The 52539-nt window shown below is 33.4% G+C and overlaps 2 protein-coding genes across 2 annotated transcripts; one reads left to right on the top strand and one right to left on the bottom strand.

The window, feature by feature from the left end:
- Positions 1-4762: 4762 nt before the first annotated feature.
- On the top strand, positions 4763-19490 carry LOC132731808 (putative amine oxidase [copper-containing]). The gene is given in 5 exon segments (XM_060718070.1): positions 4763-5099; positions 11911-12716; positions 12718-13848; positions 17991-18170; positions 18716-19490. Coding segments are annotated over 5 exon segments (2493 nt in total). The 5' UTR covers positions 4763-5044; the 3' UTR covers positions 19037-19490.
- Positions 19491-29997: 10507 nt separating this feature from the next.
- LOC132731803 (mucin-2-like) lies at positions 29998-36892 on the bottom strand. The gene is made up of 3 exons (XM_060718066.1): positions 35598-36892; positions 33124-35495; positions 29998-30193 (listed from the first exon to the last, which is right to left on the bottom strand). The coding sequence occupies exons 1-3, from the start codon at positions 36000-36002 to the stop codon at positions 29998-30000; spliced, it is 2973 nt and encodes a 990-aa protein (XP_060574049.1). The 5' UTR covers positions 36003-36892.
- Positions 36893-52539: the final 15647 nt, after the last annotated feature.

The raw sequence follows: 52539 nt of genomic DNA, 5'->3' as shown, positions 1-52539 counted from the left end.
TATGAAAACACCGACATTGTCAAAGACTTGGTATTTTCCACCTGCGTTGAATTTAACATCTGTAGCAGTCTTTTTTTTCTTGATATCATGTCGTGTAGTTTTCACGACATGCACAATGTTATTGTTGTTTTATACGTTGTTTTATACGTACGTATGTACATACACACACACACACACACACGCACGCACGCACATACATACATATCTATACCATTAATAGTTATTGAATTATTAAAGAACTGTCTTGAACAATAAGACAATGTTATCGCCAACGGTTTGTCGTGTTTTTTTAATTTTGTTGACAATGCGTATGCATACTCCTCATTTGCATAGTTTCTTCACTAGTGTTATACATGTGTTGTTTTTATTGCACAGCTTTATTTCACTCCTGCTACATGGTTTATGCGATGTAATGAAATATTATACATGTATAATATGAATTTTTAATATTCAAGAACAGTGATGACAATACTTTATTTAGTGAGAAAAAGAGTTTGGCAATTAAGGCCTATACAGAAAATAATATAAATTTCTACATTCAGTATAGCCTAGGGATGAAAATGTAGCTTCATTAATGAAACAACTGTTGTAACTTAAATTCTGAAAACATTGTTTCAAACCATCACCAATGTTGACAGATACCATTAATTTCTTGTTATAGGACCTTTTAATTATAGAAGAAAAAAATGCATTTATGTGAAATACTTGTTAAATGACCATCATCTCTTTTCCTAGGTTAGGAGACGTACGTACCGGTAATTCTGTCTTGTATTTTGACAAAAATACAAATCGCCCCTTTATTGCCAAATGTTTGAATTAAAAAGAAAATCACGTGTTTATTTGAATGGATTTAAAGCAGCACGCTTCCAGATTAAAAGAATCATGCTAATCTTCATGAAAATTTGAAAATTTATCTTAACAGTATAATAATGTAAAGTTACCAAGAGAATGCAATATACACATTATCAATGCCACTAACAACCCATGTAAATAACCATAAAGGTCAAAATATACAGAAATAGCCCTTACTGTGTTAGTAACGCAGTAGAAATATAGATATTTCTAGAGGCGTGCTGCTGTAAATAAATTCAGTTTAAACAGCTGAACGATAAATGATGAAGATATTGATATATTTATTCGATTGAAATATTTGACCATCACTAAACTATATTTTTAAAAAAAAAACAGGAACAGTAATTGCTCAGTAATGTTTATTTGCACGGAAGTTCTGTTGAAAAACAAATAAAATATAATAAATAATGATTCAAATAAAAGAAACAATGCTTACAACTTCTGTTTTCTCAATGAGTTCTAAAATAATATTAGAAAAATTTAAATGGGACTTCCCTTGGGGGGGGGGTGACCCCAACCTTTGGGGGAAAAAAATCCCCCCCTTTTAAAAAATTTTTTAATAAACATGTAGCAAGCCCTTTAAACCCTCCCCCCAATTTCAATACCATTTTTTTTTGGGGGCTCATCATAAACAAGATAACAATGTGAGTGCTGAAATGCAACACCTTGTTATAATTTCTGTCAGCAGCTTGAATGTGTTTCCTGATAAGGTTTTCGGACAAGACTTATAAAGAAACTAGTTTATTTTTGTACTTTGTAAACAATTTCTTACGTGAGCAACGGTTATGTTTTACAAAATGAATCTTGTTTTTGTTTCTTTGTTGATGTTTCTTTATCTGGCATGTAATGGGGAAAATATCAAAACTCAAACACAGGTCCAGTTAGTGTTATATGAGCTTTGAAATCGAATTGTTCTTACCTTTGGTTATTTTAGCTCACCCGAGCACAAAGAGCTCGAGGTGAGCTTTTGTGATCACAATTTCTCCGCCGTCCATCGTTCGTCATTGCGTCCATCCTCGATATTCTGAACTGAAATCACTTGGTCAAATTTTATGAAATTTTCCTGGAATGTGGACCTCTACACAATTTATATAAGTGTTACCAAGTTTGTTCAAATCAGAGCCCCACAAAATATAATAAGAAAAATAATGAAAAAAAATGTTTCCTTAAGATTCGAACCTACAACCTTCAATTTGAAACTAAAAGTATTAACCCCTTATCACTGAGGCTAGTAAGGGATGTGTCAAAAACTTTAATTTATACATAAACCATATTTATGTCGGAATTCGATAATACTTATTACCGACGAAAGGTCATTGAATATTTAAAGGTCAATATATTACATTAAGTACATTAAGTACTTACGATCATATCAAACAGTAATCGCACAATTCTCTTTACTTCACCAATCTATTACAATCTTCTTAGATTTATAACTGAAGACATGAGTTCTTTTCCTAACATATTATCAAAGATAGGCATGTATCTATTTGTAATCTCAATTTTAGTCATTAAGTGTAATTTATCACCTAATATGTGCTGTAAATTATTGATCAGAACAGCAGTGTTTGCATTGTTTATGTACTTACAGTAAGATAAAGGCTGTATCAAACCTCGGTTTTGTTGACTTTAGTTAAATTCTTATCTGTCAAACTTACTTTAAATAAAATCCGTTGTAAAACAAGCAATAAAGTATAGTTTAACTCACATTTTGTTGATGAAATTTTCTTACATATTATCACGAAGAAGTAGTTTATGTTAGATATAATGTATTTATTATTTTTTTGTTATGAGGTATAAACAAGAATCATCTTGATCGTCACTGTATTCGGCTGTCGGAGTTTGTCTTGCTGGTGCATTACTCAGAAGTTTTTGAGATATCGATTAGAAACTTTTCGTAGATAGATGTATGTAGTCAAATTTCGTTGCATAATTTTAGAATTATTTCCCTCTGTAACTTGTGTCTCTTTTTGAGCTAGATTTAATGTCGCACCAACATATATAGTTATATGGTTATATGGCGACTTTGCAAAGGTATCATAGCCAGGACAGTGGCGATTTTTGATACTTCCTGTATCCCTGCGCATTGGGGTCAAAAACTTTTGGTCTCTTAGTAATGTTATGACTGATCAATAGAACCGTTGGTATAGAACTAATTTGTTAATACATGCAATTGTTAATTTTATTAGTTTTGATATTTTAGCTCAAAGCTCAAAATGGCGTAAACGGCCGGAGATATGATGCAGATTTTACATATCCGATATTACACCTACAGTTCAATGACATCGCTTCTAAAACTAATAACTCAAACGAAACTTGCAAATAAAAAAAAAAACTTGCCTACTTATAGTTCTCTACTTTACTTTTTGAGCAACTTAAATGTATTACTGTCCTGAAATAATGTTTGATTTGAAATGAACTTTGGATGCCAGATATACTAAGTGTTTAACTTTACAAATGACTGAATTTTGAGAGGGAATGTGCCATACTTTTTAAAAATTCTAAGTAAGATTCTTCAGTTTTAGATCACATGTATGTCAGTGTATATAGAGGAACCTTTTATATCGGACAACACGGAACTTGAATAATTGTAGTATCCAATTTTCATTTTATTAGGCAAAAATCATCAAATGACAGAACTTGACTTACAGTAATTTTTGGTAAGCGGTTTTCATTAAAAACACTTTATTTAAAAGTTTGTTGTAAACGTGATGTAATTGTACAAAACTCCCTGGAGGTATCAGTATACTAAAGGAAGAATTACAAAGATATACCTTTAATTTGCTGTTTTATTGTTTCATTAAAAAAGACTCTTTAAAACAACTATATACTAGTATTAGGGCATTTCTTAAAGGAATTTGTGGTTATGTCTATATTTAGATCATGACACAATGCCGTACTTAGAGAAGAGTGTACTGTAATGTTATCTGTATATAGATGGCTATCTGTCTGGGGTGTTAGTGTATGTTAATATGATGTATTGTATGATATATATGTGCCGTGTGACAGTTGATGCTCAGATAGCATATAGCCCCAGGGTTAGATCAACCTTCCAGGTCAACATTGACGTTCTTGTCCGTTTAATTGGCAGAAACAGTGTTGAAAAATTAGGTCAGTGCAATGTGACTTTAAACATGATAAAGTTAAAGTACTTTTTCTTTTAGCTTTGATGTTTTTCTTTGAAATTATAAATATATATAAACTTTGCAAATTAATTCAATATACAGTCTATTTAAATTTACAAATTCCCTTTAACTGTATAAAAAGGTAATCATTTGTGAACAACTGCAGCAATTACAACAAAACGCGTTTTTATACAAATATATCTCTGAAAGTTGCTATTGTCATTTTAAACATCAATCAATCAATATAACTTATATATTATACAAAATAAACACAATACAACGTTGTAATAATCTGGTGGTGGACATGAAACTACTGCATCTTACTTCTGACCTTGTTTTTGTTATTGAACATTGTAAGTCTATTTTGGGTTCGTGTATGCAAATTTTTACATCTGATAATCATAATTTTATTGCCGCTTAATAATGGCCTGTGTAAATACAGATTGGCCAATATCATGTATTCATTTACATATGGCGATACTATATCCCGACGTATCATGTATAGTTATCAAACGAAGATTTATTACTACATAAAACATCTTATTATATCATACATACACACGTTTTAATTATATTAAACTGTGCTATATCACATTTCATCTTTGATTTATTTACATAGACATGATCTGAATGAAATGAATCAAATTTTAAATCAGCTGATTTTTAACCTTTAAAGTAAATATATGTATATAACTACATATATATTATACATTAAAGTGTTTATATTACGATCTGAAAGATAATCAGCATCAGATTATCAATAATAGTCCTATAATTCTCTAATCATACATTCCCGTAATCACATATTTTTGTTTACTTTAAGGTAAAATTATCCTGGCGAATTAACTAACAAACACCGACAAGTTTTCATTTTTTTGGTCCCGTCGAGATTTACCGTGCGATAACGTAGCGTGAATGACAAGTGCGCCTGATCTGGAACACTGGGGGCATAGTTTCAGTTTTACTTGTTAAGTGAACATTTCGCGCACGGAGGAGCTATAATTTATGAATGTGATGAAATAAATTTGGATGTAAATTATATACATGAAGGATTAAGAAATGAATTTATGAGTTGGCAGTTTTTGAATTGGAAAGGAACTACTTCATCTGAATCATTCACAGGTATGCGTACATTATGTTTGTATATTATAATTTGCATTTGTTGTAAGCCCATTCTTTCAAAGGGGCACACGACACACATATGTCTCTTCACATATAATATAATATAATAAGCAGTTTGAGCAAAAAGGATGAACAATTAGTATATCTATAGATAAGGCATCAAAAGCGACTTGAGTCTAAGGATGATATAAAATGTTAGATTTTTGTGCGATGAACATACCTTGGGGCGTCGGACCCTTATGCTTGCCCCCCACCCCCACCCCATTGGCTGCTATATTTTGCTTTTACTTGGATATAAATGAGAGAAAATATGTGCTACAGTATAAAGTGTACGCGCTGTTGTCTGACAATGAAAAAGTATGCGTTGTATATACAAAATAAGCAATTAAGTTGAAAATTTTATGATTAAGCTGATGTTAGACAACATAAAAAATGAGCACGCTCCCACACGCACATATAATTACATACACCTGCATTTATAAGCCAAACTTCTTCCGTTATAAAGCTATCATCATGAAAATAAACGTCTGATATTAAGCAACAGCGGTGTATTAATTATTTGTACTGTATAATTATGTAAATATGAGCCGCGCCATGACAAAACCCACATAGTGCGTTTGCGACCAGCATGGATCCAGACCAGCCTTCACAGTCTGATCAGGATCCATGTTGTTCTCTGACAAACCCTATAACAAGTATAGAAATTGATAGCGAACAGCATGGATCCTGACCAGACTGCGCGGATGCGCATGCTGGTCTGGATCCATGCTGGTCGCAAACGCATTACGTTGGTTTTGTCATGGCGCGGCTCATTTGATGTAATTAAGACGTTATTTGCACAGCCATGTTTCAAGACATAAAACATATACATGTAATGCGTAATAGTATTATATGAAACGAGTTAGTTATTCCTTTTTATTTTGTAACAGAAATCAGCAAAGCATTAATATGTTCAGTGTTTCCTCACCTTTTCCCTTTCATTTCAAATGTAAACCCTAGAAAAAATAAACCAATACCATGTAATAAATCTTTGTTTTTTGTTTTTGTTTTTTTTTTGCTCTTGGGAATGTGTGATACCCCCAATAACAAAATTATACTGATACATACCAGGTGCTAAAGAAAACCCCGAAAAACTCAACTGTATGAATCAATGAAAATGCTGTACTGTTATTTATATTTGCTTTGCCTGAACGCCTTTGAAGTTTTATTTCTGTCATCAGTGTAAAGAAAAGTCTGACAAAAAGTGGATTGAAAATGTCTGGCACAAATGTGCCAGACGACTTGACTAGAAACTATAAGACTAAGAAAATTTTGTCCATAATAATTCAAAGGATGACAAGGAAAGTTGGACACGAAACATGTCCATAGTAATGAAATATAAAATTAGGTTACGTAAGAACAAAGAAAAAAGTTAACCAACCATGGCGATTAGATATGAAATTTTTTTTCACACACCCAAAGTGGGCCTTTTCGAACAATTTAAAAAAAATCGCACGTACTCGCGTATTCCAAACATGATTAAAAAAAAAGAAACCAAAAGAAGTTAGGTGGTAAGTGGCGACAACTCCTAGAGAAAGAATGAAATGGATTTTGGGGAACCCTATTTTATTGATTTTATTATTTTACATTACACCATCATTTTTAAATCATGTGTCTTCTCTGCTTTAAATTTGTTTATCTATCAATTCAATCGTAAATCCCAAATACTTGACAATGAAATCATACTTGCAAAACACTGCATTCAACTCAACTAATTAAAACATTCAAGATGTTCCATAACTTAAACAGTTAATTAAAACATTCAAGATGTTCCATAACTTAAACAGTTAATCATTACATTTGAATATTTCTGTATACATATTATATAACGTTCGAGATGTAAATGTGGTTTGTCGCTGTAAACACTGATACCACTTGTTTAACTCGATTAACATGTACTCATATACACATCCTTATATGACAAATTTTAATTAAGGCTTGATAACTTTTATTGCTATTTCAATTTACAGTTTTAACAACGAATCCGTTGTTTGAAATTTTATTTTCATCTTAACATAATTATAACCTCTATTCTGTCATAAAGTGGGAAAACGTCAATTTCGTTGTTTTTTTATGTTACGAATCAAAGGCCCCCTGTTTACTAATATTTGCCGGGAGTCTTGTAACCCCACTTAAAACCCACATTTAAATAAGGACCATCAAAAAAAAATGAAAATAACGACCCCAAATGTAATTCCTATTTTTTTTTCAGTTTTTTTCCTCACTTCCATTTTTCCAGCAAATTTTTTGGGCAATATGACCCAAAAATGAGCGATACAAAATCAAGCCAAGAATCGCACAAAAAAAAAATCGATAGTCAATTTAATTTAAGAGGATATTTCTTTATTATCGTTTGCATATTTTTCCATTTTCCTTTGCAGACATTTTCATTTAAAGTGCTTTACTGGTTATATGCAAGAAATTCAATTTAATGATTTTGGGCTTTTTGACCTTTCTGACCTCAGTGGAGCGCCTTTAAAGTGTGTTTGAGACAAACATTAAATGATATTTTATACAAAAATGTGATGCACCCTGTTAAAACTTTACAACTGTATTTGGGGGGGTTTTTTTTTTAAAATTTTTTTATTTTTTTCCCCTTTTTTCCCCTCTTTTTAATTCTTTAATTATTTTTTTTCTTTCTGTCAAAATTTTTTCCCCTATTTGTTCACCACGAGAAACTTTAAAGGGGGCTTTGAATAAAAATATCTTAATAAAATTTAAAGAGACATTGTCATATTTCAAACATGTACGTGTATAAATAACACGGGCATACGCTTATGTTGAAAAATAAATATCGACTTAATTGGTTTACACAAGAACAACACAGATAGAGTTGAAGATAATATCTTTACCACACATCTTTTACACTGTATTCTTTATAACTTGTATTCTTGACAGTTTGGTCAACCTGATCAACCCCCAAAGGACATATTATAGTACGCTTTAAGGCATGACGTGTCAATGATAAGTGCAGTTTTGAAACAACAATGTTAAAATGCCTACAGATACAAGTTAGAAAATGTCGTATAATTATATACAAATACCTGCAAGGGAAAAATTGCTGTACAGATTATAACAGATTTATTTCCTTATCTATATTTATAGCTGCCTAGTAGAGGTGAAGTACACAAAAACGCTAACTGCATTGTTTAAGAAACATTTAAATGTGGTAAAGCAAATATGGTGGTTTGTTTCATTTTTTTTCTAACGAAATAAGATAAAGGGAAAAATGACATTACTTTACCTCAAAACATATATAACCTTAACTGTAATAACTTAATAAGACGTTACCGGAGAAAACGTCTAACATTAACAGTCCTGTACATAGTACATGTTTGTTCTGGGATGGCGTGGTCTTATAACTGGATTTGTTTCTTCCATAAAACTGATAATATACCAACTATATATAAGGCTCGAAAATTTGCTTTCAAAACGCAGATGAACACGCGGACTTTAAATAACGCCATGACTATTTATCCCTATTTCATATATATATTTTAAACACTATACTTTCTTCCTTTTTTGTACCGATATTGCAACAGTTTGCATGCCTGAACGTTGAAAACTTAAGTGCTTGTTTCTGAAAGATCAGCTGAGTAAATTTAACAAGAAAGGACGTAAGACCTTCCCAGTTACATGACCTAGATAATTAACTAATTCGACATATGTTTTATATGAAGGTTATATTTGTAAGTGAAAATAATATTTAGAAAGCTTTCAGTCAACATAATTGCACAAGCTGCAAGCATATGTTATATCTTTAAAAAATGTAAACGTTCTCTGTGTGTACGTGTCAGATAAGAATGGAAACGACCTTTGCAAGTAAGATAAACATAATGTATGTTCTAACAAATGTTCTTACTTATATAAATGTTTAAAAAAAAAATAAAAACAAAACCCTGGCAAACATTAATCAGAAATACAAACGTTCACTTCTTTTAAATCTTTAAATTGTATCTATTAAATAAGATATATTTATTAAACTCAGATATCATTTATAATCTTGCAAACCTTGTGAGGTACACAATGTACACATCTACTGAGATATAAAACATTTATATACAGATAGCGGTAAAATCTCCCTGAATTTAAGAATATTTATAACCAGTTTAATAAAAATAAACATTAATTTTTTTTTAAAGAAAATCGTACACATTGTTCTGTACACATTGCACATATTTTAGTATTCAATCATCGGAAACAAACTGAAAATTAATTTATCTGAAGATACTACATTAAATTTAGAAATTAGAAATGATCAAAAGTGCCATTTTAGGAATAAAAAATCACAAATCTTGTAATCTGGATTAATTGTTATATTATGTAAACAATATCTTTTTCTACCAAACACTATTATGCACAAAAGTCTAAAAACATAAAATTCGAAATTCTTGCATAAATCAAGTGAAGCACTTCAATTGGAAACATCTGCAAAGGGTAATAAAGAAATTTAATTAAATAACGACTTTTATGCGTTTCTTAACCCGTTTTGTGTTAAAAGGGTTGCAACGCTTTTCATTTTGCATCAATCTGGACAATACAATACAGATATATCATTTCCATCTATTTAAAACAAGTTTTAGCAGTGCAGCCTACAAACGAGTTGGGCATATATTTTTTAAATGCATCCGTATGGCGTAAATCCTTAAAGAACCTTCGATTTTTCTCCTCCTTAATTACGTGGGCTTTGACTTGTAAAGGAAAAAGCAATACGTTTATATATGTAGTATATAAATCACACCACAATTGTCCTTGTTGGTTACGTAGTTCACATAGACATATAAGGTCGTGTCAATATGTAATACAATATAAAGTTTATTTTCTAATTGCGCTCGTGACTGTTGTGTTTGTGTAAACTATGCTATGCCACAGACCATGGTACCAAAATCATAAGAATTTTTTTCATTAAAAACACCTTACAACAGTAAATGGCTGGTAAACGCTGTAAAAGTGCTGAAATATTGACTTACATAAAGCTCGAGCAAAACTTGGAAAATCTGTTATAAATGTTGTATAGTAATGATATTTGTAATATTTATGGCAACAATAAAGTATCTTCTGCAACTGTTTCGAGGTGAATGCATGAATTCAAAAAGGGCATGTGTCAATTAAAGAAGACTGCAAGTCTGGTAGAAAACGCTAATTAGTTACTGTTAAATTAAGCTTATCATTGACAAAGATGCATTACTTTCACTTGCCAAGACAGCCCTTATGGCAGGGATAAAATCATGCCCAGGAGGTCAAATTGGAATAATGAGATCACTTAATTGAATTCGAATAACGCGTTTAAATAATTTTATTTGAAGCTTAACTGTCCACAACTAAGATATTTGGTATGCAACATTGTCTATCGAACATCAGTTATAGCTTTGGTCATTTAGTTTACACAGATTTGTAACTATGGTATTTTAGTTTACATAGACTTGTAACTTTGGTCATTTAGTTAACATATATTTAAAGTTTCGGCCATTTGTTTTACATGGATTTATTACTTTGGTCATTTAGTTTACAAAGTTTTATAGCTTTGGTCTTTTAGTTAACACAGTCTTTTAACTTTGGTCAATTAGTTTACATATATTTAAAGTTTCGGCCATTTGTTTTACATGGATTTATCACTTTGTTCATTTAGTATACAAAGTTTTATAGCTTTGGTCATTTAGTTTACAAAGATTTGTAACTTTGTTCATTTAGTTAACATATATTTAAAGTTTCGGCAATTTGTTTTACATGGATTTATAACTATGGTCATTTAGTATACACAGATTTGTAACTATGGCCATTTAGTTTATTTTAGTTTATAACTTTGGCCATTTTACTTAGATCATTTAGTTTGCATGGAAGCAAAACTCTCTCCAGGAACTGCCTGATATCAAAACTGATCATTTAGTTTAACATAAGAAATCACATTTACATTATCTTGTACAACTTCTTTGTCTGCATCTTATATACCGTATGTAGCGTGATTTTATTGCCTACTTGAACTCAACGAATGTCATATAAATTAAGTCCCTTCGTCTGAAACTTTATAGCATAGAGCTTATAAATAGACATTTAGCATGTAACACCGAGAAGTTACGTCCTCCCTACAAGTTGAATAAAATATTTTGTAGGCCTAAAGTGGCCTACAGCCTGATTTTCGTACACTTTTTGTTTGATACACTTAAGCTCCAATATGTCTAGAGAACTTTCGCATTTGTCAAGCTATGACCTTCAAAGTTACATTACTTATAAAGCTTTATGTTTCTTTCACAATGGCTAACCATGAACTTCAGCGTATGACCTTCTTTTAAATTTCTTAGCTATGACTTCAGAAAGTCTATTGAGTTATAATACTAAACTTCGACATTTGATGACGTCAATGATGACCGAGGGTCCTTCTTTTAAAATTTTCATTTATCTTCAAATCCTTGAAAGTTTCAATGTGATATCAAAATTTGACCGTGGATAACTTTAGTGTGACTCAATGGCCTATTTCTACATTAATGACGATATGACGTTTTCTAGCATTGTATATCAGGTGAGGTGTCTAGAACCATCAATGCCCTATTGGTTTTAACTTGCAATGACTGTGTTTATGATCAATATAAACAAGGCACAGCCGGTGATTCACTGACATATTGACAAATCCTTGTATAATCACAAAACGTCAAATTATATCTTCCTAGTGAAATTCGCCATTCCGAATGAGAAGAGGTTTACTAATGAAAGAATCGTTGCTTTCTTCTTCTTTTTTTGATTTGTTGCATATATTAGATATATGTTTATATTTCAGATCACAAGATGTCCGAGTCGGCAATAAATCACAAAATGGCCGATTCCGGATCACCAGGAAAATATCGCCGTGTGATCGGGATTTGCAGAATCACAGTGATTATTCTCAGCGTAATAGTTCTAGCATTAATTATAGCATTTGCACTTGTGGTCACTAACCTACAAGACAAATTAGACTCTAAAACAGAGAGTTGTCCTACAAGCAGTAATACAATCCAGCTTCATCCACCAGATGTCTTACCACCGTTCCATGATCTTACGCGAGATGAAATATTATCCGTAAAAGAGTTCTTGTACGGGCAACAGGACTTGAATTTAGTAAGACCGTCTGAAATAGCTTGTGATAAGAGCTACATTTATACAATGGAACTTTACATTCCTAACAAAGAACAAACTTTGAATTATCTTGATAAAGGTAGATCACCACCAGTTAGAGAGGCTTCTGTTGTCATATTTAGGGGAGACAAACCTGAACCATACGTTCAAGAATTTATCATTACTCCTCTACCTAACCCGATAAGCAAAAAAGCATTGACACCACGCCCATTTCGCTACCGTCCCTTAACTGCCCCTGAAATTGTTGGGGCAGTATCTAAGCTGCACAGTGAAATAACTGCTAAAGCTGGTAAGGTCTTGGAAGAAAGTTATGGTGGAAAATTAGGAGATTGTGCTGAAAATTGTCTAGAGTTTCAAATGATCACACCTATGTCCCCGGCATCTTCCGGAGAACCGATGGCAAGGAAAATGTGGTTTTGGCTTACACCAGTTGTTGAGTTTTGGAGTTTGCATCCATTAGATTTCTTAGTTTCTTATGGACCTGACAAGTAATGAGGTGGAAGAATATACTATTGATAAGATTTATTATGGAAATCAGATGTTTAAGTCACTGGATGATCTTACTAGGTCGTACGAAACGGGTTCAGTAACGAAAACGAAAATTCCTTTCCCGACAAATGATAAGAATCTGTATTCCTCCATGCATAGAAGAGGAACTTTATTTCCAGAAGAGCCATTATCACCCCCTAGAGAATTTGAACCCAGCGGGAAAAGATATTCTATAGAAGGTAGACATATCAAATATATGGGATGGGATTTCGACGTTAGAATGTCAACAATCTCTGGTCCTCAAATATTTGATATTAGATATAATAATGAGAGAATAGTCTACGAATTAAGCTTGCAGGACATTGCAGTATTTTACTCGGCTGATAGCCCGGCACAAAAATTTGCAGACTACATTGACAGCGTGGCCTTAATAGGGTCAAGAGCCCGATCACTTGTTGCCGGAGCTGATTGTCCCACCCACTCTACTTATCTTAGTGCTGACCATGTTATAGAATCTTCAGAAGATCCATTCCATGTTGAAAGAGCATTTTGTGTGTTTGAGCATAACACTGGACTTCCGCTGCGCAGACATTTATCTAGTTCCGGTTCAATGTTTTATGAAGGAATGATGGATATTGTTCTGACAGTTCGAACAATCGCAACTGTGGTTAACTATGATTATATTTTTGACTTCATATTTCATCAAAATGGGGCGGTTGAAGTTAAAGTTGTGTCTACAGGATATATTCTTACATCGCTAAGATTTGCTGCAGAAGATAACTACGGGTTCAGGCTGCGGGATCACGTGACCGGAAACATCCATCATCATATGTTCCATTTCAAAACGGACTTGGATGTTCATGGGAAGAAAAACAGATTTGAGTCTATAGAAATACAGCCTATGGAAGTCGATAATTCACAATGGTCTGTGAAACAAAATACTAGATACTCTCAAACAAAAATGGTTCGAAAACAAATAAAATCAGAAAAAGAAGCCACTGTGAAATACAACTTTGAAAAGCCCAAGTATTTAACATTTTACAATAATGATTTTATGTCATCTTCTGGAGTACCTAGAGCCTATCGACTGTTTACAAGAGGTGTTTCTAAACAGGTAAATTTAATCAAGATGTATTTACTGCAGGGGAGGATCCATGATTTTTAACACGTTCTTGACAAGGGATAATAAATAGGGAGTTTAGCCTTTCACTAGTGTTTCTAGGGGTGGGTCACGATGGAGTGAAAAACCAACAAAACAAAACAAAAACACAACATCAAAAACGAACAAATAGAAAACAAACAAACAACGTAAGTTTACATCATGATCATTATTTAATATTATATATCATGCATCACAGCCAAATCCTCTTATCCGTTAAACGTTACGAAGTAAGTGTGACATGTATCGTCCAAACATTTAACCTGTCCATGCTTTATGCAATGGTTGAACGTACTATTGTAAGCCTATGATATCCTTGCTATTTCACATATTTTATTGTATGTGAGAAGTTAGCAGTTAACAGTGAGCTCAGCAAAAAGACATAACGATTTATATAGGGAAATCAATGATCTGCTGTTATGCTCAGCTGGGTAGGCAATTTAGCAGAGCATTCCAAAAAAAAGTGTAGAAATGCTCTGCTGGTATGCTCAGCTGGCTAAGCAATCTAGCAGGCCATTCCTAAATATAGTGTAAAAATGCTCTGCAGGTATGCTCAGCTGGCTAGGCAATCTAGCGGGGCGTTCCAAAATATAGCGTTAAATGCTCTGCTGGTCTGCTCAGCTGGCTAAGCAATCTAGCGGGGCGTTCCAAAATATAGTGTGAAAATGCTCTGCTTTTATGCTCAGTTGGCTAAGCAAACTAGCGGAGCATTCCAAAATATAGTGTAAAAAATTAAAAACTTCTTTTACTACCCTAAAAATCTACCGGGACGTTCCAAAGAAAATTTTAAAAATCTTCTTTTTATGTTTTTTTGCTAAGCAACGGGGGGGGGAATTCCAAAAATATGGAAAAAATGTCTGCTTATGTCATCTACAAATCAGCAGGGTACTTTAAAAATAGGGTAAACCCTGCTTTATGCTCAGCTGGCAAGCCCTAGCGGGGACATTTCAAAAATATTTGTAAAAATGCTCTGCCTGAATTGCCTCAGCTGGCTAGGCCAAACCCAGCAGAGCATTCCAAAATAAAGTTTACAAAATGCCTCTGCTGGTATGCTCAGCTGGCTAAGCAATTAAAAATGCCTTCCGCTAGATTGCCTAGCCAAGCTGAGCATTAATATTCCTGCAGAACATTTTAACACTATATTTAGTAATGCCACTGCTAGATTGCCTAGCCAGCTTTTATGCATTCCAGCAGCAGTCATTTTTACACTATATTTAGTAAATGCACTGCAGACTCCTAGCAAGCCTTAGCTAGCCAGCCGAGCATTCATTTACAGCTAACATTATCGTCACTACACTACTATCACTTGTCACTGTTACAGTGTCTACAGCTAACATTACCGTCACTTTACCAACTACCTATCCCTGTTACTGGCTACAGTATCTTAAAAACTAACATTACCGTCACTACCACTACTATCACTGTCACTGTTACAGTGTCTACAGCTAATATTACCGTCTCTACCACTACTGTCACTGTCAGAATATCTACAGCTAACATTACCGTCACTACCACTACTATCACTGTGTACAGTATCTACAGCTAACATTACCGTCACTAGCACTACTATCACTGTCACTGTTACATTATCTACAGCTAACATTACCATCACTAGCACTACTATCACTGTCACTGTTACAATATCTATAGCTAACATTACCGTCACTACCACTACTATCACTGTCACTGTTACATTATCTACAGCTAACATTACCGTCACTACCACTACTATCACTGTCACTGTTACAGTATATACAGCTAACATTACCGTCACTACCACTTCTATCACTGTCACTGTTACAGTATCTACAGCTAACATTTATCCGTCACTACCACTACTATCACTGTCACTGTTACAGTATTTACAGCTAACATTACCGTCACTAACAATACTATCACTGTCACTGTTACATTATCTACAACTAACATTACCGTCACTTCCACTACTATCACTGTCACTGTTACATTATCTACAACTAACATTACCGTCACTTCCACTACTATCACTGCCACTGTTACTGTATCTACTGCTTACATTAACGTCACTTCCTTCCTTTCATTGTCACTGTTACAGTATCTTCAACTAACATTTCCGTCTCTACCACTACTGTCACTCTAACAGTATCTACAGCTAACATTACTGCCACTACCACTACTATCACTGTCACTGTCAAAGTATCTACAGCTAACATTACCGTCACTACCACTACTATCACTGTCACTGTTACAGTGTCTACAGCTAACATTACCGTCACTACCACTTCTATCACTGTCACTGTTACAGTATCTACAGCTAACATTTCCGTCACTAACACTACTATCACTGTCACTGTTACATTATCTACAGCTAACATTACCGTCACTACCACTACTATCACTGTCACTGTTACAGTATCTATAGCTAACATTACCGTCACTACCACTTCTATCACTGTCACTGTTACATTATCTACAGCTAACATTACTGCCACTACCAGAACTATCACTGTTATAGTGTCTACAGCTAACATTACCGTCACTACCACTACTATCACTGTCACTGTTACAGTATCTACAGCTAACATTACCGTCACTACCACTACTATCACTCTCACTGTTACAGTATCTACAGCTAACATTACCGTCACTTACCACTACTATCACTGTCACTGTTTCAGTATCTACAGCTAACATTACCGTCACTACCACTACTATCACTGTCACTGTAACAGTGTCTACAGCTAACATTTACCGTCACTAACACTACTATCACTGTCACTGTTACAGTGTCTACGGCTAACATTACTGTCACTACCACTACTATCACTGTCACTGTTACATTATCTACAGCTAACATTACCGTCACTACCACTACTATCACTGTCACTGTTACAGTATCTACAGCTAACATTACCATCACTACCACTACTATCACTGTCACTGTTACAGTATCTACAGCTAACATTACCATCACTACCACTGCTATCACTGTCACTGTTACAGTGTCAACAGCTAACATTACCGTCACTACCACTTCTATCACTGTTACTGTTACAGTGTCTACAGCTAACATTACTGTCACTACCACTACTATCACTGTCACTGTTACAGTATTTACAGCTAACATTACTGTCACTACCACTACTATCACTGTCACTGTTACAGTATCTACAGCTAACATTACCGTCACTACCACTACTATCACTGTCACTGTCTCAGTATCTACAGCTAACATTACCGTCACTACCACTACTATCACTGTCACTGTTTCAGTATCTACAGCTAACATTACCGTCACTACCACTACTATCACTGTCACTGTTACAGTATCTACAGCTAACATTACCGTCACTACCACTACTATCACTGTCACTGTTACAGTGTCTACAGCTAATATTACTAGTTAAATTCTTTCATTTAAAAAAATGTTTTTAAATAATTTGAAATCGTTACAATATTTTCTAGTAATAAATGGGGAGCAACTATAATTCTTTAGACTCGAGATCCTCCTTTTTGAAGAGTATTCATTTAGTAAGGATGAGACATGGGTTCAAACCCCACTCTTGGGAAGGGGTGGGGACTTTTTTTAAACAAAATGAAAATAGGTAGCTTTACGTTTTGAAATGATTTTATTTCCAGGTCCTGATGGTAAACTTCGTGTTCAGATTGTATATAGATAGTTATAATTAAAGATATAGCAATGTCCTATTGACAGACGACAAATAGAAACAGCTACCTTTCTATTTCGCCAAAACTTAGGGATACCTGTTTTAATTAAGTTAAAATATTTTTCCGATTATGCTTTTCTTTTTTCTCTTTAATTTTTGTTTCTTCAAAACTATGGGTTCTAGTGAAACTATTCTTTAGTTGATAAAATTATATTTGTTGGTGTATTTCTGTGTAACTGATGCAAACGAAGATGCTAAATTGCATTTTTGTCAAGAATATGATAAAGTTTTAATATGTGAAGTGCCAGTACTTTTGAAACTTTTTATAAAACTTTTCTGATAACAGCGAAAAACGGCCAAAACAGAACAGGAGTTTTAACTGATACAACGGGTAAATTCGCATCATACAGAGTAATCAATGAACTTATGCCAAATGTATAAATTTTTTAGATGGTTAAAGAAGGCACGGGCCAGGAACCATCTGTGTCCTGGGCGCGGTACCAAGTCGCAGTGACAAAGTACAAAGAGGAGGAAAGGCGCAGCAGTTCAATGTACGCCATATGGGACGCCGAGCGACCTATTGTCAACTTTCAAAGTTTTATAGACGATGATGAAATAATAACTGATGAGGTAAATATACAAATGATGAAATATTTATAGTAATACTGCTGATTTCCATTGAATAACTAGAAATCTAGTACCATAAAATGAAACCTAAAGCAGGGCTGAAATTTTGATTAGCATGCATTTAAGACCACCATCAAATGAAAACCATTGTAATAAACTTCACTACAATCCAACTAATAATTCAGTTACTTTGATCAGTGCAAAATCTCTCTATGTTTGAACGAAAACCTTTAATTTTAAATGCTGACATGGCATATCAAAATATCAGAAATTTGACAAATTATTTCAAATAGAAAACCCGTTAAAGCCATTGTTACAAGGGAGAATACTCTCACTTCACCTTATATTTATTCAGGTTGAACACAATACTACTTTCGTACTTGTAAGTCAGTTTTCTTGCATGCCATACAAATTCAAAAGGTTTAGGAAGCAATACGAGCTTGGATGGTTGTTTTATTGAGATGTTTTGTTTTAACATAAATGTTATATCTAAGAGTCCATGTTCAGTTCAGTTCTTAAACCGTGCAAAAAAATCTCATTATTTTCAGGACCAAGTAGCGTGGGTAACAATGGGTATACATCATATACCGCATATGGAGGATTTCCCGGTGACTCCTACCGTCGGACTTGATCTTGGATTCTTTCTTCTGCCATATAATTATTTTGATGAGGACCCTGCCATGGGCTCGGGAGATGCCATCCGCATTGAACCAAGTAGTAAGAAATCATTAAACCATGGGCTGAATATACATAATTATGGAAAGTCAGAAAAAAGACAATGTCTGCCAAAACAATCAACTTTTATTGAAAATATTCAGGAGAGACCAAACAGTTTATTCGATAAACCAACTGATAGTGTAACTATCTAAACATGATAAACCAAATAATAAATGTTACCAAAGCAAGATTGTAATGGTGTTTTTCGGTAAATAGACAGTGTGAAGATTTGTCGTCGCGCAGCTTTCAGTTCTGAAGGAATCCATGTATTTGCGTATATTGATCCGCCATAAACCACTATAAAGGGGAGCTAATCATGTGTTATATTCACTGACATATTCATCATGGATTACTTACCTTGACCCAATACAGAGGAAAGAGTATTAATCATTAATTATCATTTCATCACAATTTTTTTTGTAATTATCCACATGTAGTCTTTGTTTGTTTGAAATTTATTTGACTTAAAGTAACGAAATAAATTTCTAGTACATAGATGATTGAATTTTATTAAAAATACATGGACATTATATCTTATAATTTTATGTGTACATATACATGAAGCTTGTATGTTTTCAAAAAACAATTAAAATCCAACAGCTAGAATTAGTTTATAAATATGCATTTCTGCAAGATCATTTCCTTAATGCGAGTGTGTGTTTGGTGTAATACATATCTGTATTGTACCTATTTCAGTCATGTTGAACGTTTGGAAAATAAGATAGGCTAATATGTTTCATTCACAAATTTGAATTCATCAACAGTAATCAAATATGACATTTGCTATCTAGTAGTAAATATATGCTTATTAAGTCTAACGTTTTCCGAATGAATTTATTTAACCTATTTTCTGTCATACATGTATATATTATACAAATACAATGTAGCAAAAATAAATCTGATAGATCTATGTTACCTTAGCTTACACACGTGTTAACATGAAATATATCTGATAGATCTATGTTACCTTAGCTTACACACGTGTTAACACGAAATAAGGACCTTGTGGAAAGGTTCGTGAAGTAATAGACCAGATGAAATGTAAATTTTCAAGCTATATATGTATTGACAGCCATGGCTTTGTTAAAATAAAATAACATATATAAATGATTATTTAAGTAAGTGTCATCTACTAGTGTGAACTATTATAAGGTAATGACTATCAGTGGTCCAGTTTCGACACAGGACCAGTTCCGCATGTTTCAATGTCATTTTTCTAGAAAACCGGCAATTATAAGAAAATGAGCTGCCAACAGACACGTTTGACACACATTGCATTATATTATCAAAGAAAATTCAAATATCAGAAATATTTAATTGAAAACGGCATTGAAGAAACCGGAGCTGATCCTGTACCGGAACTGGTTACTTGACTGTATCTATTTGTTTAAGCATATTTATTTAAGCCCGATTGCAAAACAAGTTCTTTCAACATATATTAAACACTTTCGAGTCCGCTCATGGAACCAACCAGTACTGGTGTCAACTGAAGAAACATGGTCGTGACCCGATTAGGGCTCGAACCCATGATCCCTGGGTTGAGAGGCAGACACCTTAACCACTAGGCTACCGCTCCCCTTACACTGTATATATTGTTAAGTGCGAAACTGAATTCTTGTGGAAGAATATATAGCTGTTAAGCACTTTTTGCTAACCGAGTCTTTTGAGGATCTTGCAACTGTGTACCAGTCAAATAGAATTAGTATTGTACACAGCAATGTACAGTATACTGACCTCTTTATTTCTCACAACCATTGTTTGACATTTTGGCAGAACTTGCAGTTACTTCATGTACATTAAGGATTTGATAAGGAATTTTGAATTCTAAAAATGAAAACGAGGCAAAATATTGCAGGATAAAGGTAGCCTAAAACGCTGTTTTCGCGAAAACTTACCGAATGTACAACGTCCTGAAGGTAATTTATTGTGACCGGACTGTGTCCGTCGTCAACTTTTGTTTCACCAACATGTCCTTCTACACTACTGGGTTATTGTTGTTAAAACTAAGCAGGATTGTTCCTGGTATAAAGATTTTTTAAAATTGTTTGAAGAATTCCATTCAAAGCAGAACTCTGGTTAGCGCGGCAACTAAAAGAACTAGAACTGTCGCAGTCTGGCAAGGATATCCCCGTCACTTTCATTCATTTTGACTTTGTCAAACTAATAAGTCCTGTAAGGTATATCATTATACTTCATTCTTTGTATATTCGTTTATATTTAGAAACTATTAACTTTCTTTAGCAATAACTGACATCAACAAGAGCCATTGACTTTCGATAGCAACCATTAACCCCCATTGCAAACACTGACATTCTTTAACAAACATTATCTTCCACTGCAACCATTGATTTTCTAAAGCATCGAGTGGCTACCATAACAGTAATTGATATTCCTAAGCAACCATTTACTTCAATAGGAACCATTGATTTCTATAGCAACAAGTGACTTCCCTAGCAACCAAAGTTCTATACCAGTCATTGACTTCAATAGAAACCAATAATTTTATGCCAATAACTGTTTTTTCATAGCAATTATTAACTTCCACAATAACTTTCAACTTTCCCTTGCAACCATTGACTTTCTATGGTAACCAGTGGCTATTTTAGCAATCAGTTATTCCCATTGCAATGGCTTCCATAGCAACTTCTGATTTCCATAGCAACAAGTGACTTCCAAAGAATCCATTAACTTTCTATAGCAACCATTGGCATTTCATATCAACCTTTGATTTTTATAGTAACCAGTGACTTTTATGGCAAGAAGTGAATTTTTACATTGCAACCAGTGACTACCATTGCAACCATTGACTTTTCATAGCAACACTTGAATCTGACATTGACTTTCGTTTCAACCACTGGCTTTTTTACATGTGCATTCTTTCAGATGTAGATACGAATTTAGTAATATCCGTTTAAGATTTATACCTTTTACCTGCTTTTTATCCATAGTTTACAATATTAATGTTTAAATCCTTAACCGTCAGGTGAACGATATAAGAAAAGAGCTATCATGACCCTCTTGTTTCTTCTGTATTCAATGACATTACAACAACCGAAAACTCGTCTGCATCATCATCAATCAATAACAATTTGGAAGCCTCGATATATAGTTAACTGTTTCTTCGTTTGACTATAATGGTATGTTTTAAGTATCATATTGACGTTAAACTGGTACAGTAGGATTTTGAAGTGATTTTTAATTATAAGCTTGAATTTGACCTGGCAAAATTTGACATTTAATGTCATTTATTAGCGTCTTATTGACGTACACAGTTCAATTTCGTAATAGCACATTTGATCTCCGTCTTTGTAATAATTTATTTTTAATTTACTCTATTAAATATATTTTTACGACCTGATTCTCCAAGCTAAGGTTCAGATTCGTTATTGCCTTAAATAATAAGATAATGCAACAAAAACAAAATACGTACAAAGTGTAATGCAAAAGCAGGATAAAAACAAGTTTTTAAAGCAAATTATTTCGTAGTTATGAGCTCCTAATATAAAATTATGTTCGAAAGCTTTACTCGACACTATTCGTTTTTCATTTTCATAAGTCAAAAGTTATTTTCTTCAAACAATTACAGTTTAGGAAAGCCCGGCGTGACATCTGGCTATTTACAGGTCTAATTATAAAACAATCGATGAGGGGAACATCATACAGCGAACTTTATGTTTAGCTTTATTAATTTCATGAATATTGCAAGACAAAAAAAGTGTCCCATAGCGACAATCTGTGCGAAAATCGAGCTATCATTAGCTCACGAGGAAATGCCGAGCGCTTAATTTGTCATTTTTCCCATTTGGGAAATCATTATTTCTGGCCAAAAGAAATGATACATTGACCAGTTTTTTTCCACTGCTACATACAAGTTGGTGACTCGTGAAATATTGAAACAGAAAAAGTCGTAAGATTATTCCTCGCGAAAACAACAAAGATTATATTATACAAATTTTCTTCCTTAGATTGTACATGTACATTTATCTACGCATACATTGTATATAAACAATGTTTCTTCACGACAGTTGATACTTTAATTTTTCTAGTTACTATCAACATTCTTATTTTGACTTTAAAGTTATATACGTATACATGAAATATTAGAAATATTGCTGAAATAAAAAGCCTATTTTTTATTTTTCGTATTTTCATTGTAAAAAATTATTTTTTACTGCAGTGAAACATATTTTCCGTATTTTCACTGATACTTTCTTCTAAATTCAGGCAATACACAAAGAGTAAGGGTCTTTCGAATTACAATGTCAATCATAAGAAAAATGTAATAAATTAACGGAAAAATCAAGTTTTTTCTATAAATACAGGATTTATTTTAATCTTGTGGTATGAAAATTATCCTATTTCACTCGTGACTAGCACCACCTATGAAATATTTATTTTCATTCTACTCGGTGAAAATAAATTTCGAAAAAAAGAAACATGTCCTCTTTTTATTTTCCCCCATCTTTCGGACATTTTATTTATTCTCACTGTCTACACTGTATTGTAAACTGTACGGTAGTAAATATCATAGGAACTCTGGAACAGGACCGCATATTGCGGCGCATAAATCCGAATCCGTACCGGCTTTACATATTGTTTGTCCGACCTTTGAATTTTTTCATATCATGCGAGCGGGTGGTCTTTAATTATCTAATCTCAATTTAATATAATCTGTTAATTTAAAAATCAGTCAAATTTACGGTACATTATACGTAAAATTTGACCAGTTTTAAAAGAGAGAGATTGGGTTCAATTGATAATATATTTTTGAGACCATACACTCGAATAATACTATTAGATATTTAGATGTACGAGTAGCAGAAACGTTTTTAATCGAAAATATGCGCCGCAATCTGCGGTCCCGTTCTCGAGTTCCTATGGTAAATATGTAGACATTTCCAAGATGGCGGACTGTCAAAGTGTGAAAGGTGCGTGTTTCACTTTTCTATCTCGAAAATACAAAAACTGATTATTAACGTCAATAAATAATTTTTAATTCTTATTTCTTAAGACAATCGTCATTGGAACAATAAGTCAATGACTATAAATATATCAGTTTCAAGTACAATACTTAATTTCGCAAATCAATATCAATATATGCTAAATGAATTAAGGCTGCAACAGTATTTAATTAATAGGTAAAGTAAAACAAAAATAAATACATTCTGTTAAAATGTAAGTCAGCTTATTTGTATTTTACGCCCACATCTAAACTATTTCTCGACTTCTATGACTAGGACGTGTGCCAGTGGAAAAGTCAATTTAACATATAGTGAAGAAATACTGCATACCATAGCTTCCAGTATTTCAAGACAATTTAAGATAGATAAGATGTGGTTAAATGATAAAAGGACAATTTTGCTTTCAGAGGGAGTCCGTTCTCTCAGTTAAGGCTTCCCTTCATCTTTAGTATAATGACCGGGGTCTTTGACAGTCATTTCAGTTTGTTATTATTATTTTCATTATGCTGAAACGGTTTTGCTGTTCTATTATAGCAAATACGAATACTTTATATCTACAACATAAATAATGAACAGGCAGTTATGGCAATTATCCAAGCAGTTTCATGATGCATTGAAAACTAAAAAACAGAACAAGACGTGTGTAATAGACTCAGGCACAGCTGTGTTACAACCGGTTTTGCAATAAAACGAGTTTTGCAATAATTTATTGCAAAACTCGTTGCGATGACATAATTTTGTTGCAATTTTTTCACAATCAGTCTTGCAACAAAAACGAGTTTTGAAATAAATTATTTTTATATCAGGTTTGATGTAAAGATTATATTCTAAACATTTTAATGTTCGTCTTTTTGTGTGTAAAGATTGACATGCAGTGAAATTATATATATTATTTAACATCAATTTCCATTCTAAAATCATCTATTCATAATTGCAAAATACATGATAATAAAATTGTTTTTATTAAGTATCAGCACATTTTCATTATCAAAAATAAACTAAGCTTTGCAAACACTTTGGCTTAAATTCTGAGATATAAATAAATATTATCTTGTAATTAGTTAAAAACTCACACGTACTTTTGTATCAGTGTTGACAATATAATTGCAAAACTCGTTGCGATGACATAATTTCGTCGCAATTTTTTGAAATAAAAACAAGTTTTGCAATAAATTATTCTTATATCAGATTTGATATAAATATAATACTTTTAACATTCTCATGTTTGTCTTTTTATATAAGGATTGGCATGCAGTGAGTTATTCATTAAATTTGTATATCATATATTTAACATCAATTTCCATTCTAAAATAAATAAATATCACTCCTCATATACAAAAGATAAAGATAATAATATTTAAAGTATAATCTTTATATCAGATCTGATGTTAGAATAATTTATTGCAAAACCCGGTTTTATTGCAAAACTGGTTATGAAAAAATGCAACAAAATCGTGTCATGGCAACCAGTTTTGCGATAATATTTTAAAGACTTTCTCAAAGGTTCTTCTTAGTTTCGATATTCTTGCAAGATCAAATATGTATATCACAGAGTTTTGAGCCAAATTGCAATTATTGTTGATATTGAAAATGTCCTGAAATTTAATAAAAGCCATTTAATTACCATGTTTTTTGCAATTATGAATAGATGATTTTAGAATGAAATATGATGTTAAATCATGTATACAAATTTAATGAATAAAATAACTGCATGCCAATCCTTTTATAAAAAGCCGAATATTAGAATGTTTAGAGTTTAATCTTTATAACAAATTTGATATAGAATAATTTATTGCAAAACTCGTTTCTATTGCAAAACTGATTGTGAAAAGATTGTAGCAAAAATATGTCATTGCAACGAGTTTTGCAATGAATTATTGCAAAACTCGTTTTATTGCAAAACCGATCGTACCATGTGCTGTCCCTAACACAAAAATTAATTTCGTAAAGGCCCAAATCTTTTGACACATTTCGATAATATATGGAAAATGCTCAAATTAGACATTCACACAAAAATCAGTGCTTTTTTACCTTATCCCACAAAACACCTACGCCTTTAATTGCTTGCACGCCCCTCCCTTATACATTCAGTGAACAGTACTAAAATGTTTCATAAAATGAATATACATTTTTGATAGTATTAAAAAATATAATATTATATGTACATGTATATTTTTCCAGTCACCTGCGCAAGTTTGTCATATAACAGACCGAATGTACATTAAAGCAAAAAAGTATTTCTTTGATGATGTATTTGATAAGACAAATGCGCTTGGGCATTATAGAAAAACAGTTCTAATAACACTTATTCATAGGAATATTTATTATATATGTGTATAATAATTATCTTTATTTCACACCTTATGAGCAATAACCAATAGACTTTCAGCATTTGCACCACGTGATGTTCCAATAGAAATCATTATGGGATCCAGTTTTATCAATTTAGCCCCTATTTCATTTTCAAAGTTCAAAAAGTCTATGCCAAATCCATATCACATCACATATAGCCTCGTTTTTATTTTAGAGTTCAAAATATCTTTATCTAATGCATATCATTCTCCATCTAGCCTCGTTTTCATTTCTGAGAGTCGAAAAATCCATATCAAATCCTTATTGAAAGTTCTGTCAAAATGGCAGAAAATCTGGTGTGAAATAAAGAGGTTGAGCAATAGACTGATTCTATTAGACTTGTACACAGCCAGACTCCCTGTACAATATTATATAAATATTCATTTTTCACATTTTCAGCATAACATTTGCAACGGATATGTTATATGATTATAATACTAATCTTATATAAAATATTGAATTATACTGAGAAAATGCCATAAAAGTTTAGCATATTTAAATCATGCAGTTTCCAGTGAAGAGCAATGTGGCGATGTAATTACGTTCATGAGAAACATATTTTCAAGTATATTATTTTTGTGGGCATTTATATACATGTGTTTGAAATTGGCTGCATCTTTTAAGTTTGTAATTAAACAAAAACTATACCTTGAACCTAAGTACCACGTGTACCACTTTACCACGCAAATAAGGTAATGTGTTACTCTGTGTATGTAATTATCATAACAGTACTAGATATAACATTATAAACGGGATCTTGTTCAACGCATATTAATGTATAGAATAATTCCGTTAAAATTAAATTCTTATAAACACTGAATAATCTAAGATGCTTATACGTAATTCATGACTTTTCTGGCAATTGAGCATGAGCTTACGATTTTTTCCTATCCTTATACTTTTATGGCGCCCATAATTTTACTTTTATTAGATAAACGACTAGACAATTCAGCACAAACCGTCAATCAGTGTCAATTTGAAGCATGATGCAGGTCAGCTTTTTGTCAAACAGAACATATTCTTAAATCTAAAATGTCTAGACATCATTACATTCTACACAGATTTTTATTTTTCAATTTTACAGGAAGAGAACAACGTAGTTTCCTTATTTGATGCTTTCCAAAGGAAGAGCATGGAAAACATCTAGTCGCCGCCTTTTGTCGGTCCGTACCCTGTCTGTTCGTCACACTATTTTGTGGATAATTATTTGAAGGGAATTGAAGACATGTGATTTAAACTCAACACCGCGATAGAGACTTGTCAGCTTCTAAGAACAATAACTCTACATAACCTATTTTTGAATTATCTCCCTTTATAATACTAAATAATTCTTGACTGGCGAATAATTTGAAAAGTATCAAATGAATTTGATTAAAACTTCACACACTGGAATATTCCATTAAAGATCAAAAATGCTATCTTGCTGTAACAGTGAGGTAGTGACGGTAATGTTAGCTGTAGATACTGTAACAGTGACAGTGATAGTAATTGTAGTGACGGTAATGTTAGCTATAGACACTGTAACAGTGACAGTGATAGTTCTGGTAGCGAGGTATTGTTAGCTGTAGATACTGTAACAATGACAGTGATAGTAGTGGTAGTGACGGTTATGTTGGCTGTAGATACTGTAACAGTGACAGTGATAGTAGTGGTAGTGACGGTAATATTAGCTGTAGATATATTGTAACAGTGACAGTGATAGTTCTGGTAGTGACGGTAATGTTAGCTGTAGACACTGTAACAGTGACAGTGATAGTAGTGGTAGTGACGGTGATGTTAGCTGTAGATACTGTAACAGTGACAGTGATAGTAGTGGAAGTGACAGTTGATGTAAGCTGTTGATACTGTAACAGTGACAGTGATAGTAGTGGTTAGAGACGGTTAATATTAGCTGTAGATATTGTAACAGTGACAGTGATAGTTCTGGTAGTGACGGTAATGTTAGCTGTACATATTGTAACAGTGACAGTGATAGTAGTGGTAGTGACAGTAATGTAGCTGTACATACTGTAACAGTGACAGTGATAGTTCTGTGTAGTGGCAGTAATGTTAGCTGTACATACTGTAAACAGTGACAGTGATAGTAGTGGTAGTGGCAGTAATGTTAGCTGTAGATACTGTAACAGTGACAGTAATAGTTCTGGAAGTGACGGTAATGTTAGCTGTACATACTGTAACAGTGACAGTGATAGTAGTGGTAGTGGCAGTAATGTTAGCTGTAGATACTGTAACAGTAACAGTGATAGTTCTGGTAGTGGCAGTTAATGTTAGCTGTAGATACTGTAACAGTGACATGATAGTTCTGGTAGTGACGGTAATGTTAGCTGTACATACTGTAACAGTGACAGTGATAGTAGTGGTAGTGGCAGTATTGTCAGCTGTAGATATTTGTAACAGTGACAGTGATAGTTCTGATAGTGACGGTAATGTTAGCTGTACATACTGTAACAGTGGACAGTGATAGTAGTGGTAGTTGGCCCAAATGTTAGCTGTAGAACATGGAACACTGACAGTATAGTTCTTGGGTTAGTGGCGTAAATGTTAGCCGTAGTACTGTAACCCAGTGATAGTTATTTGTAGTGATTGGTTTAATGTTTGGTGAAAGATACGGTAAAGTGCCAGGTGATAATAGTGGTGCGAGGTATTTGTTAGCTGTGATTTGTACCAGTGGCCCAAGTTAAAGTTTTGTTATGATAGTTCTGTTGGCTGTAGTTACGGTAACAGTGACAGGGATTAGTATGTAGCGATTTGTTAGCTGTAAGATAACTGTAACAGTGGACAGTGCTAGTTATTGTTATGTTTAATGTTGGGCTGTAAGATACGCTGGTAACAGTTGACAGTTAGTATGTGGTAGCGAGGTATTGTTAGCTGTAGTTATACTGTAAACAGTGAACATTGATAGTAGTGGTAGTGACGGTAATGTAAGCTGTAGACACTGTAACAGTGACAGTGATAGTAGTGGTAGAGCGGTAATGTTAGCTTAGATAGACATTGTAACAGTGACCAGTGATAGTAGTGGTAGTGACAGTAATATAAGCTGTAGATACTGTAACAGTGACAGTGGTAGTAGTGGTACGTGTCAGAAACGACAATGTTATCTGTAGATACTGTAACAAGTGACAGTGAATAGTAGTGGTAGTGACGGTAATGTTAGCTGTAGATACTGTAAACGAGTGACAGTGATAGTAGTGGAAGTGACGGTAATGTTAGCTGTTGATACTGTAACAGTGACAGTGGGTAGTAGTGGAAGTGACGTAATGTAAGCTGTAGACACTGTAACAGTGACAGTGATAGTAGTGGTAGTGGCAGTAATGTTAGCTGTAGACAACTATAACAGTGACAGTGATAGTAGTGGTAGTGGCAGTAATGTAAGCGTTACATACTGTAACAGTGACAGTGATAGTAGTGGTTATGACAGTAATGTTGCTGTAGATATTACTGTAACAGTGACAGTGATAGTAATGTGTAGTGACGGTAAGTTAGCTGTAGATACTGTAACAGTGACAGTGATAGTAGTGGTAGTGACAGTAATGTTAGCTGTAGACACTATAACAGTGACAGTGATAGTAGTGGTAGTGGCAGTAATGTTAGCTGTACATACTGTAACAGTGACAGTTATAGTAGTGTAGTGACAGTAATGTTAGCTGTATATACTGTAACAGTGACGTGATAGTAGTAGTGGTAGTGACAGTAATGTTAGCTGAGATAACTGAAACAGTGACAGTGGTGGTAGTGAAGGTAATGTTAAAGCTGTAGATACTGTAACAGTGCAGTGATAAGTAGTGGTAGTGACTGTAATGTTAGCTGTAGATACTGTAAACAGTGACAGTGATAGTAGTGGAAGTGACGTTAATGTTAGCTGTAGACACTGTAACAGTGACAGTGATAGTAGTGGTAGTAACTGTAAATGTTAGCTGTAGAACTGTAACAGTGACAGTGATAGTAGTGGTAGTAACTGTAATGTTAGCTGTAGACACTGTAACAGTGACAGTGATAGTAGTAGTGGTAGTGACAGAAATGTTAGCTGTAGATACTGTAACAGTGACATTGATAGTAGTGGTATAGTAACTGTAATGTTAGCTGTAGATACTGTAACAGTGACAGTGATAGTTGGTGTAGTGACAGAAATGTTAGCTGTAATATTACTGTAACAGTGGACAGTGATAGTAGTAGGTAAGTGGCAGTAATGTTAGCTGTAGACACTGTAACAGTGACAGTGATAGTAGTGGTTTAGTGACAGTAATGTTAGCTGTAGATTACTGTAACAGTGACAGTGAAAAGTAGTGGTAGTGTCAGAAACAACAATGTTAGCTGTAGATACTATAACAGTGACAGTGAAAGTTGTTGGTATATATCTGTAATGTAAGCTGTAGACACTGTAACAGTGACAGTGATAGTAGTGGTAGTGACAGTAATTGTTAAGCTGTAGATACTGTAACAGTGGCAGTGAAAGTAGTGGTAGTGACTGTAATGTTAAGCTGTAGATACTATAACAGTGACAGTGAAAGTAGTGTGTGGTATTATCTGTAATGTAAGCTGTAGACACTGTAACAGTGACAGTGATAGTAGTGGTAGTGACCAGTAATGTAAGCTGTAGATACTATAACAGTGACAGTGAAAGTTGTGGGTATTATCTGTAATGTAAGCTGTAGACACTGTAACAGTGACAGTGATAGTAGTGGTAGTGACAGTAATGTTAGCTGTAGATACTGTAACAGTGACAGTGAAAGTTTGTGAGTATTATCTGTTATGTAAGCTGTAGACACTGTAACAGTGACAGTGATAGTAGTGGTAGTGACAGTAATGTTAGCTGTAGATACTGTAACAGTGACAGTGAAAGTTGTGGTATTATCTGTAATGTAAGCTGTAGACACTGTAACAGTGACAGTGATAGTAGTGGTGAGTGACAGTTATGTAAGCTGTAGATTTACTGTAACAGTGACAGTGGTGGTAGTGAAGGTAATGTTTGCTGTAGATACTGTAACAGTGACAGTGAAAGTAGGGGTAGTAACTGTATATGTAAGCTGTAGATACTGTAACAATGACAGTGAAGTAGGTGGTAGTGACAGTAATGTTAGCTGTAGATACTATAACAGTGACAGTGGTGGTAGTGAAGGTAATGTTTGCTTTAGTTACTGTAAACAGTGACATGAAAGTAGTGGTAGTGACAGTAATGTTTGCTGTAGATACTGTAACAGTGACAGTGATAGTAGTGTAGTGACGGTAATGTTTGCTTTTAGTTTACTGTAACAGTGACAGTGAAAGTAGTGGTAGTGACGGTAATGTTTGCTGTAGATACTATAACAGTGACAGTGAAAGTAGTGGTAGTAACTGTAATGTAAGCTGTAGATACTGTAACAATGACAGTGAAAGTAGTGGTAGTGACAGTAATGTTAGCTGTAGATACTATAACAGTAACAGTGATAGTAGTGGTAGTAACAGTAATGTTAGCTGTAGATACTATTAACAGTGACAGTGGTGGTAGTGAAGGTAATGTAAGCTGTAGACACTATTACAGTAACAGTGATAGTAGTGGTAGTAAACCAGTAATGTTAGCTGTAGATACTATAAACAGTGACCAGTGGTGGTAGTGAAGGTAATGTTTTTGCTGTAAATACTGTAACAGTGACAGTTGAAAGTAGTGGTAGTAAACTGTAATGTAAGCTGTAATACTGTAACAGTGACAGTAAAAAGTAAGTGGTAGTACCGGTAATGTTAGCTGTAGATACTGAAACAGTGACCAGTAAAAGTGGGTGGTAGTGAAGTTAATGTTTGCCTGTAGATACTGTAACAGTGACAGTGAAAAGTAGTGTTCAGTAACTGTAATGTAAGCTGTAGATACTGTAACAATGACAGTGAAAGTAGTGGTAGTGACAGTAATGTTAGCTGTAGATACTATAACAGTAACAGTTGTGATAGTAGTGGTAGTGAAAGGTAATGTAAAGCTGTAGACACTATTACAGTAACCATGATAGTAGTGGTTAGTAACAGTAATGTTAGCTGTAGATACTATAACAGTGACAGTGGTGGTAGTGAAGGTAATGTTTGCTGTAAATACTGTAACAGTGACAGTGAAAGTAGTGGTAGTAACTGTAATGTAAGCTGTAGATACTGTAACAGTGACAGTAAAAGTAGTGGTAGTGACGGTAATGTTAGCTGTAGATACTGAAACAGTGACAGTGAAAGTAGTGGTAGTGACGGTAATGTTAGCTGTAGACACTGTAACAGTGACAGTGAAAGTAGTGGTAGTGACGGTAATGTTAGCTGTAGATACTGTTACAGTGCAGTGATAGTAGTGGTAGTGACGGTAATGTAAGCTGTTGATACTGTAACAAGTGACAGTGATAGTAGTGGTAGAGACGGTAATGTTAGCTGTAGATACTGTAACAGTGGCCTAGAAAGTCGTGGTAGTGTCAGAGACGACAATGTTAGCTGTAGATACTATAAACAGTGACAGTGATAGTAGTTGTAGTAACTGTAATGTAAGCTGTTGATACTGTAACAATGACAGTGATAGTAGTGGTAGAGACGGTAATGTTAGCTGTGATACTGTAACAGTGGCCTAGAAAGTAGTGGTAGTGTCAGAGACGACAATGTTAGCTGTAGATACTATAACAGTGACAGTGATAGTAGTGGTAGTAACTGTAATGTAAGCTGTTGATACTGTAACAGTGACAGTGAAAGTAGTGGTAGTGACTGTAATGTTAGCTGTAGATACTGTAACAGTGACAGTGATGGTGGTAGTGACAGTAATGTTTGCTGTAGATACTGTAACAGTGACAGTGAAAGTAGTGGTAGTAACTGTAATGTAAGCTGTAGATACTGTAACAATGACAGTGAAAGTAGTGGTAGTGACAGTAATGTTAGCTGTAGATACTATAACAGTGACAGTGGTGTGTAGTGAAGGTAATGTTTGCTTTAGTTACTGTAACAGTGACAGTGAAAGTAGTGGTAGTGACGGTAATGTAAAGCTGTAGACACTATTACAGTAACAAGTGATAGTAGTGGTAGTAACAGTAATGTTAGCTGTAGATACTATAACAGTGACAGTGATAGTAGTGGTAGTGACTGTAATGTAAGCTTTAGATACTCTAACAGTGACAGTGAAAGTAGTGGTAGTGACGGTAATATTAGCTGTAGATACTGTATTACAGTAACAGTGACAGTAGTGGTAGTGAAGGTAATGTAAAGCTGTAGAGATAACTATAACAGTGACAGTGATAGTAGTGGTAGTAACTGTAATGTAAGCTGTTGATACTGTAACAGTGACAGTGAAAGTAGTGGTAGTGACTGTAATGTTAGCTGTAGATACTGTAACAGTGACAGTGGTGGTAGTGACAGTAATGTTTGCTGTAGATACTGTAACAGTGACAGTGAAAGTAGTGGTAGTAACTGTAATGTAAGCTGTAGATACTGTAACAATGACAGTGAAAGTAGTGGTATTGACTGTAATGTAAGCTGTAGACACTATTACAGTGATAGTGATAGTAGTGGTAGTGGCAGTAATGTTAGCTGTAGATACTGTAACAGTAACAGTGATAGTAGTGGTAGTGACGGTAATGTTAGCTATAGACACTATTACAGTAACAGTGAAAGTAGTGGTAGTAACTGTAATGTTAGCTGTAGATACTGTAAAAGTAACAGTGATAGTAGTGGTAGTGACTGTAATGTAAGCTTTAGATACTCTAACAGTGACAGTGAAAGTAGTGGTAGTAACTGTAATGTAAGCTGTAGACACTATTACAGTAACAGTGATAGTAGTGGTAGTAACAGTAATGTAAGCTGTAGATACTATAACAGTGACAGTGATAGTAGTGGAAGTGACGGTAATGTAAGCTGTAGACACTATTACAGTAACAGTGAAAGTAGTGGTAGTGACAGTAATGTTAGCTGTAGATACTATAACAGTGACAGTGGTGGTAGTGGTAGTAACTGTAATGTAAGCTGTAGACACTATTACAGTAACAGTGAAAGTAGTGGTAGTAACTGTAATGTTAGCTGTAGATACTGTAAAAGTAACAGTGATAGTAGTGGTAGTGACTGTAATGTAAGCTTTAGATACTCTAACAGTGACAGTGGAAGTAGTGGAAGTGACGGTAATGTTTGCTGTAGATACTATAACAGTGACAGTGAAAGTAGTGGTAGTGACTGTAATGTAAGCTGTAGACACTATTACAGTAACAGTGATAGTAGTGGTAGTAACAGTAATGTTAGCTGTAGATACTATAACAGTGACAGTGGTGGTAGTGGTAGTGACGGTAATGTAAGCTGTAGACACTATTACAGTAACAGTGAAAGTAGTGGTAGTGACAGTAATGTTAGCTGTAGATACTATAACAGTGACAGTGGTGGTAGTGACAGTAATGTTTGCTGTAGATACTGTAACAGTGACAGTGATAGTAGTGGTAGTGACGGTAATGTAAGCTTTAGATACTCTAACAGTGACAGTGAAAGTAGTGGTAGTAACTGTAATGTAAGCTGTAGACACTATTACAGTAACAGTGATAGTAGTGGTAGTAACTGTAATGTAAGCTTTAGATACTCTAACAGTGACAGTGAAAGTAGTGGTAGTAACTGTAATGTAAGCTGTAGACACTATTACAATGACAGTGAAAGTAGTGGTAGTGACAGTAATGTTAGCTGTAGATACTATAACAGTGACAGTGGTGGTAGTGAAGGTAATGTTTGCTGTAGATACTGTAACAGTGACAGTGAAAGTAGTGGTAGTGACGGTAATGTAAGCTGTAGACACTATTACAGTAACAGTGATAGTAGTGGTAGTGACAGTAATGTTAGCTGTAGATACTATAACAGTGACAGTGATAGTAGTGGTAGTGAAGGTAATGTAAGCTGTAGACACTATTACAGTAACAGTGATAGTAGTGGTAGTAACAGTAATGTTAGCTGTAGATACTATAACAGTGACAGTGGTGGTAGTGAAGGTAATGTTTGCTGTAGATACTGTAACAGTGACAGTGAAAGTAGTGGTAGTAACTGTAATGTAAGCTGTAGATACTGTAACAGTGACAGTGAAAGTAGTGGTAGTGACGGTAATGTTAGCTGTAGATACTGAAACAGTGACAGTGAAAGTAGTGGTAGTGACGGTAATGTTAGCTGTAGACACTGTAACAGTGACAGTGAAAGTAGTGGTAGTGACGGTAATGTTAGCTGTAGATACTGTTACAGTGGCAGTGATAGTAGTGGTAGTGACGGTAATGTAAGCTGTTGATACTGTAACAATGACAGTGATAGTAGTGGTAGAGACGGTAATGTTAGCTGTAGATACTGTAACAGTGGCCTAGAAAGTAGTGGTAGTGTCAGAGACGACAATGTTAGCTGTAGATACTATAACAGTGACAGTGATAGTAGTGGTAGTAACTGTAATGTAAGCTGTAGATACTGTAACAGTGACAGTGAAAGTAGTGGTAGTGACGGTAATGTTAGCTGTAGATACTGTAACAGTGACAGTGATAGTAGTGGTAGTGACGGTAATGTTAGCTGTAGATACTGTAACAGTGACAGTGATAGTAGTGGTAGTGACGGTAATGTTAGCTGTAGATACTGTAACAGTGACAGTGATAGTAGTGGTAGTGACGGTAATGTTAGCTGTAGATACTGTAACAGTGACAGTGATAGTAGTGGTAGTGACGGTAATGTTAGCTGTAGATACTGTAACAGTGACAGTGAAAGTAGTGGTAGTGACAGTAATGTTAGCTGTATATACTGTAACAGTGACAGTGAAAGTAGTGGTAGTGTCAGAAACGACAATGTTAGCTGTACATATTGTAACAGATAAAAAGGCCATTTTCAAGTTATAAAATTCTCAAAATGGTAGTGAAATGCCCTTTTTAAGTGATGACTAAAATCCCCGGATTCATATTATTGTTACATGGTGATCTTCATAGCATGCCAATTTTGAAAAATATTGAACAAACCAATTTCAAGATACGGATCCCGGCCATAGGGACATAATTTTGGGTTTGTGAGCTTTTCCTTACATTTTGGTGTGACATTTTCTTACACAGAGCGTGGCAAATTTTCACGTGAAACTACATTTTACGCTGTTTACTTCTTTTTATGGACATAAACCATCGAATATTGGTCCGAACTGACGGATGAGGACGGACTGACCGAAAACTCCATATACTACACCCCTCTTCTAATTTTATCGGCGGGGTAACATTACAATGTTTGTTCAGGAAGTCGGACGTAAACTAACAACTTGGCGTTTCAATGTGTAGTCTCTAGTTACAATGTACATATTGTTAATACGTTTCTTATATGTTTTTGTAAAATGTTCGTTCTTTTTTTATAAATATTTGAAACGTTCGAAATTCAAGATAAGAGGTAATAAGGATCTACAGATTGATATAACAAAGATTGCTTATTTATCTATCTTTTGACAAGTTCATTTCGTAGGATTTTCCGAAGTCTTCTAAGACACGGCAATCATGCATTTTCCTACAATTTACTAGTACATGTATGCAATTATCACATATTTAGTAAATGGTATCACTGGGCATTGTAGTACATACAGAAATAGTTCATTTGTATGTTTATATTTATTACATATGAATTATGGCAAATAATAATGTTAATATATCTATAATGTACAAAACTGCTGTTTTTTTATATATCTATATATTTTATGTAAATATGTTGCTTATTTTGTAAATATATTTTCCTCATGGGGATAAGACTTTCGGCAATTTCCTTGACTAAAATCTTTAAAAAAATGTTTATGTTTATTCAATATATGTATTTTCTTAGGTTACCTCAAGATTATAGACACTCGTCAAAATTGCAAGTTAACACTAGAACCATAGATAATGGAGACTGTGAGTCTCATAAGTCTGTGCTAACTGTTTGATACACCATCAGGGATATTATATAATCATTTTCCATTGGTGTTTTATACCAAATCTGCACATAAAATAATGATTTTTGTCGGGTTTTTAATTTTGCATACGTCGGAAATATTGGAGAAACATACATCGCTACCGATTTTTCTAATTCTTGTAAATCGTACGGATAAAAAGACTTCGAATGAGTACAAAATGAAAGTTTGCTTTGTTTGTAACAATATCGATGGCTGGTCTTATTTTTCAATTTCTTTAATACATTACATGCGATGAATCCGACTATTAGATATTTATTTTTAATAACATTGTTTTTCTAACAAAAAAATATAGCTTTTTTTCCTGAAAAAGGAATGTTCTCTGCATTATTTCTTTAACGGGAAATGTTTCAATAAATCACAATCAGAGACTTCAGATATTCCGGGAGACCGCATTAAAAATAGCAGATTTTGTAATTTATCGTGATATCACTCATTTTAAATTAGGAAGACAGTGTTATAGTTATAGTGGACTTTATCTCCGTAATAAAAGTGGACTTAAATCTGGCATACATTTATAACAAGTGCTATAATTTGATACAATACAATACAATAGTTTACGTGTACAATACAATATTATACTTGAACAATACAATACATGTACAATACAAAATACAATACAATACATGTACAATACAATACAAAATACAACATAATACATGTAAAATACAATGCACGTACAATGTCATACAATAAGGAACGTGTACAATACAATATCATACAATACAAACTACGATACAATACAAAATAAAATACATGTACAATACAATACAAATACACTTTACTATTCAGCTTTAAACTTACAAGTTTGTAGCAATAACAATAAAAAAAAACAAATACATGTACATGGGAAATGGTTGCAAATACATGACAAAATGTTTCTAGGATAGGTTTGGCTTATACCGTTATTGCTTAACAGAGGGTTATGTATGGAAAGTTTGTCACTAAAGCAGCTTAACTATTAGATATTGCATGTGAACATTATTTTGTTCACTATTATAGTGTATCTTATTATAAAACATTAATTGGGTCATAGTGGATTTCTATAAGATAATTGTTTTAAATTAAAACATGTCAATTATTAGAAAACAATAACATTTGTTTTTATCGTCTATCTACACATATCAGATTGCATAAAAGCGGATTGGTCTATAATTGGTACTTGATATAATTTTAGGAAACGTTTAAAGTTTTACTGTCTGGTTTAAGCCTGAAAACGGAATACATTTTGTATGGGAGTCCGAGTGGGAGCATTTAGGGGGGAAAAACACAACAAAACTTTATCCCGTTTTCAGGACCAAACTAAGCAGTAAAACTTATACGTTTTAAAAGATATATCAAGTATTAAAGCAGCATACCGCCATATTCACGCTAATTTTCATGAAAATTTTTAAAATGTATTTAAAAGTAAAATATTGTGAAGTGAACAAACAACGTAATTTACACATTGCAAACCGCAGTTAACTACCAAAGAGAGGTCAAAATATTCATAAATACCTCTTACTGCGTTAGTTACGCAGTACTGAAAAATCAGTCATTCATCCCACATAACATGTAAACAATTAATTCAATATTGAATCTTTCTAATATTTTTTATTTATTTTTTTTAATTTAATTTTTTACAATTCTAAAGATTGAATATCTTGAAATATGTTGGCTCATCTGGAGGCGTTCAACAACTCACAGCATTAATTTACTATTTGTTTACATGTTTAGTTTACACCGAAATACCGTATCCGTTCTGTGTGTTCGAGGTCCTTATCCGAAGACTTACGAAAAGGGCCGAAAAGTTGCGATTGTGGTAAGGGTTCTTCACAATCTCTTACGCAGTGATCTCCCCTTATCAGTACAGAGATCTCTGCCATCACAAACATTGAAATTTCAATATTTGGATATTTATATTTTTTAGCTTTTTAATTTATTTTTCATTATTTAGTATACTTTTGATAATTTTTTGATAAAATGTAACGGACGTAGGTACAAAAAATTAAAAATAAAACAGAAAGAGAAAAATGACGTTAGATTTTCTATGTAACGGTCGATATTTACATTTGAATTTCGACGTTACGTCATGTGACTTTCATCATCATGTGACGTCTGTGAAGGCAGTGATTACAATTCTGCCAAGGGAGGTAATCACTGTGAGGAGTTTGGGTTCTTCAATAACGCTTTACCGGAAGTCAACTCATATTAATGACGTCAAACTTTTCAAGGAATGTTTGAAAGACCAAATGTACAATGAAAGCCGTATTTTTTTTACATTTGATAATAAGACTTTTGTGGCCCTGTTCAAAGTGCCGTTAGTTTTAGAAATAAAAACTTCAGTGATAAGTCCAGTTGAAAATCTATATATTGTTATTTACAACACATTTCTAAAACGAACTCGTGGCAAATTCAGATTTGAGTTTGAGCAATAAAAGACTTTATTTTATTTTTGCAGAACATGGACGTTTCATAAACGTTTTTATATGCATTAAATGTGAGAGATACATTTCAAACTTTGTTTGCAAATCCTGCCATGGGGGCATTTTTGCCACAAAGAACGCATTTCATCTCTATATTCGATTTATCCTACTTGTAAGAGAAAAGGTAATGTGACGTGCTGCAAGAAAAATATATTAAACTTGAGGAGCCGACAATTCTGACACTGGTAAGACTTCACTTGCTGAATTTGTAAAATGCACTTTTCAAGCTTTATTTCTTTTAGAACTGTCTACCAATCTGTGAATATCAAGATAGTAAAGTGAGTCAGCCATAAGTACAGAGCCGGTTAATTCTTCACGAATGTGCATCCTGGCTTACATGTATCTCTATACTGGTAAATACATTTCGGTTCCAGCAGTTTAAGGTGCAGTGTTGTTCACAGTTGTCATTCTTTAAGTTATACAATTGTTGTTGATCTAAGCTCAACGTTTAAACGAATTCAATTATACAGTTTTTAATCTGCAATATCGTCTTTGTAACTGTAGCATATGCCTTTAAATTTTCTCAAGATTGAAAAATTATCAATGCGATATGTGCATATATACATGTATAAACCTACGTCTATGAATAGAGAGTGACATAACAGATTACTTACATACATAGGAAATTTTTGTCGTAGTGAATCTTGTTTTGTCCTGTAACTGCGTGTCAATCGATGAAACTTAAGAAAAATATTGCATAGAGCCTGATATTCTGTCAGAATATTATCCACTTTCATAGCATTTTCCGTCATTGAAGACAGCCTCGAAAATAGACCCTGTTACATTATCTTTAAAGCCCTAAACATTTTTCCTCAAAGGAGAGTTATCTTTCATTATGCATGTGTGTGTATGTGTGTGTGCGTGCGTGCGTGTGTGTGTGTGTGTGTGTGTGTGCGTGCGTTGGTGCGCGTGCGTGTGTGCGTGTGTGTGTGTGTGTGTTTGTGATTTGCTTTAAGTAGGATTTAAATTACCGTGCTCTACAGTATGTATAACATTATTGTACTCTAGCAAATAAAACACTAACACAGAACGAGACCCAATATATTTATAAAAACTTGCCTAAAAAAATTATAAAATGATTGTAATAGATAAATCAGCATGTGGCGTAGATAAGTTATCATATGCACAATTTAGCTTTCCGACTTTTCATGCTATACGTTTGATGTTATAAACAGATTTAAAACGGGCAAATATACAAGCAGGGAAAGAATGTTAGATTATATAATCATCAACATTTTATAACTAACTGGTTTTCCGTTTTGATTCTAGTTTTTAATGCTTATCGCCTTGTCTTTATAATATATGAATTAATTATTATGAACAAAAAAAATGATAAATTTTAACCACTGGTGATTTCTTTAACTATTGTTTTATGATTATATTTTGATGAGACAGAAACGTTAATTTTTCATATATAAAAATGTCTTCTTTATTTTACATGGGGTAATATGATTTTAAAACGTACACCATTGTTAGTTAAAGTTTAAATATACAAAGAAAAAATCCCTGGGTTTTATTTACTTTTATTACATGCTAACAGACATGTGCAATTATTAAGTTGGAACAGAATAAGAAATAAAGACTTTTCTATATGCTTACAAGGTGAATCGTTCAGAATAGTTGTATTAATGGACTCATCTTTTCATCAGGACAAAACCATACACTGCTTTCAGGAACTTTTTTGGTTGTAATTCACTTCGCATGAACATAGTATAGGATTTATTGCGACTTTCCAGCTTTAAAAATGGGTGCCAATCCGTGCATTATTTCAAGCACGAACGGGAACCTGAGTAGAACCAACGACGTTCCGTAAGCTGTTTAGATATTTTCCTCACGTGACAATGTGCAATCGACAGTAGGTGTCACCCCGGTACGGAATTAGACCCAGCCCGTTGTAGTCTAGAAAGTAGTTCTTTTAAATTTTGAAATGGCCTATTTCAAGTCATCTTAATTGATACTGGTTATATTTTAAGTATATCTTTAGTAATTATGTACATGAAGTTTCATTTCTGAGTACTTTAAAGGTTGTTTTTGATGTATTTTTGCAGGATTTCATTTCTGGGTGGAAGGTTTCATGAGGCACTATGCACAAGAATACACACCAGTTACTATTTGGAATATTCTATAGTGATTACAGAAATTAAAAGCGGAAGAAAAACTCCAAGGGCTAATGTATTATTTTTTTGTGCTAAATTTACTTGGACTGCATTGGTGTTTAAAGAAATGGTCATGAAGTTTCGGTACCGGATTTGCTTTGTCCAGAATTTAGCCTTAAATGTGATGGATTTACTATAGGATATATGGGTCGAAAATTCAGTAGGCCGTCTCCAGTAGTGAGGGGCAAGTGGTTTGATGTCAAACGGCCATATCTAATCATCTTTTCATTTATTAGCATGAAACTGTGCAGTAGTGCAATAAAAACATAAAACGCTGATTCCTTTATTGTATATTTATACATGTACCATACATGTGCAGTATTTAAATCTACATTTTGTGATTAATTATTTTCAAAATAAAGAATATCGGGAATGATACAAAAATCTCAACTGGGAACTGGTTCCCTATTCCTTATTTGACTTTAACATTTTTTTCAAAATATTTTATGCAAATGCTTTATTTCATGATTTTAATGATTGATCCTTGCAATTCTATGCAGATTTATCAAAAAAAAAAAAAAAAAAAAAAAAAAAATGCAACTGGTGTCTTTCTTTACGTATTTTCTTCTGTTCCTTATTTGGAATCGAATGAACTTGAACTTTTGTTTTCAAAATATTTTTATGTGGATGCTTTATGCAATGATTTTAATGATTGATCCTTACAATTCTAATGCAGGTTTATCAAAAATAATTGCAACTGATGTCTTTCTTTATGTATTTTCTTTTGTTCTTTATTCGGAGTTGAATAACGAATAAGGAACTGGGTCCCTATTCCTTATTTGACTTAACCATTTTTAAAAAAACATTTTATGCAAATACTTTATTTAATGGTTTTAATGATTGGTCCTTGCAATTCTTATGCAGATATATCAGAAATAACTGCAACTGCTGTCTCTATTGACGTATTTTCTGTTGTTCCTTATTCGGAGTTGAATAAGGAATAAGGAACTGGTCCCTTATTCCTCATTCGACTTGAACATATTTTCAAAATATTTAATGCAGTTGCTTTATGCAATTATTTAAATGAGGTATAAGGAATGGATTCAATATTGAATATTGTTTAAAAATATGTCGATGCGGATGCTTTATTCTATGATTTTGATGATTGATTTGTGCAATTCTCAACAGATTTGAGAAAAAAAGAACCGTTCTTGTTTTCTGATCACCATAATTTTATTTTACATAAATACTAATTCTGCTGTTCCTTATTCAAATTTGAATAAGGAATCAGGAACTAGTTCCCTATTCCTTATTCGAAAAAGAAATAAGGTACTGATTCCTTATTCCTTATTCGAAAAAAAAATAAGGAATAAGGAATTGGGAACTAACTTTATACACATATTTCTTTTCTTCTTTTTTAAAAAAAAATCTAATTTCGAAAATGTCACCGACCGTGAAAAGTAATATTCTGAAAATATCAATCATATATATTCTAAAGTCAACAACCATAATTGCAAAATCAAAAATAATAAATGAGCCATAGTTATTGCGTAATCCTTTAGTTAATAGAGATAGATTAATTTGAGCTTCACTGTATATTGTAGACAGAAATAGTTTTAAACATGTAAAATTAATGAGCTGGGAAATGGAGTTTTATTCATGCTTTTATAATTAGAAAAACATATTTCTACGTCTTGGCATAGATTTTTCCAATGGATAATTTCATTTTTTCACTTTAAACACGGTTTCTTGTGGTATGTGTCGGATTGTTCTTAAAGGAGTAAAAAGTGTCTGCTAAATAAGAAACCCTTGAAATTAAAAAAAAAAGCCAACAATATGGCTAAACCACGTTACCCCTGCAACATGTTACTTGTAACAGATTAATAATCTCAGTTATTTTAAAAGATTACCTAATATATAAATGAATATTTACTTTTCAAGGCTGACGGGACTGCGATGATGCGGGGATTTCCTTGTTTTTTCCACATTTTCTTTCCAAATGATTAGGCTGCTTTTTAAAGCTTGTTCTGTTTTTCATTTTCTTCCAGAAGATGACTCAAAAACATATTGTTAAAAGTAATCGGGAAAAACACTTTAAAATGTCAATATTTTAACTTTTTTTTTAATAAAATTTTTGCTCTAAAAAAAGAGATAGTTTGCTCTCCCAAACGATATCTTATTTTAGTATACTACGGAATTCTTTCATCCTTTTTTTTTTGCGACGGACGCGCCCTCAAGCGCGTTCAGAGCGATGTCCAACCGACAAAGTGGTTCCAACCGAATAACATCTTAACAAAAAGTACAAGAGTTAATCATATAACGCACACACATAATGTCGGAATATGTTTGACAGCGTTTATGTGCCAGTTTAATTGCAAAGACCGCTAGTTATCCCACTGATAAATTAACAAATAATTATCATATATATGAGAAAACATCATAAAAATTGCACTACATGTACTTTGTCCTCCTTCGTCCCATCCGAAGTACAGCCAAACGATTTTTATGAATCAAACCGTAAGCAAAAAAGTAGAACGACAATTATATATAAAATCAGAGTAATATGTTTTAATATAGAGCAAGAGTAACAGTAAAACATAAGGAAATAAATAACTTAAATATGGAAAAACGTGCTAAAATATCTGTTTTGTGGTGACTAAAATACTATTCTAAATATATATTCCTCCGCGCAGAAGCACAATTTTTATCAATGATATTGTAGTATAGTAATTTCTGACATTGTTTCTGCAGTATTTTCATGAAAACTGTGTTTAGATATTTGATATATGATTCAATTTCCTCTATTTGCAAAAAAAAGTTTTAATGATACGATTACGCATGTGTCAAAGCAACTAAAAAGTAGTGTGTATTATGTAGAAGTATGTACTATGGTAAAATGTGCGACCGGGTTGACACCCCTCCCCCCTCCCCCACACACTTATTTCCGGATATAATTATATAAATCAGCCAATACTTTCTGAGATTGGCGACATAGCATGAATTGTGCAAAAAATGTGAAAAACAAAACAAAACTGAAAGGAACAATGTATCCGGGAAGTAAGACGAAACAGTCGTAGTACATCATCCTAACAGTTTTTCACGTTCGGCACAATTCATTATAATATGTATAAACCATTTATTCAGTGAACTATTAACTATATAAATACGACCCATACAATTTATTAAAACATTGAAATCGAGTATTGTATATTTCTTTGATTTTAATATTTATAATTTTAAAACGTTGTATAACATTTCCAAAGGAAAAAAAGGCAATTTGTCAACATAATGGCTTAGACTATACATACACGCAGACACGTACAGTAGATCACTCTGGGTCAGTGTAGAGACATATTTAGTGTCTACATAATATTGAGTAAATTAGCTTAAGAAAAGAGCCACTTACTCCTAGTAGATCTAAATACATGTCATTTTGTACTTGTAAATTACCGATATAAATAGCCCCCATGAACTGTGATGATGAGTTGTTTTTTTTCGTTAACATGTATATATTCAGCTAGTTTTGACTCTTTAATCTAAATAAATTCTGAAGCGTAAGTGATGTAAATTTTAATTAAAAGCATTTCTAATGATCGCTTTTAGGGGTTATGTTTTCCAAAGAAAATATAAAATATTCACATGAAACATAATACATGTGTTGGGATCATAATTGGAGGTCTCTATACCAGTCCCATAAACCTCTGCCATACAATTTTACTACCCATTGTATATTAAAAAAATTCTTGGTGCAACATGACTAATGTTTTATCTTTTTGACAGCATTTATGCAACCCGTCGCACCCAGTGCTATCAGCACTTTGATTTTTCTAGTGACGCACGGAATCCCGGATCGTCAATCGGTACATCATCTTTCTTTCTTGAATTAAGATGTCGGTAATAATGGTCTCACATTAAACTTATCTAGACAAGTATGTGCCGTTTACTTGATACATTATTCCATTTTGATAAATTAGTTCATTTCTTTTTCATTAAACTATCTAGAGGCGAGTGGCTTTAATATGCCTATAAACATTTAAATTGCAGGAAAAGGTATAAAAGGTGCTTAACCATTGATATATACACATACCCATTTTGGGCTCTTGCCGAGTGGTTAAGCGACTACTTTTTGAAAAAATCACAGGTTCCCTCATACATGTTGGGATTCAAGATCCTCACTCGGTCTGAAAATACTTTTTGTGAGAACCATCAGTTGCTTACGTTAAGGTCGTGATTCTACCAAGGTTTGGTCCCTCGTGCATGAATTATCCACATGAGGGGCACTCTGGATATTACCTCCACCAATTAAAGTATTCTGACATGATAATAACAAAGGATTGAATTTAGATTAGATTTATGCAATCTTATCTAAGAACTATTGACTGTAAGTTCCCTCTCATTCATTCTGTATTCATCAATGTATGGTGGCTGATTTACGCTACGTAGTATTTTGCAATAAAAAAATTAAGATTAAAAAATGGCTCATGTAAATAAGAAGATACGACAAAGTATAACTTTGTTGTATTTTTGCATTTTTTCCATCTCGAGTCGAAAAAAACATAATTTGCATCTAAAGTTGCGTTACGATTACGAATGTGCAGATATGTTACACATTTATTACCCCTCACTTTTTGTGTAATTTTAATTTCCCATAGGCCATTGGGAGTTATTCATACTGTTAATACAAGGGTACAACGTGACTATGAAATTTGTAATGTTACTTGGTAACATGCAGTTATTTAATTTTAACATTCTTAAATCTGGTCACGTGGTTTATTTTTCTTAAGAAAATCAAATAAAATGGCCGCCATTTTTTCTCGATTCAGCCATTTCAGCCTATGGCCCGTATTCAGAAACGATACTTAATATCGACTTAAACTCACGAAAGGTCGTCTCAAGTAACGCTGGAGTAGACTTACGATAAGTAACTCACAATGTGCAATGTGGTATTCGTTTGTTCCTCTCGTGACGGAGACTTCAAAAGTTGACCGATCGGTTTTAGTGCATAACATCATTCAATATACATTGCAAAAGTGCTACCATGTCGTGTAAAAGAGTGTACTTTACCGAAGTGGGAAAAATGTTAAAATAATTAATTATTAAAAAACTTAATGTAAAAGAAAACCACACAGAAATTATTTTAAATCTATGTCCGATAAAATAAAAGCATGGGGAGAATTTTAAAGAGAATTTAATAGTTTTCAAGTGGTAAATGTCAGAATAGCCAAATAATGTTTGAAAACCTGAAAGACAGGACGAAAAAAGAGGGAGCTAAAGAAAGTAGTGAAAGGCTTTTGAAAGGATTTTAGAACTGAAAAAAAAAATACATTTCAATAGTGTACACTTTATTTTGAAAGTAGCATCGACTTTTTATGTTTTTATGTAACTGAAATGCATTTTCAATACACACTTGTATTTTCTTTTCTTAATCATCTTATGACATTTTTAAAGGCCCATTATGCCGCAGAAATTCTATCATTTTATTTCTCAAGATTTTTCAATTCTTGGTATCTTGTAAACAGTTCTGAACTATCCCCCTTTTTTGCAAAGGGTATAATCATACACTGTTTGATTGTGATGCTTGAATACCTGATGACTGAAGCGGTCGAACATTATACATGTACAGTTAATATTAAAGTTACAAACTGGATCTAAATAATGGAATATCATACTTGTATATAAATCATGCTAAACAAATGTTAAAAATATTGTGTTGCTAAGTTGATTTGATATTTTTTTAATTAAAATACTATGACGTCATCAGTTGACTTAATGCCATGGTTATTCATGACGCAATGAAGATATTTTTCTGTCATGTTTCCTTTGAAATATATTGAAATATATAGATTGGGAATTCTTTGTCAATCCCAAAATTCAAACAGTGTGATATAACTTGTATCTAACTGTTATTTTAAATACAGTATTTCAAAAATAAAACAATTTATAACTAAATGGCATTTGTTTAAAACATAACTATTTATATAGGGCTATATTTAGACGCATAACACAAATCATCCGAGGACTTGAGACGGCCACAATGAAAAACACAGGAACAGCTATTTTCATGGAATAAAAGAACTTCAAGAAATTTCCAACTTGAAATCGTATAAATTCACTTCTTTTTGGCATAAGTACTAATATCTCGTGAGCTGAATACACTCTTAGAGTAATAACAGCCAAAACCAACCAATTAAAGCAAACATTCGGTTCTTTTTATTACTCTTTCGTTAAAATATTTTTTGAAGTAATGATAAATATTCTGCTCTGATTGTAAGACGTTATTTGATTGTACGATAATGTGATCCAGTTCAGCTTTGTATTTCAATTAACCAATGATATAATCCGTTTCAAATCGGTCACGTGAAAGCCAATGTATGCTGATTACAAATTTCTTGATCAGTTGTTTACAAATGTTATTAAACATTTTAAAAATCAATTCCGGAGGCAAATTATTTCTTTGACTTTGTTTTACCGATTTATTGCGGGTTGGTACAATGACATGGTTTTGGAATTTCGGTTTTTGCAACAATGCGAAAACACGACAAAACTTTTGTGTTTCCTCACGGTTGCATCTAGCCGCGAAAAAGCAGACATGACATCGTATGATTAATTTTGTCGTATTTTGGCCCTTTTTGCGCGATCTTTTTTTTTGCATTTTCGTTAAGACAATTTAATATACTACTCAACTTTTGTTAAGCACCATAAGTTATTTTTTATATTATTATATATTATATAAGTATAAAACAAATTTCTTATAGAGAGATACCGGCTACATGGTTCACCCGACAGGAGGCATGCTGGAGGTCAGCAAAGAGTCACAACACCAGCTCAGATCAGCCACGTCGCAACAAACTTTTCTTCAAAATGACCTTTCTAATATTTCGGGGGTCCGTGTTTCCACGCAGACGGTATATAGGAGGCTGCATGAAGGTAATTTGCGATCGAGAAGACCTTGCATACGTATCCCATTGACGCGTCGACATCGCCAGACACGTTTGGAATGGACCATGGAGCATACACGGTGGACCGTGCAACACTGGAGACTCGTTCTGTTCACTGATAAGTCCAAGTTTTGCCTAGAATTCGCAGATAGGCGTGCTAGAGTCTGGAGACGACGAGGTGAACAGTTTCAATCTGCAAATATTGCTTAGCATGACCGCTACAGAGGTGGGTCAGTTATGGTGTCGGAAGGCATCAGCTGGGATGGACGAACCGACCTGGTTGTGCTAAATAGAGACAAATTGACAGCCGTTAGAACGATCAGAAACCTAAAAGGGAGTATGAGAAGGCGCTGTCAAGCTGTCATTGATAGTCACGGGTCACACAACACAGTATTAAATCTAAAACTGTAAACAAAAAATCCAATTTAACAAAGTTGGAAAACATGTTGCATGATCTGAAATCTTCAAAAAGGGGGGCAATCGTCTTCTGTAGCACAAAATCAGTGTAAAACTCATTTATAGCGTTAAATTCGCCCTTCAGCTGAATTGATAAATCAGAAAATCAACATTAAAAACCTTTCGCACGGCGTACATAAAATTATCACTCAAACATGTGCTGTTAAGCAAAAGTTGAGCAGTATATTTATCCATAGTTTTACTTGTTATTCGACGTAAATCATCCAATAATAATTAGCACAGCACAAAGTACACATATACAACATTTTGAATTTCATTATCTTGGCAAATAAATAGATGAATAAATAAATGAATGATTAAATAAATAAATAAATAAATAAATAAATAAACGGTAGTTTATTTTCCTGCAGTTCTCTACTTGCCATCAGTTTACTTGTATCAAAATGCTCTGAATTAATGAAAATATTGGCTAGTTCAACCACTCGTATATTATCGAATCTGTGAATCAGCAAATTTACTTCTATGTTAGTGACTAGCTTTAGTGTTTTGTTACCAGAAATAAATACATCTTTGCAAGATTACCACGTTATTTATGTCCTAATCAATTGTTCAATTCCCCATTCTCCCGGGGTAATAAAGCAATTACGGTTTGTCACAAGAAATTGAAGTTTCTTAAAACTTGTGACACTTTAAAACAGTTAAATATAATGTACTCCGCAGGGGAAAACGATACATTTTTCTTTTGTACCACAGGATGCTCGTATGTGTTAACATTTAGAACAAATTCATCAATAATACTAGAGAATGTTACTAATAGTACTTTCTTTACTTTTTTTACTCTGCTAAAATGATTCTTTAAGTAAGCGACGGAAAACTTTAATGGAACTAAAACCGTGTTATAGCTTAAATATTATTTTTATTAGCTTCTTTTTAATTGTAGAGTTCATACATGGTATTTAATTACAATTAGAAAAGTCTCTCTAAATAGGGAATTATGTAAAAATATTATAAAAGGTTACATGCCACGATACAATCTTTTAATGTTTTCAATAAATATTTGAACGACAGTAAATATATGTTTGAATGTGAGGTATTCATATGAAATTACGAACAACAGTTTGAAATAGTGTTGAGCAGCTGCAACGTGCACAGGAATGTGAAACTTTACTAGGAGTTTTACATTGATAACGCCAAATCTTTGCAATATATGGCCAAAACGAGAAACGCGGTAAGTAAGCCGTCGACGAACTTTGTACAGTTAGCGGCCTAACGACTTGCAGCGTCCTTGCCCTAGTCCTTGCCGGCTTAGCGGAGTGAGGTTGCCGGCATTGCGGCCTAGCGGACTGACAGCCGACCTAACGACCAAGTGGTGGAGTTCTTCAGACATTTAAATGATATACAATGTATGGGCAGAAAAATCACTTTGTGAATGAACCTTTTTATAATTTTAGAAGTTAGCGCCCAGCATTTCAAAATTCATTTAACAATAAAATGGCTATGAAACTACGTCCAAATCTGTTTCTCATCCTTAAATGATATATTAGCAGAAAATGGACTTTGACGAATGATTGAAAAAAATGGTTCGGCATGTATTTCTTGGCTAGCGGCGTAAACCTCTGAAGTGGTTCGAATCTTATAACTACAATAAGAACTGTTGTCAGTGGACTTTAAAAACATTTCTCGTCAATAAGATAAACATTTATAAGCAGAAAAAGCACTTTGAAAGAAATTTTGTGATTTTATAATTTTTGTGAAATTAAGACCTCAAAAGACGGTAGGATTTAGAAGTACAACACCAATTAAGACTTAGATGTACAAGCAAATGTTTCTATGTTTAGGCTACTATTTCTTGTATTCGTACGACTTAACACTAGATTTACAGGAAAGGGCATGTTCTGTTTTGTTTTTCCCTTGTAAAATACAGACCCCCCACAAATTAAACAATTTGACGGGTTTCCCCCAATTTAAATCCGAAATTTAAAATAAAACCTGAACAATTAGGGACGGGAAAATGTAAAGGAAAACAAAATGAAAAAGGGAAAAACCCCTTGGGACCCTTTTCAATTTTAAAAAGGGAATGTTCGAATTCGAATTCAATTTCAGTTACTTATAAGGATTATAGAAAAAGAAATTTTAAAAAATGAAGGAATTTTCTTGCATGCCATCATCACTTATGAAAAATAATACTTCACCTTCAGATCAAAATACAGACAGGTTTAAATAATATAAATTATTCGTATAAATAAAAATAGTCTTATGAGTTAATCTCAAGTTATCTGTGAAGAATGATATAATTGTTCAATGTTTATTTGGTTTTAACATATATACAATGTTTATCGCCAATACATATAATATTATGGCGGCACAAGACAAAACAATACATATTTTGAACATGGGAAAAGCATGATAATAACAATTACATATTTTTGTCATCATTTAAATGGTTATAATAACAATTATGGATATAATATTCAAGACGTGAAAAAACAGATACATGAATCGATACTGTCTTTGGTGTGCAAATGAAAAGACGATGAAAACTCTGTTTAAAAGACAAATAAGTGTAGTAATAGGCTCCAATTGCTATGCTTTTTTAACTAAAAAAATGTTATTTTACTTTCATATTATGTAAGCTTGATTTTGTTTTTCCATTTGTTTCACAATGATACTTTGACATTATACCGATAGTTACACATATAAATTATTTGTGACATTATAACAAGACATAAATTATGTATAATCATCCTTTTAAAGAAAATGATTGGTATATTTATTTAGCTAGCTTAATAATAGTACTGCTTTGAGAACTGTTAAGAAGATTTTAAACTTGAATAAGTTAGGCCGATGCCAATAATAATTTGGCAAACATCTATACGTAATTCTCTATAAAATGGCCAAACTAAGAGGAAGTGATATTCATTTTAAATGACATTCATATTACATTTGGTACAAATTCTAAGGTTTCTTTCTATATTCCTATGTCTTCCTTCTTCTATAAGTAAGTTATGTGCATAGCATCTAGATCTTGTCAAACCAATTCTATGATTTTCATTTTTAACACAAGAAATATACTTTTCTGGTTCAAAATCTGTTTTCAGTAAACAATACGTTTCAAGTTTAGGTATAGTTCTAAGATCAGAAAACCATTGTTGTAAATATTGGTCATTGGCGTCCGCGCCGAAGCGCGGCGCCTTTTATGTAATGAAATCAGATTTTGTGAAAGGGCGACAGCAACTTCTCGAGCCTTTTATAGTTGTTCATAATAAAAGCCGATCATTCCGATCGGTATGAGGGTGCTTGATTATTAATTAGTCGCGATATGTACAATGAATAGCGAACTGGAGAATTTCGCAATGCAAACATTTTCAAATTAAATAACCTTTTCCGTCAATAAATCGCGCTCTTCAGGGTATTTTTATTTATCATTTTGTAGTACACAGTGGATTATTATGGTATGCTATTCCGAAAGCTGTAAATAGAATGATGAGTTGATGACCTAAATATTCCGAAAATCTATTTATAGAGGGAT

Source organism: Ruditapes philippinarum, unplaced genomic scaffold (assembly GCF_026571515.1).
Source record: "Ruditapes philippinarum isolate M1 unplaced genomic scaffold, ASM2657151v2 ctg63_1_1_1_1, whole genome shotgun sequence".
NCBI classification, from domain to species: Eukaryota; Metazoa; Mollusca; class Bivalvia; order Venerida; family Veneridae; genus Ruditapes; species Ruditapes philippinarum.
Note: the sequence above shows the minus strand (reverse complement) of the source record. Positions and strands in the feature narration are given on the sequence as shown.

Bases quoted from the DNA above. Each gene is read 5' to 3' on its own strand.
- LOC132731803 (XM_060718066.1), bottom strand. From the start codon at position 36,002: ATGGCCTTTTTATCTGTTACAATATGTACAGCTAACATTGTCGTTTCT. The intron at 35,496-35,597 runs GTATCTACAGCT...ACTACTTTCTAG, and splicing joins CTTTCACTGTCACTGTTACA to GCCACTGTTACAGTATCTAC. The intron at 30,194-33,123 runs GTAACTAAAGCA...TACCACTACTAC, and splicing joins CTTTCACTGTCACTGTTACA to TATCACTGTCACTGTTACAG.